Raw genomic sequence first — 72089 nt, 5'->3', positions numbered from 1 at the left:
GAGAGAGAGAGAGAGAGAGAGAGAGAGAGAGAGAGAGAGAGAGAGGAGTGTTAAAATGTGATAAAAATCCAGTTTTTAGCTATTTATAGGGCTAGATTTGTCGACAAGACACGTCAGGTCGCCGACGAATCCTTCATTAAATTCGTTGACGAAACCCTGTATTCGTCTATAAAATTCAGAGCAGCCAAAAACCTCGCTCGGTATTTTCTCGTCGACGAAACCCTGTATTCGTTGACGAATTTCCTTACCCACTCGTCGATGAAGCCCTGTATTCGTCGACGAGTCCTGGTAATGCCTTGAATTTATTTTATTCCCCAAAATGCAATGTCCGCGTTCGTCGACGAAGTCTGCGGTCTCCTTCTGTTTTTGTTTCTATTTCTTTCCCCCTTATTATTATTAAAATGTTATTATTCTTCGGGTCACTACATTATTTCTCCGTCAGACTCACAGATAGAGGGCTTCAGTGGTGCCCTGTCAGAGAGTGAGTATGTTTTGAGAGAATTTTTTTGGTATACCCTAGCTAGTTGAGGGTGTTTTTGGGAACAGTGGCATGTGTATATTTTAAGAAACATGTAGTACTCTGGTATTGAGTGGTATTGGTTTTGTATTGTGTATATATTTTCATATGGTTATGTCTATGTGATTTATGCTTCTCGCTGCTTAGGTTAATGATTTAGTTTACCCCCAGCATGGTATCAGAGCATGTAGAATATTGCAGTATAAAAAAAAATTATATGGTATTTAAGCAGGTCGTTACAAATAACCGAGACCCAGCTTGCATTCTTGGGAAATTACGGATCCAATGCGAATCCGACTACAATTGATGTTTCTATGCGCAAGATTTATGTCGCCAACGTGCCTATTCTCAAGGTATGATTTTTTTTCTATCATACAATAGTAATTCTAAACAGAAAAACCCCAAACAGCAAAATCGTGCTCCTTAGTGACATTTTGTCGAGCACCTGGAGACCAATCAGCTGAACAATCCACACCATAATCAAAACAAACAATAACAAAATCACCATCTTCAATGGTAGACATCTCACATATCTCAATCTCAAAACTTCAATCTGCCACTGCACTCACAACCCCATGTCCAAAAAATCCAACATGGAACACACGGATCAACTGGGATACAATCGAATAATCTGACTTTATAGACCCCACAGATGACACAGATGGCACGAAAATAGTCTACGAAATCTATAACATTACACGTTCACTTGCAGTTCCCTTTGCCACAAATGATCGAACACTTGGTGCATACACGTTCAAACCCTTTGAAACAAATCCATCTCGAACCAATTTTGAATCCTAACCGATATTGAAAATACCAGAACTCACATATTTAACCCCAATGAAATCAAAATTGTAAGAACCTATTGAATGGAACAACCATCTCGACATCATAAATTGCTAAAATGTTATTAAACATATAGCGCAAAAGATGAGCACAACTTATTAGGCAAAGAAGAATCGGCCAACTGATAAGCAACACTCGAGGCCAGAAGACTACCTAAAAAATGAGCAACACTGATTAGGTAAGGAAGAATCGACCCAACTAAAGAGCAACGCTTGTGAGGCTAGAAGACTGCCCAAAAAAATGAGCACAGCTCATTAAGCAAAGAAGAATCGGCCCAACTGATGAATAATGCTTGTGAAGTTAGAAGACTGCCCAAAAAATGAGCACAACTCATTAGGCAAGGAAGAATTGGACCAATTGATGAGCAATGCTCGTGAGGCCAAAAGACTGCCCAAAAAATGAGTACAACTCATTAGACAAAGAAGAATCGGCCCAACTAACAAGTAACGCTCGTGAGGCCAAAAGACTGCTAAAAAAATAGGCACAACTCATTAAGCAAAGAAAAACTAGCCCAACTAACGAGCAATGCTCGTGAGGCCCAATAATGGCCTAAAATATGAGCACAACTCATTATATCAAAAATGGCAAAAAAAAGAGCACGACTCATTAATCCACAAAGCAGCCCAAAATGCCTCAAGAAGAGCTGCTTAACAAAAAAAAGAACAACAACAACAACTTTCGAACTTTGGAAGCTAGCTTAAAAAATTCAAACTTAAGAGGGGGCAACTGATATACCCCAAATATATCACCTACCTGAGACCAAAGCGCGGCATTGTGAGGGCAGTTACCACTTGACCGAAGCAATTGATGCTCGCCTTATAATAAGCAGAGCGATTCACGCCAACGAGATAAGAACCAAAGCAATTCACGCTCGCACCATAACTCGCCAATAAATGGCATTACACCCTTGGGTCAACCTCCGTCACTATAAATAGGGATTTGGAGAAGAGACTAAGGTATCTCATTCTAATACACTTTATTGTTGCATAAAAATCTCTCAAGCTCATCCCTTACTTAGACATCAGAAAAGTACCCCGGAGTACACCCCAGATCCTCCAAGCCACTTTTATTTGTCTATTTTCAAGTAGTCGTGATCAAGGATCAATTCGTGAAGATTATTCAATTTTCGGCTGCAACAATTTTAATATTTTTTTATAATTCATCATTAATTTCTAATTAAAAAATAATTACTTTTTCTAAAAAAATACTTTTAAAAGTATTTATTTCAATGAGTAGCATTTGGTAGCAATTATTCATTACTTCTTAACAAATATTTAATTTTTTTTTAAAGAAAAAGTGATTCTACAAGTAGTCATTTGAATTGATAAGCACAATAAATATTTTTTTTAAAAGAAATTTTAGAAGACATTGATCCAATTAATTTTATCTTATTCTTACCAAAATTCACTTTTTAAGACTTCAATTGGAAAAGGAAAAGATAACCGATTGCTTCTTCTGCCAATGATTCTAATTCTAAGTTAGTTTTTTCGTTAGAAAATGTGAATCAAAATTGAAACATTTAAAATGGTTAACTTAAATTTTATTAATCAATTTTTAAATTAATGTCCACTGTTTAACCAAATCGAACCATTAAGTATAATTTTAAATTCTAAAGTCAATACAAATAATATTTTTTCTTTCATAACAATCAATATATACATTTAAAATATTCAAAATAAAAATTTAGGTGAATATTAGATCAATACAAATTTTTAAAATTTAAATTATTAAAGTTTTATATAAGATTATATGCAATATGTATTTTTCATATATATATATATCTAGTACATTAGTTCAGTTCGGTTAGGCTAATTGTGAGTATTAAATGCACCAAATTGTGAACCGAAAAAATAAAAAAATTTGAATCAAAACTGAACCGAAAAAATGGTTAACCGATTTTTCGATTTGGTTCAGTTCAGTTTTGTGGTTTGTTTCAATTTTTCGGTTTTTCTTGCCCATCTTTAAATAGGGATAGTAATTTATGACCAATGAGCAATCAATTTTAATAACTTATTAGTTCTCATTTTAGATAAATTATGATTATAATTATTACTTTTTATGATCTGAAACTTTAACTTGGAGAAGCCCTTCAAATCTATTGAGGTAAAGCAAAATCAAATAAACAAAAACTTTGTAGATTGTCCATTGACACATCTCTTATAATTTATTAGGCAAATTATAGAAGATATGATTATAAAGTAGTTGATTATTCTAAACACTATAACACTCAATCTCATATAACTAAAAACTTATATTCATCTTTTCTTTTCTTTTCTTTTTTTTTTCTTTTCCCTCACAAAATCCTAAATCCAAATAATCATTCATATACTAAAATTGTAGAGACGCGAAAAATTAAATTAATAAAGGTAATAAAAGAAAAGAGAGAGAAAAAGAAAAGAAATGAAAGAGAAGGAAAAAGGGAAAAGAGAACAGCAGGGATTCATCAACGAACTAAGAGTCCTTGTCAACGAATGTCCCTATAGTTCTTATCGACGAAGTACACGTGTCCCGTCGACGAGAAGATACCGAGAGTTTTAGGAGTTTTAGGGAAAATTCCAAGTTCGTCAATGAAATAACCTCCTATTTCGTTGACAAAGTGCCTTCATGGGTTCGTCAATGAATTACTTGAACTCGTCGACGAATGTTGGCCTATATATTTACAAACCCTCATTTCCAGCGGCATTTTCTCTCTCCTCTCACTCTCTCTCTACCCTCACCTTCTCTCTTCGTTTCCGACTTCATTACAGCCCGGTTTGACAATCGGGAACCGCCACAAGGTTCTTGAGAAGATTCTTTGCAACCTAGGCGGAGTAGATTTTCATATTTAAGTTTCAGAGCACCATCCCAAAACAAGGGTATAAGGGTTTTAAGGTTAATTTGGATTATATAGAGTTTAACGATTTTTGAATGATAAATGTTCTGGGAGTTGAGTTGATTGATGTGGGAAAAATGTGATTTTTAGGATTTTGGGCAATGAATGCCGAGGAGTGTATTATTTAGGGTGTTAAAGGACCTCTCAGTAAGTTAGGTAAGGAGAATAAATTATAACAGTCTTTTCTGAAATTATGAGTTGAAAAATATGAGAAATTGAAATATGATATTTTACTTGAAATTTTATTATAATATGAATATCAGATGAAATTTGTGTGACTTATGATTTATATTGAGATATGTTTAAAATTGGGTTAATGATATACCCTGAGAAATATGGGTTTATGAAATGTGTATTGATATATGGGGATTGAAATGTGGAAAATGATGAAAGTGATGTGTATTAACATCTAGCTAATTTAATTGAGATTTCCCTTATTTTTTTAAAATAATAATCGCTGTGAAATTCCACTACTCTGATACCAAATTGTAATGACCAGCTAATACAATAAAATCTTTTCCCCTATTTTAATAACATTAACCTAAACAGCGGAAAGCCATATACATAAACATAATCACATAAATTACAATATCAGAGCGCCTAAATATCCCATAAAATATACATAAATCACTGTTCTCCTTAAAACTATTCCCTACTAAAGTCAGGGCATACAAAAATACTACCCAAAAATACTACTCACCCTTAACAGGGCAAACTAACAGTCCTTCTACCTGCGAGACAGATCCGCTCGCCTAACTAGTTTACCTGAAAAATAATTCAACACTGGGGTGAGACGACGCTCAGTAAGATGAAACATGCTATTACTAGTGTGTGGCTACTGAGTTGTATTTCTGTATAAATAATATGATTTAAAAATAATATCATGGATAACTGAAATTGTAAATGTTGGTTTAAATAACATATATTAAAACTATATAAATTTACTTTTCATATTACTACTACTATTTTTGGAAAATCTACTTATACTTACAATATCTAAGAAAATTTCCCCAGATGACTATATGTCATGATTTAACCCCTCATAATAGGGTTGTGCGGCTCAAAAGCAGGACCTATCCTGGCTGGCCGACCAGGGTAAGTTAACTGAACTCCGACAGTCTAATCTACCCCCTCAATCCATATCTGATGAAGAGTCTGTCCCGACATGGGCACGATCGACCTCATACCACTTACTATCCGAGTAAAGTGGTTGCACTCTAAACTGAATATCTATAGCTACGGTACCGTGCTCTACTGAATCAGATCTATTAGGGTCTGATACTATATAGGTAGCTGATATCTTTAACATACTGTTTTACCATAATTTCTAAAATAACCATAACCCCATAGAATTTATCTGAAATTTAAATTAACTGACTGAAAATCTGATTTCTATATAACTAAATTGTTATCTGTATAATTGAATATCGGGGCATTATGGTACTGAAAAACTGATTATTATGAAATTACTGGAAATACACTTTTTCTGAGTTTACTATATACTGAAAGTCCTTTATTCTATAAGCATGTACATATCATGGTATTTCTATTCATAAATTGTAAACATGGTATTCATAGTTTATATAAATACGGTATTGTACTCTAACCAACTCAAGCCACACTAATAAATATTATCATAATCAGGCTCTAAAAATCGTATATAAATTTTGAATAATAATTTGATAACAACCTATATTTTGCACTAAAATCATAACGAAGTTTCCTAACATAGCATGTTTCGCTTACCTAACTACTGGAAAGCCCCTACTGAATGTCGGTTCTACACCCGCAGGGTTTCCCACTTAACTCCCTGAAAACAACATTTACCAAAACAAAACATCATTATTTTTACTTCATTTCCTACAACTGTTGGAAAGCCTAATTTCGAATAAAAGACCTTACCCTGAGCTTGGAGAGAAATTCAACTCAATCCCACTGACGATCCGCCCCGGTAAACTTGGAGAGAACTTCTCCAGGAGCATCGTGGTGGCCTCAGATCGTCGATCCGGCGACTGAAAAGGCCGAAATCGAAGAGAGATGGAGGGGAGACCGTAGAGAGAGAAGAGAGAGAGTTTCTGTTGAAAATCCTGCGAAAAAATCCTAGTTTTATACTATTTATATTGCGGCCTTCGTCGAAGAGTCACATTATCTCGTCGACGAGTCTAAGAAACAATTCGTCGATGAACTCTCCCCTGCGTTGACGAAATTCAGAATTGCCCAAAACATCCTCTCGGTATCTTCTCGTCGACAAAGCATGCCCTCATCGACAAGACCCTTTTATACCCTCGTCAACGTAGCCATGAGAAAATTCATTTGGTTATTACATCCAAAGTGCAATGTCGTCAATGAAGTCTGTTGCCTCCTTATGTTTCTGTTTCCATTTCCCTCCCTCTTTAAGAAACAATTCGTCGATGAACTCTCCCCTTCATTGACGAAATTCAGAATTGCCCAAAACATCCTCTCGGTATCTTCTCGTCGACGAAGCATGCCCTCGTCGATGAGACCCTTTTATACCCTCGTCAATGAGGCCATGAGAAAATTCCTTGGGTTATTACATCCAAAGTGCAATGTCGTCAGTGAAGTCTGCTGCCTCCTTATGTTTCTGTTTCCATTTCCCTCATTCTTTATTATTTAAATACCATTATTCTTCGGGTCATTACATATATCTCCTGAGAAATGAAGAATATAAGATATGGAAATGTTTTATTAAGAAATGTGAATAATTTGAAACGAGATACATATATGTTATTATGAGGTGAAATGAGTTGTGAATACTAATATATGATTTCTAAAAATGGACATTGCAATATTAATGTTGCAATGGAAAGTGATGAAATGTGATTACTGATATGAAATATAGGAAATGTAAATACTGTAATATGTATATGAAAATGAGAATATGAGAATGGGAAATATTGCAATGTAAAATTCTGCAACATGAATATCGAATTATGAATAATGAAATGTGATACAGGAAACACCAATATCACATAATGATTGCGAGTATGTGTGATAACCCTGATGTATGGATATGGAAACTCTAATGATGGGTTGTGATATTGAGCACGGTACCGTTGCTAGCGGAGACAGTGCAACCATACAAACTCGTAGTGTGTGTGGCGCGGCAGTCAACTGAACTGTTTAGTAGAGTTGTTGTACCCCTTGAATTCAGATCAAGGCTTTTGGCCGACCAGTCGTACTATAGACATGAGATTTATGATATGATATTTTGATCTAACCAGGTTGGCTAACCTCAGTTAGATCCAGCCTTCGAGCCGCACAACCTCAACCATGGGGGGAAGCATGGCGTAGAATATGGAGACATACCTCAATCATGGGGTGAAGCATGATGTTGAAAATATCTTCAAGGCAGTCATGAGTTATAGACACATATGTAACTGAGGACACTCATGAGCTAGGAATGAAAATGGGAATGGAAATGGTAATGAAAATGAAAATGAAATGGAAATGGGAATGAAAATGAAAATGGAAATAGGAAATGGCATAGTGTAAGTTTTTATATAATTAATTAAAGTGAAGTAAGACACTCCGCCTAAAGGCTTACTGCGTAAGGTGAGTGCTTTGATAAGTATCAGTTGTAGTTGAACCCGAATTAATTGGATTAGGATACAAACGATATTAGGGCAGAGGGGAGCTACTTGTATGGGCGGGTAATCTTCCTTATTCTTGGGAACTTTGCTAGTAAATATGGGTTACGTGTAAATGGATTTGGAAATGAAATTAAAAGCTTGTGTTTTATATCTATATGATTATGATTATAGAAATAATATATTTTCTCAGAAGATATGATCACTGACATGAATATATGTTATATTATGATGAAACTGATACTGCAACACACTATAGATGATTTATTCCGTCTTATTGAGATGTATCTCACCCAATCATTTAAATATTTTAGGAAACCGAGATAGACCTGGTGATAGAACTCTGAGATAAAGGGGAGCTGATACCCTGAGTTGGCTGGTAGGGATGGAGGATTCCCCTGGAGTATTTTGTGTTTCTTTTGGGAATGTGTTAGTCATGTATTTATGGATGATTAGTACTCTAGTATGTGTATTCGCTGTGGTATATATATATATATATATATATATATATATATATATATATATATGTGTGTGTGTGTGTGTGTGTGTGTGAAATGACTTCCGTTGTTAGGTTTGTATATATAAGAATGATTGTATACCCGGTACCCACTTTCGAATCGAGTTATGTATTGTGGTATTAGAGGTTGATGTGGCCGACAGGTGATAGGTGATTTATGTTTTATATATAAAAAAAAATGGTATGAAAAATCGGGGCGTCGCAAAAACCATATTATTTTGGTTACTTACTGAATCCCATTTTGGACACACCCTAAACCCAAAAAGATTAAGGTGGGGGGGACTCAACACAAATCTGATTTTACTTAGGCTTCATTTGGAACTCAACAAAAAAATATTAGGGAAAAAAGGAAAATAAAAAAAAAATTCACATTTCTATGTTTTGTTATTAAGGAAAGTGAAAAAGAAAATAAAAATATATATCAAATCTATAAACAAAATTTTAATTCTACACATCATTAATGTTTAGTTTTTCTTAATTTTTAGTCATATCAAAATAAACTTTCATTGTTTATAGTGATTAATAGAGAAGGACAATATAAGGAAAAATGAATTTCCGTAGGATTTGTTTGGATCAGGGATTTTGTTTTGGGAAAGGAAAGGAAAGAAAAATAAGGAGAAAACCCATTTTCCATTCTATTTTTTTATATATTTAATTCTATTAAAAATGAAAGTTTTGTTTTATGATTAAAAAATATTGATGATGTGTAGAATAAAAATTTCATTCATAAATTTGATATATTTTTTATTTTATTATTTTGCTTGATAACCAAAAATAAAAAAATATGCATTCCTTCATATTTTCCTTTATTTTCCTTAATATTTTTCTAAGTTCCAAACAAGACCTTCAGGAAAAAAAAAAAAAAAAAGTTCAAACAAGTAGAAACACACACAATTAATTAATTAATTAATTTCTATTTTCCTTGATATTTTTGGTGAAGAACCCATTTGGATGCCCTACAATGAATAAGTCCATCTAATATATCCAAAGCTCATTGGTTTTTTTTGGATAATTTTGGTGTAAGATTTGGACTTAATTGAGCAATTCCAAATTGTCCTATTTTTGAGGGTTGTTCATTCTAAAAACTCTCTTCTTTAATTTGCTTCCACACCCCCATTACATGGAAAGAGACAATTTCAATGCCAAACATTGTGAACCCAACTAATACTCCAAATCCCATATTTGTTTTTTGCCCCATCAAAGAGAGAGAGAGAGAGAGAGAGAGAGAGAGAGAGAGAGAGAGAGAGAGAGAGAGAGAGAAATAAAATAATTCTTTTTTTTAATAATTGCCTCCAATTTCAAATTTTAATTTATTGTCTAAAACTTGACATAATTTATTATCTTAACCTAATAATCTTTTGAGAGGAGATGAAAGAAAAAAAATGACATGATACTGGCTCTTTCCAATTATTTTTGATAAAGTGGTGTTACATTTCAAAAATAAAGTGGTGTTACATTTTAGTACATGCAAATTGTGTTTTCTAAATCAAATCAATAGTGGTGGCAAAATGGGTCGAAACCCGACGAGTGGTCCTTTATCTGCCCGTTTAGGCTGGGTTTGAGTTTGGGAGGGAACGACCCATTTTTAAATGGATCAACCTTAACCCAATCCATTTATTAAACAGGTTGAGTGGGTTTGGGTTGGGTACTCGTCGAATAACCCATTTTATTTTTATTTTTTCCCTTGGGTAGTTTTTTTTCCTTTTAAGTGTTGTTTTTTTTTTATTAAAAAAAATTAGTCAATTTTAGTGAAATATTAAAGAAAAACTAAAATAAATAAATTATATTTAAAAATTGGTACTTAACGAGCTCATTTATTAAATATGTGGATTCGTGTTTATAAATTAGTCATTTATTAATAAATAGGGTCAACCCGACCCATTTAACCTCCAACCGTTTGTGACCCGCTCAAGTCCAATCCATTAACCCGTTTTGCCACCTCTACAAATCCAATCAATTTTTTCAAATTGATGACTAAAACTACTATGAAATGATCTTCACTTAAATTTCAAACTACAGTTAAGAAAACGCAACTAAAATTCGATTCGATTAGAGGGGGGTTGGGGTAAATTGAACTCTCTTGATAATATTTTATTTTATTTTTGTCAAAAATGAACTTCACATTAAATATTGCTATTTTTTTTTCATATCCGAAAAATATTATTTTTTTTTAAATACACAAAATCTATATCTAACACTAAAATAAACATAATAATATAAAAAAATATAGCGATGCCATAGCTAAGTTAAATATTTTAATTAAACTAGACCAATCCATCGTCAATTGCATTTTTTTGTTTCTATAAAATGAAAGCCTATATGCTAGACCTACAGTATGTACATGATAGAAGCATCCTATCTCTCTTTGCTTCTTTCAAATTCCTCCCACTCATCTATAAATTTAATTATAAAAATTTTAAATTTTAAATACTATAGTATCAATTAAAAGACTATCAATTTTACATTTTTACTACAGACTAAATAAAACATTAAAATTCCGTTTGAAATTTAAAGAATATTAAGAAAGTGAAAGAAAATTTTAAAATAATTTACTTATTTATCCAGAAAAGTGAAGAAATTTTTTTTAAATATATATACGGGATAGATTAATAGAATTTTAATTTTGCACGCATTTAACTTTTTTAATTTTAATTATATTAAAATTAATTTTTTTTAATAGTATTTAGTGATTAGATAAAATATGTTGAAAATTAAAGTTTTTTCTCTTTTTGTTTTTCAAATAAATTCCTTAATTCAAAGGGCGTTAAATGAAAACTCTTAACATGAAAAAGAGTTATAAAATAGAATCGGATTTAACATGACGTGGCTTTTCATAATGTATTGCTGCTATTTTCGCCTCTTTAATATATATTGAAATGAGTCGGTCCCTTGATTTCCCTTTGAACTGTTTTATATATAAAAGGAAAATCTCAAAGCAAAAACATATATAAGAAGATGAAACAGAGGGACGGTTTTGCTTCCAATACCCATACCCATACCTCCACTCTCTCCTCCTCCTCCTCCTCCTCCACCGCCATCGCCACCACCATCACCAGCTCCACCGCCGCTCCCAAGATCGAATCCCTCCAACAACTAATGGTTTCCAGAAAAAAATCCAGAACTATTTTATCCCGAATCCCCCTCAAATCCGATCCTTTCGATCAACTGCCCGACGATCTCGTCGTCTGCATCCTCTGCAAGCTCAGCTCCGTCGCCGCCTCTCCTTCCGACCTCCTCAGCGTCCGTATCACGTAATGAACACTTACTTTTTTTATTTATCAATTCTTGTACTTTTTTTTATTTATCAATTCTTGCACAGGGCTATTCGAATCTCGAATTTGTTTGAAAAAGCGATTTGGTCGTGTTGTGTTGTGTTCCACAGGTGCAAGAGACTGAATCGATTGGGTGCTTATCCTTTGGTGTTGTCCAGTGCGGGTGCCGGAGCTTTCGACATTGACGCCGGAAAATGGTCGGAATCCGCTCACCGGTTTCTGAAACAGTGCGTCGCCGCCGGCAACGTCGAGGCCTACTACACTCTCGGCATGGTCAGTATTCTGATTCTCCTATCTTGTGGGCTTGATTCCCCGCTTGGAAGTGCTTGAAATTGACGATCACTGACGTTGCAGATCCGATTCTACTGCTTGGAGAACCGCGAGAGCGGTGCTTCTCTGATGGCGAAGGCCGCAATGAGGTCCCACGCGCTCGCTATGTACTCGCTCGCCGTGATCCACTTCAACGGCAGCGGCGGCTCCAAGGGCGCCAAGGACTTACGCGGCGGCGCCGCGTTGTGCGCACGCGCCGCCGCCCTCGGCCACGTCGACGCCCTACGCGAGCTCGGCCACTGCCTCCAGGACGGCTATGGCGTGCGCCAGAACGTGCCCGCTGGGAGGCGCCTCCTCGTGCAGGCCAACACGCGCGAGCTCGCCGCCGTGCTCCGCCGATTGTCTCCGTCGTTCGTGAACTCGCTGCTGACGCAGCAGCCGGACCACCATGCCCGGCTTCACCACCCCGGCCGGCGATGCCCCATCCTGAGCGACTACGGGTGCGACCTGCCTGTCCCTGAGCCACACCCGGCGAACCGGTTCCTGGTGGGGTGGTTTGGCCTCCGGGGAGGGTCGCCGGGCCCGGGCCCGGGCCTGGGCCTGGGCCTGAGGCTCTGCTGCCACGGCGGATGCGGGCGGCGCGAGACCCGAGCCAACGAATTCCGGCGGTGCTCTGTCTGCAACAAAGTGAACTACTGCTCCCGGGGTTGCCAGGCGCTGGATTGGAAGATGCGGCATAAGGAACAATGCGCACCCACTGATCAGAGAGAGGAAGAAGATGAAGATGTTGCAGGGTAATAATTTTTTAAAATTTTCTTACTTTTGAAGGACTTTAATAGGGTTTAGGGTTTGTTTGTGTACAGAATGTTAGGGATTTTGATTTGGACTTTGGGGAGGGGGGTTAGATTGGTCCCATTGAGAAAATGGAAGGGGTAGTTTAGGAAAAGAAATTTTTTTTTTGTTTTTTGTTTTTTGTTTTTGTGGAAATTTAAATGGATTGTTTTATGTCTGCCTTGTTTATTGGTACATGTCCCCATCGGCATAATTTGGTATTAGCTATTTTAGTGGTTTTCTTTAGTAGCTGTTTGGAAGTTTTTATTTTGAGAAAAATAATATTTTAGGTTTTTCCTCTTTTTGTCTTTTTTTATTTTTTGGGTGGAACAGATGAGCAGAGTATGGGCATCTTTTCCATGACTCCAATACCTCTTTCATGCCCATTGTTACCTTCTTCTTCTTTTTTTCCTTTTTTTTTTAAAAAAAATTAAGATATATCCTAACCCGATAAATATTATGGGCTCACGTAGAAGTCAAATAGAGGGTGACAAAGCTTAAGCTTAACAGCGAAAGCTTCTCTTTTGTTCTTCTCTCTTCTCTTGGTTTTTTTTTTGGATTACGCACCAAGTATCCATGTGTCCGTTTTACGGTCCACGTGACTAATTACACGCCTCTTGAAGTTGACCCCACAACTCCAAAGAGAGGATAAATTTAGGAGTTCAGGGGTGAAAACGAATCCGGGAGAGTTTGAATACCTAACCTCGTGAGAGGCACTCTCGCAGCCTGTACTACCACCTGAACCACACCCTGAGTCCGTGATGGTCAAAGCCTCTCAAAGGCAATATTATTCTTGTAGTTAAAGTTTAAATTTATTGAAAATTTTAAGTTTGGTTTATTAACTTTTTTAAGAGTAGAATTTCTAATTTTTGTTTCTTACCCTACATTTGCAAGTTTGGATTTGGAGCATTAGATTTAGATAATATTTAATATAAAATTGTGTTTAGTATCATCTAAATTCAAGGTTTATGTTATCAAATACTATCGTAAGTAACGAAAGATTTTGAGATTTTACGCTTGTTTGAATCAATCTTAATAAGAGGCAAGGAAGAATACGAAATGCTAACCATCCAATAAGCTCCAAGAGTGAGTTTGATTTTCCTTTTTTACCTAAACTCTTATTTTAAAAAATAAAATTTAGGTCCAATGTATTTGGTAAACTTTTAAAAGTAAATTTTTAATTTTTTTTTTTTTTGTTAATTTCGAAGATTTACAAATTTAAATCTTTTAAAAGTTAAAAACTATACTTTTCTTTAATAAATTATTCAATTTCATTATTATCCTTAATTTTTCAAATATTACAACATCATCAATATATTAACTATATTTCTTAAAAATGCATCTACAATAGTGTCTTTTTATCAATTCCTTTTTAAACTAAGATTAAGCAGACAAAAAAAATTCAATATCTTTAATATGAAAATTTTGTATTCAATTAATTGGGTGTTTCCTTATAGAACAGTTATGATGTCTTTAATAAGTTTCTTCTTCTTTTAAGGTTCTTTAACTGTACTTTTTAAAAAAAAAAGTTATGTCTAGTAGAGCCCATTATTGAGGCAAGTCTAAGATTGGAATCATCCATCATCCATGAAAGAAAAGAAAAAAAGAGAAAAGGAATAAGAATTATACCTTGCAAGTTTAATATTATCATTAGACCATGCTATAATGACAATATTATTATAATATTATTACAATTTAATATATGTTAACATAACATATCTTCTAAAATGGAGGAATACAAATAATATTTTAATGAGACTAAATAGTAGTATAATTATTGACCATGCTCTTAATGTCAGTAATGGTAGAATTTTGCAATGTGATATTTGTGCAAAACATATTAAAGTCAAGATTTTTTCAATAAAAAAATTATGGACACTTCAGTCGCTTCTACAATGTCAAAGTTCCTATTTCCACAAAATGGGAATCGAGAAGTAATTCTATTCCAATCACAACGTCTTAATCAAATTTTTTCATTTTAATTTTTCTGAATGAAAACCATTCCAACGCTCTCCAAATGAGAATAATTCAAAACTCCATATTTCAATTTGGAAAAACACATTAAAGTAGGGTAATGCTTTTATCAAAAAAGGGGGCTAGGCCTATTCCTCTGTCCCTTTTTGTTTCAATCACCAAAAATAAATAAATTATTGACAAGGACACAACAAAAAATGTTAGGTCCATATTGTTGCCAATTTCTCACTTTCAAGAATGAATAGTTGTGAAGATGAAAGCAAGAATGGGTGGAGAAGTTAAAGAAGTGTGTTCAAAACTCTGTGAAGGGTCATGTGTGCCATCCACACTATCATTGAAAATCTCTATGTTGCATTCTTACATAGAGAAATGAAACACAATCTCTCAATTGGTGATGAGCCAATCCAAGAAATTGGCCCATCTTTTTCCACCTTCATGTCAAATCATGCATCACCACCCACTTGCCTTAACATTTGAAAAAATCACCTACTAGGAAAACCCCTTTATCTTATTTTTTATTTAATCCTTTTTTTTTTCATGATTAATGGTGTTTTGGTCTTTTTTTAGACGTAGCAAATTCACGGTATGGAAGGATATTCTCTTAATTTTTATCTTTTTTTTTTCTTTTAGATAAATAGTTTCTTACAAAAATGTAAGATAAGGCTGTTACTATAGACCCTTTGTGGTTCGACCCTTCTCAGAACCTCATATAGGTGGGAGCTTTGTGGACAGGGCTGCCCTTTTTCTTTTTCTTTTTTCTTTTTTTTTTTTAGATACATGATTAATTGAACTCTTAGACAACAACAAACATTATTCATGCCTTTACCAATGGGACAACTTTCGCAGGTTTTTACTTTTTGGCTCTTTTTTTTTACTAATGTTGTCTATGTTTTTTTATACCCGATGAATTCACATGATGGAAGAACATTCTGTTAGTTTTCATATATTTAATGGTAAATAGACATAAGATTAATTGAACACTTAGATAAAAACAAACATTCTCTTAGTTTTTATCTTTTTCTAGGTAAATTAAGTAAAAGGATAATTGAAGAGACCCGAACCCATAAATAAGATTCGTCGACGAAGACAGTATGTTCGTCGACAAAATCCCTTCAGCTCTTCGTCGCCGAAATTCAGAGTGTCGTCGACAAAGAGATACCGAGTGAACCAAAGAAAATATCCGGATGGGGTTCGTCGACGAGGGTAGAGTTTCGTCCATGAACAGCCTGGCTAGTTTGTCAACGAAGGCGCCGTTTCGTCGACGAATTTGACTCGGTCAAAGGTTCTATAAATATCATTTTTGGTTGCTCAAGGGTTAAGAAAACCCAAAATCTCTCTCTCTCTCTCTCTCTCTCTCTCTCTCTCTCTCTCTCTCTAGAACCAGCGAGCCCTCTCTCTCTCTCTCTACTATTCTTTGCCGTTTGTCGTTCGCTTCGACGATCAGAGGTTCCTGTGTGGATCAGGAGGAGAATCTCTTCAGTTATAGCAGATCAAATCATCATTTTAAAAATTTTCGAGTTTTTCCCTAAAATCGAGGTAATGATCTGAATTCATTTTCGTTTTGGTAGATCTGTAGTAGATTGAATAATATTGAAGTATTGTTCTTCGGTTTTAAGGTTTTGAGGAGTTCATGTCGTAATTTTGGATCAATAAGCTCGTGTCTTAGTTTCGAGATAAAAGTAAGGGGATTTGTTTACATAAGTATTTTCAGAAAATGAAACTACTAGATATGTAGCTTATGTTTATATGAAAAATATGACTGCTTATTTGCGAAATTCCATCGGGTAGATATGCCAGATCGATAGTTTTATGGTTTTGGAAAAAGTGGGGTTTTTGACAGACGATCTCCAAATTTCTTTAAAATTACTTAAATTGCATTAAAACTACTAATAGGAGATGCTTGAACCCATGTTTTCCATTTAAAGGATATTTTGAACTGATTACTGTTTATAGTATATTTTTACCTGAATAAGTGTGACGCATGATAAGAATTTAATTTATACTGATTTGAGATACATGTGTATGAACTATGGGGACTAAGGTTCCAAGTGATTATTAGAAATTTCAGGAAACATGTGCCGGTTAGCTACCGTGCCAAGTATGAGAAAAGGGTAAAACCGAGAGGTTACGAGCCGATTTTTACCACAGTATGAATGAAAGTATGCATGAATGAGATTGTGAAAATATTGGAATTGCACAGGTTATTACGTTTTAATGTAAATTTTATATATGATATTGGGACCGCAGCTTGTTTCAATAGCACATGAAGCCTTAAAAAGCTTATATCATGTAGGCTCGGTACCGTTGCCAAAACAGAGGTACAGTGCAACCACACGTAGTTATTGTTCAGTGTGGGTACCTAGTAGTAAGCTTGGTAAGAAGGGCCACTGCTTAAAAGGGATCAGGGTGGTGATGGCCAAGTTCGACTGCAGTATGTTATGATGTCTAACGATGCATGCACGTACAGGGCTCGATCAGTGTTTTCTTATCGCACAACCCTTGCCACGGGCAGTTACTGGCATAGTTATGATAGTTTCGAGCTGGACGGTGTTCTAAATATGCATATGCATGATTTAAAAGCTTTACTGGGCAGAGTCACAGGTTTGAGTACCGGGCAGAGGGATTGTACAGTGTATGGGCCTGTACCCTGCCCTAACCTCGAGTACTCTCACTTGTAATGATGTTGGTTTATACATTATTAGGAATTTATATATATTATAGTATTGAGAATGTGCAATATATGTAACTATTTTCAAACAAGAATATAACTGTATAGTCCCACACTGATGTAATATCTTCGTCCTTACTAAGAAGTGTCTTACCCCAATCTTACAACCTTGTTTTCAGGAGTTACAGGAAATCGGTCCTAGTCTTCTAATGAGGCTGTGGAGCATAGGGTCCTGTTAGTTAGCGTAAGTTTCTATATGAATAGTGGGTTGTTAGCCTGGTTGTTTTTGGGAATGTAATACAGTTTATGTTTTTAAGTACGGTTGAATATATGTAATGAACATTTAGATACTCCGGTATGTCTATTAAAATTCATATGAATGTTTATGTTTTTCTCAATATAGTGAGTACGAATCATTATGAAATACCCATATATCCATGTTTACTGCGGGTAGTTATGTATGTTATCAGGACCTGTACAGGATATGTATGTATAGTAGCACTCTGGGGCCGTATTAAGGGTCAGGGCGTTACAATAATTGAACTCTTAAACACCAACAAACATTATTAATGTCTTTGCCAATGAGACAACTAGCACAGTTTTTTTTTTAAAAAAAAAAAATTTCTCAACTAATGTTGTTTGGGTTTTTTTTTGGCTCAGCAAATTCGCAAGAAGGGAGGACGTTCTCTAAATTTTACCTTTTTCAAGTAAATATGAGATTCAAACTCCAAATCAACAAGAAGCATTGCCCATACCTATGTTAGCAAACAATTCTAAGGGGGTTTTTTTTTTTTCTATTTTAAAACAAGTACGAGGTTCAGAATGGTTTTTTTTTTTTTTTTTTGAAAAAAGAAAGAAAGAGGGTGGCATCTCCTATCTTTATTAGAAAATTCCTCACTTATGGCGGAGAAATACCGTGGTTTCAACCTTGAGACTTGAAGAAAATAAAATCAAACTCTAAAAATCTAAAACTGACTTAACCAACTTATTCAAAACCAAAAAACCAGTGACCAACAACCAAACAAAAAAAAGAACTAAACAACTATAAGTTAAAAACAAACAAAACTCTGGAAGATCTCGAGGAATAAACCAACGACTCCAACTTTCACAAAACGCCAGCACAAAGCATCACGAGTGTGAGGAAGGAAATCTCAACAAATCCAATTGAATCATTTCCCTGACTTGTTGGAAGCTCATCCTGACAACTATATGATCGAGATATACCAGATTCACCCTACTTGGCAAAGAAATCCGCACTTTGATTCTCTTCCCTATAAACATGTTCCACTTTGTAATATATGTCTCTCAATGCTAACACAAGTTCTTTTCACAATTCCCATAAGTTCCAAACCAAATACTTCCTAAGTTCAGACTAGCTCTTACCTAACAATAAACGTTGTCCTTGCCGAAGCTTGAGGAGTTTTCTTTTCTTCTTCTTCTTTTTTTTTTGCTAAAAGAAGGTGGCACCTCCATTTATTTATTAATATACTCTTACTTTTGGCAGAGGAATACCATGGTTACAAGATAAAACAACACCAGTAACCAATCAAACTAGGATAAAAAAACTAAAACATAATTAACAAAGAAGATAAAAAACATAAACACAACCAAACTCAAAACAAAATGCACCAAACAAAACTCTAGAGGTGAACTAATGACAAACGGAAACGATACCTCACCTATCCATCTGAAGAATACCTTTCAGATAACGTGGTAGAAGGTGTTGTTCTTCATAAATTACATTGTTTCTCATTTCTCTTTCTTTAGTAAGAAAATCAATTGCACTATTGCCTTACCTATATTGATGCATTACCCTGACATCCTTCTTTTCTTCTTCTTCCTTTTTTCACATTATAATTTTCATGTGTTTTGTTGTGTTAATCCATTTGAATCCACATGCCTAATTTTGGTTATTATTTTTATTTTTTGGCAAAATAAATGACTACATCATTAGGGGTAAAGTCAATATTTTTAAGGAGGAAGACAATTTAGTACATGGTGAAGAATAAGGTCAAAACTAAATTGATTGTAATATGATTGTTTTTTTTAAATACTTTAATAATATTTATTTCCTTTTAACAACAAAAATATGTGGTCAATTATTCCTTTTTAGGAAATAGATATTGCCAAAAATAGAAAATTAGCTTTGAATAAGGTACAAATCTCCCAATTAGCATAATTTTTATTGTCATTTTTTCCCACATTTCAATATTTCAATATGAAATTTAGTTTCATTTAATTAATAATTTTTTTGAAAAAGAAAAATAATTATTATATTTTTCTTTATATCAAATATTATAAAGAAAATTAATTTAATCTAGATTTTAAAAAGTTAAATATTACTAACTTGTGGAATTAAATTTTTATATGTTTTAATTCTTTCATTTTTTTCTTGATAATTAAAATTTAAAAATAATTTGTTTCTTTTTTATTTATTTTTTACATTTTTTTCAAGTTTGAAATGGGCTTAAAGCATACAATTATTTTCTTTAACTAAGCAAAAATTATATATATAGATCGATATGTAAGTATTATGTTAGCTTATTTTATTTTATAACCAAATAAAAAATTTTCTTTAATTTTAATCATTAACTTTTTGACATTTTAAATATAATTTCATCTGCCTTTGGTTAAATTACTTTTTAGTATTTAATCTTAGAATAACTTTATTAATAAAATAATTTACACTATTCTGGTAAAATCCAATAATAGCCCTTAATTTTTTTGAATATGATACTCGCTCCCATTTCAAGGCTACCTAGAAATCTCATAAGGTTTAATTTTATTTACAAAATGAACATTTTATTAATTGAATGCCATTCAACCTAATTCTAGTAAAAAATAAATTTTATCTCTAATATAATGATAATTTTACTGTCCTTAATAAAATGATAATTTTACTCTTTCATTCAATAATAAAATTTTTTGTGTTGTGTTGATGTTAATTGTTTAATCCAAAGTAATTGAATCAGTTAGACCTTTCAATTCAAGAACCAATTAGATTTTCAATGCATTATACTGACCAAATTTCTCAATTTAATTTATTAAATTGATACCATTTTAAAATCATTTAATTATGGATAAAATTTATATATTTTCACATATACTAAATGATTGACTAACAGAAGGTTCATTTTGTCAATTAGACTAAACCTTAGAAAATATTTTAGTTATTTTTAAAACTTAAGTTGTGAAGTGTCATATTCAAAAAATTTAAGAGACGTTGGATTTTACTATATATTTATATAGTATAGAAATTTATTTATTTGAAGAATGTTGGTTGTATAAAAATTTACTTTTAAAAATAAAGATACTTATTGTTAGCTTTGGTGCAATCCCAAAAGGGGGGGTGAATTGGGTATTTAAAAATTATCACCTAGGTTAAACCAGATAAGCAGTATTACTTAACCTAGGGTCTGTCTATGCAAATGTAAATCTAATCATTTACAATATAACATACACGTGCAGTAAGTAAATTGCGGAAATGTAAAGAACACGCACGATATGTTATCGGGGTTCGGCCAACTGTGCCTACGTCCCCGCCTCTAGCTCGCAAGTAAGAGGATTCCACTAACAGCTCACTTAAGGGTGGAGCGGCACCGTTTACAACCAGGTCAAATTAACACAGGGCTGACCTCAACCTTAACCAGGTCAATTAGCGGGGCTGACCTCAACCTACACGCCTTAACAGGACGACGCACCTAGCTTTCCTAACCGGGTCTAAGCCAATCCGGGACTATTCCAGGGCTAGTCTCCCTCTTCAGGCCCGTGCCTGGAAATACAACCAAAGTGTATAAAATTTGTACACGGAAATATGCTTCTAGAAAAGCAGATGTGTGCACCAATACAGCTCAATCAATAAAGCAAGCACGAATGATATGTGGATATGCTCAGTGCTCTAATGTGTGCTAAACACTCAATCAAGTATGATAATCAATCAAGATCTAGAGTGTGTATCTAAGCAAGATTTGAAACTCAATATTCGAATATCACAAAATCATATTAGGGTTTCAAATATGCTAAGCAAGATAGATCAAACAAACTCAATATGATATTTCAATTTCTAAAGAACAATGGAGTTGTTTGAAAGATTAGCTTTTCACAAAAGGATTTTGCACACAAAATCTAGGTTTAGGTATCTTGCAACAACAATGCAAGAACCACAACCCTCAAAGTCTTCCCACACAAGATTTATCAAATGAAATCCGTGGAAGAACTTTAGGCTATACTCTCAAATAAAATCAATCAACCTTTATACCAAAAGAGAGTATTAGCTAGAAAGATTACGCACAACAGCCTTATAGAAATACTCACAATGCTTAGAGAAATAAAGATTGAAGAGTATGTGAGTGTTTGCAAGAAGTTTTTGGCTAATATAGGGTTTTAAGAGTTGAGAGAGTTTTGCCCTAATCAAGTTTGTTAATCCTTGCTAATAATGATAAATGAATGGGTATATATAGGCAAGGAGTTATTTTTGACCGTTGGCGACCTATTGGGCATTACTAGGAAAGTTTTAAATCATTTTAAAATAATTAACCCTGTTTAAAAAATATTAAGTGCGGTAAAAAATCAGGGCAACCCGAGAGGTCCGGTCGACCAAAAATGTTTCGGTCGACCAGGACTCAATTGGCTCGGTCGACCAGGGGACTTTTGAACTGAAAGGCTCGGTCGACCGGAGAGGGCGATTTGCCAATTTTCCGAGTTTCGGTCGACTAGGGCATTTTGAACTACCTGGTTCGGTCGACCAGACCGCTGAAAATTCACCCGAGGACCCTTCGGTCGACCAGGTAGTTGTATTACAAAAGCTCTCGGTCGACCGAATGGTCAACTGTTGACTCTGGAGGGTTTCGGTCGACCAGGGATTTTTGAACTACAAGTTTCGGTCGACCAGGGGGGTTTCGGTCGACCGTGGTGAAGGCTCGGTCGACCGGGGCTCAAATCAGCGAGTTTCGGTCGACCGTAGTGAAGGCTCGGTCGACCGGGAGGTCAAAAAGTTGACTCCCACGTGGTTCGGTCGACCGGGGACAAATGAACTGTAAGGGCTCGGTCGACCGGCGTCTAATTTTCTGCACAGACAGTGTTTAGTGTTTTGGCCATAACTTTTCCTATACAACTCCAAATTGGATGTTCTTGATACCAATAGAAAGGTAAGATAAAATACCACAACTTTTATGTTGAACACATTTTAGGATAATGACTTTTAGATTGAGAAAAATGTCCATCAATGAGATGGAAGAAACATGAAGGGAGTTTTTCTCTTACGAACACATTTCAGTGTTTTGACCATAACTTTTTCTGTGCAACTCCAATTTGGATGTTCTTGGTATCAAACCCAAGCTATGGTAAAATACCACAATTTTCATGTTGAACATGGTTTGATATGAGATCCAATTGAGTGAGAAAATTTCTCATTTCTAACGGTTTGGTCGAATGGCCGGTTGACCGACCCCTTTGAAAATTTTAGTTTTTGCCTTCTTTTAACTTCAAAACCATTTAAAAACCTTTGTATAAGTTAGGCATTTTATGAAAAAGGTTTTTCATGTTATTTGGAGGTCCTATGGTCAATCTAAGGTCAATTTGAGCATACCTACCTATCATGCATGATGCAAATTATTACAAGCCATATGAGTGCACAGTCCATAATAAAATTACATCTCAGAATGAAGAAACTGAAAAATAAATATAAATGCAGCACAAGGTTCTTCATTCATCGGCACGAACACCGCACGCCATCATAATAAGTCTTTTAGTCCTGAAGCGCGCACAAGGTGAACCTGCATACAATTCTCAGTACAACCATTAGTACCAAGAGTATTTGTCATAATCAAAACTGGGTGTGACCAATCAAGTCAACACTTATTCATAATGGCAAAAGAATTTAACAAAAGAAACTAACCTCCTTTAAAGGTTTCAAAAATTTCAGGGATTTTCCCTGATATTTCAAGAATTTTGGGAACCTTGCCTAAGGTTTAACAAAAAGATTGACTTCTCCTGAGATTTCAAAAAATTCAAGAAACTCTTTTGAGGTTTATCAAAAAAGACACAATCCTTTTTTTATAAAAGGAGATTTGTGTCCTTTTAACAAACTTTAGGAAAAATTTATGACATTTTTGAAATTTAAAGAAATCAATTAGATTTTTTAAACTTCAAAAGAGATTTATGTCTTTTTGCTAAACATCACGAGAGGTTAGTGTTTTTTACCCTAAAAAATAAAGATACATATCCATAATGGCAAAAGATACTACCTTCCTTGAGATTCGTAAAAAAGACATTGACATCTTCTAAGATTTTAAAAATTTTGTAGACTTTCCCTTAAGTGCTCAAATAGAATCAAACCTTTTTTTTTTTTTTTTCGTATTTTATAAAAAAAAAAAATCTTTTCAGGCGAGTTTTGTGTCTTTTTGATAAACTTTAAGAGTCCATTAGGGTCGAGGATTTTGGTAGGAAAAGTAAAAGAAAATGAAAATGAGAAGGAAACTCATTTTACATAATATTTTTCTTTTCATACTAAATATTACAAAAAATAAAAGTTTGTTCTGAATTGTGTATAGAATCATACTTTTGTCCATTAATTTGATATATTTTTTGTTTTCTTCTTCTTCTTCTTCTAGTTTCCTCGATAATCAAACATGGGAAATTGAATTTCGTTTTTCTTTCCTTTCCTTTCCTCCATATTTTCCGAATCCAAATAGTTACCACGACATGTTTGTGATATTTTTAAAACCTCAAGAAAGATTCTTATGAATAGGTTTTACTTTTTTTATCAAACTTTAAGAAAAGTGAATGTCTTTTGCCACTTATCCATAAATTAATTTATATATTTATATATGCATAAAGTATTTAAAAGAAAATAGAAATAAAAATGAAGACATTTATAAGCGATGCCTTGGAGAAACTGAAACTGAAAGTGAAAGCGCAGGCATGCCTTTCTGATTGACTCTCCTTGAAATGTGTGAAGTAAAGGATTGCAATAACATAAAATATCGAATTCTAAAGAGAAAAAGAAAAAGAAGAAAAAGGAAAAGAGACGTATACATTTATGACAGAGCATTCCGGAAGATTGGCTTATGACCCCTTTCAATTTTCAAACCCCGACATGGCCGTTAGCTTACCTTTGACATGGGAACAAAATAGCACTAATAATAATCAACGTCTATTCTCATCTCATCCCCATCTTATTTCTCCCTCCATCCATCATCATATGTTTTTTTTTAATGACCCAAAACTTTAATAAGAATTATTTCTTCTCCCTTCATTCATCATCATATGATTTTTTTTAATGGTCCGAAAGTCTAATCTAGATTAGTTCTTTGGATTCACCCAAACAGCATCAAATTGAGGGATGACGATATTATGATCCGCCCATTACCGCATTTCTTATAATTCACTATGCAGCAAATCATAAGAATTTTGATTCAGAAAAGAAAAGAAGAAAAAAATAAGGAGGAGACTTGGTTTCTTTAGGTTTTCCTTTCCTATTGAATATAATAAAAAATGAAAGTTTATTTTAATGTGACTACAAATTAAGAAAGAATTAAATATTAGTGATGTATAAAATGAATGTTTTGTTTGTAGATTTGATATATTTTTATTTTATTTATGACTTTTCTTGATAATCAAACATGAAAATATGAATTTTTTGTTATTTTTTCTTTTTTCTTTTTTCTTTTATATTTTCTGAGTGCCCAATGGAGCCTGATTGTAGAAGGATATAGGAACAAGTTTGATTTGTTAAAAGACAGAAAAAAAAATGAATATATCATCTCAATTTTAGATACTAGTATTATTGTAACAAAAATAATAATGAAAGATCCTACTTGTCACAGGTTTTTGATGGTTATAGGTTGATGTGGCGAGCAGATAGGGCGTCATCCCTACCTTCTCGCCACGTTCTATGTGACAGATAGCATGATTCTATTAACAATAAACAAACTAGGAACCCTCCTCTTGAAAAACGGAAGTGGAAGAAGTGAATATGGTGGGGAGGGCAACTAGAACCCCATCTTCCATCCCTTAGGTTATGTTTGTGTTAGCTTTTTGAGTCTGATCCCTGTTTTGATACTGACAAATGTGTACTTAGCATGTGAACAAGTTTACAATTCAACACACACATAAGGAGACTGAAAATGGAAGTCAAAAAGGATGTAAAGCTCACATCATCCTAGCATATTCCATGAAGATTTGAAGAGAAAGAAAAGAAAAAGACATCTAAATTCATATGTATTTGCATTTAGTTTTTTATCTTTGGTCTATAATAATGCATGGATCTGCATAATATGGATTGAATGCTCAAATGACCGTGGACTGACCATAGGGCACCTACACTTCATACAAAACTTTTTCATAAAAAGATAAAATTTTACAAAGGTTTTAATATGTTAACTTTAGGGTCAATTTAGGGCTTACAAAGAAGTCGATCGATGTTAGATTTTTAGGCTTAATTTATAAGTCCGGTCGACTGAACCCTTCCAGTATTAATTAGCTCAGTCAACCAAATAGGCCGTAGACCATAATATGACCATAAGGACCAATACCCTTAAGCTTAAAAGACATATGCTTGATCACATAGGGTTGTTAAAGCATAGAGACGAAAACAGGACTTAAAAGCACAAATTTAGTGGTCTCGGTCGACCGAACCCTTGGCAGTATAAATGCCTCGATCGACCGAACCAGTCATGTTGACTTCTCTCCGTCGACCATTCTATTTTGAACGCATCGTCCTAGGTCGACCGAACCATAAAGTGTCTGACACCCCAACTAATTGGTTGACCAAACCTTGTAGTTCAAATTAGTCTTGGTCAACCAAACCTAGATGAGTAGCCGACCAAACTTTGCGTTGGTCGACCAAACCCACGAAGGGTTCATAACCGCACTAAGACGACCAACCAAACTTGTAGTTGAAATTTGCCTTGGTTGACCGAACCTCTCTGGCTGACCAATTTTTACCGAGGTTAAATAGGGGTTAATTTTTATTAAACTTAATTAAACTTTTTTAAAATCCCCAATATGTCCCCAACGGTCATAATTTCCTGAAAAACTATAAATACCCCTTCATTTGCTTTGATTAGGAACTTTGATTAATTTCAAAATGTCATTTGGGTGATTGTTAATAGGATGACAAAGACAGCTCATTTTCTGCCCATCAGAATTAGCTACCCTATGAACAGGTTAGCAAAGATTTACATATAGGAGATTGTTCGACCCCATGGAGTGCCGGTATCTATAGTCTCGGACCGTGATCCACATTTTACATCGCGATTTTGGAGAAGTTTGCAGGAGGCATTGAGGACTCAGCTAGCATTCAACACCGCTTTCCATCCTCATACGGATGGTCAGACAGAGAGAACGATTCGGGTACTTAAGGATATGTTACGAGCGTGTGTATTGGATTTTGGGGGTAGTTGGACTCAGTATATGTCATTGGTGGAATTTGCCTACAACAAAAGCTACCAGGCTAGCATTGGCATGACTCCTTATAAAGCACTCTATGGTAGGAGGTGTCGTTCCCTTTTATATTGGAGTGAGCTGGGTGAGAGGCGAGTTTTGGGGCCAGAAAAAGTACAGTAGGCATATGATAAAGTTCGACTCATTCGAAATAGAATCAGTGCAGCATAAAGTCAACAGAAAAGTTACGTGGATACTCTCCACCGAGAACTAGAATTTGAAGTGGGTGATCATGTATTTCTGAAAATAGCACCATTGAAGGGGATCATGAGGTTTGGGAAGAAGTGTAAGTTAAGCCCTAGGTTCATTGGCCCATTTGAGATACTCGAGAGAATTGGGTCAGTGGCTTATCGGCTAGCTTTACCACCATCTTTATTCAAGATTCACGACGTGTTTCATGTTTCTATATTAAGAAAATACATCACAGATCCTTCTCATATCATTAGTTATGCAGAATTGGAACTCAGTGGTGATCTAGCATATGAGGAAGCTCTAGTACAAATCCTAGACAGAAAAGAATAGGAATTGCACAGTAAAAAGATACCACTAGTAAAAGTTCTGTGGAAGAATCACGCGATAAGCTTCTTGGGAGCTTGAAGATGAGATCAGACGAAAATATCCCCACTTGTTTAGTGAATACAGCAGTGATGTATAATTAAGGTAATGGTAATTTTATTTTGTTTAGCACAATGGAATTGTAATGTAGTATATAGGATATGTAGTATTTTGATTTTGGGGGAATTTTCTTTTAGAGTTGTAATCTCCCAGAACTACCCATGTAACCACAATATTCCTCCGCCATAAATGAGGGCAAGTAATAAAATAAGTAGATCATTTTGCCTTTAAAGGATGATGAGTTATATGAATAGTAAATTTCGAGAACGAAATTTTATAAGGAAGGGAGAATGTAATAACCCAAGAAATTTTCTCATGGCCTCGTCGATGAACACAGAGGATTCGTCGACGAGGGTACAAGAGGGTCTCGTCAACGAGGACATGTTTCGTCGACAAGAAGATACCAAGAGGATGTTTTGGGCGATTCTGAATTTCATCGATGAAGGGGAGAGTTCATTGACGAATTACTTCTTAGCCTCATCGATGAGATGACGTGACTTGTTGACAAATCCCATAATATAAATAGGGCTAAACTTAGTTTTTACGCAGGAAAGTTCACAGAAACTCTCTCTCTCTTTTCTCTACGGTCTCTCCCTTCTCTCTCCTCTATTCCGGCCCCGTCGACCGCTGGATCAATTATTAGAGGCCACCACGACGCTCCTAGGGTCTGTCAGAGCCGATTGTCGGTGGGGCGAAGTTGAATTTCATCCCAGATTTAGGGTAAGGTCTTTTTGTCAAAGTTTGGCTTTTCAGCAGTTGTAGGAAATGTAGTACGCAAGGAAATAAAACTATTTTGTTATGGGATTTATGGTTTTCAGGGTGTTGAGTGGAGAACCCTGCGGGTGTAAGACTCGCCACAGTAGGGGTTCTAGCAGGAAATAGGTAAGGGAAATATGCTATGCTAGGCACTTCTAGTAAGATTTTCAGTATAAAATATGTATTTTTACCAGATTATTATTCACAGCAGGAATTTTATACAATTATCAATTATGTTTAAGATGTTTTAATTACTATGTGGCATGAGAATATGGATACAGTACAGAAATATGTTTTACAGTATTTTCAAGATTGTGTTTTACAGAATATACAGACAAGGAACATGTTTTACAATATTTTTCAGAATACCTTGATTTTTAGTTTTACAGTACCATGACATACAAATTTACAGTTAATTTCAGAAACACAGTTAATATAGATACAATTTATTACAGCGTCATGGTTAATACAATTATTACAGAATCATGGTGAAACAGATAGTTGTATATAGAAACGTAATATATAGTATCAGACCCTGATGGACCATTACAGATACAGTTTATAGAGCACGGTACCGTAACTATATACAGTATAGAGTGCAACCACCTATTCAGATAATATGTGGTAGATAAGTCGATCGTGCTTATGTTGTGGACAGGCTCCCCATCAGATATGGGTTGAGGAGGGCCGATCTAACTGACGGAGTATAGTGGTTTATCCTGGTAGGCCAGCCAGTGATAGATCCTGCCTACGGGCCGCACAACCCTATCATGAGGGGTTAAATCATGACATACAGTTATTCATAGGGAAGTTTTTCAGTATTTATATGTATATACAGTTTATAGAAACAAAAGATATACTTATGTATATTAGAAGTATTTTAAATAGAAAACTTATAAAGACAGTTATGTTAAGCAATGTGAACAATGTGGTATTTTATATTATTTGTACCATATTTACAGATTCAGTTATATATGATTATATAGAATCAGACTTTCATAGTATTATAACCATTTGCCACATACTAGCAATAACATATTTCGTCTTACTGAGTGTTGGCTCATCTCATTACTTTAATATTTTTCAGGTGATTCAAGTAGGCGAGCAGATCAAGCTCGCAGGTAGAGGGGCTTCAGTGCTGCCCCATCAATAGAGTGAGTATTTTTGGGAGATTAATTTGTATTTTTGGGAAATTAATTTTGTATAACTCTGGCACAGATGAGGGTTTCTTTCTGAGGAATAGTTATATATGCATATTTTGGGAACATCTTAGTACTCTGGTATTGTGTATATATGTGTTTATGGTTATATGGATACAACATCCTGCTGCATAGGTTGGTAGTTAAATATATTTATATATTAGAAGGTATTAGAGATATGGAATTTCATGGTATTTATTATTGAAAAATTTTAAAATATTTATAAAGTATAGCAAGTCGTTACACATTTAATTTAAATGAGAATATGATGCATACGTGTATGTCTGCACTGATAGCTTAATCTTTTTACGTACACGCTTTCAATATCGAATGAAATATGAATTGTGGTGAATCGACAAATATTTAAATTACCCAAAAAATTTTAAAACCCAATTCACCCCCTCTTGGGATGACACCACTTCCAACAGTTTGGATCAAGGATTTTACAAGGGGACAGAAAAGGAAAGGGAAATGAAGGGAAAACTCATTTTTCTTATATTTTCTTTCTCTATTAGATATTATTAAAAATAAAAATTTATTTTAAAATGACTAAAAATTAGAAAAAAAATATCTATGCAGTGTAAAATTGAAACTTTTTTATATATATAAATTTAGAATATTTTTCATTTTCTTTTCCATTTTTCATAATAATCAAACATGAAAATAAGGATTCCTTAATATTTTATTTTCCTTTACATAATATTAATTTCTGAGTTCCAAATGGGTCTTAATAAACTGTGTGCCTATATCTCAGAAAATGTAGAATTAACTTAACCTTGAAAAAACCCTTCCCTTAAGTCTTAAGCACTAATTAATTTTTCATTAATTTAAGTATCGGAGGGTTTCTCAAATCAGTAAGTCCAATCACCCCTTATTTCTCTTCATTGCAGGCCCTAAAACATTTTCTACTCAATAAGTAAAAATTGTATAAATATTATTATCATTATTATTTAGTATAAGACTTTTTCTATTAACTAAATATATTGACTAAGAAAAACTTATAATTTTTTTTATTTTTTTGTGGGGGGATGGAAGGGCATGATTATAAATTAACCGACCATTTAATATGCCAATTTCATAAATTGACTTTAATCTCATTCTAACATAGGGTCACTTAAATAAATTTTGAACTCAAAATTGTTTATATAGTTAGAGATAAAAGTTATTTGTAAGAGAGAAGAATATTTTCACCAATTTAAAGCAAAAAATCGAGTTGCTCCAGTAGAAAAATTAGGAGAAAATTGAGTCAAAAGACCTCGACTCAAAATAAATTTACGAGAAAGTGGGTATCTCTGTATAATTTACTTCAAGCATTTAAAAATTGGTTGATCGACAAAAATACTTTAAATCCAATAATTATTTATTAAAAAACAAAAAAAAATTAAAAAAAGGGTTTTGACTTTGACATCCTGAAATTGAAATGTGAATTCACTCCCAAACCCCCAATGAAGGCCTCACACTTTTTAACACTCCACATTTTAAAACTTTCTTAAGATTTGGAGAGCTTGACCTTGAGAGCCGTCTTGATGTTCATCTCAGTGATGATGCAGACAATTGGTAATACTCACTATACATAACAATTTTACATTCAATGATGTTTCAGAGTTTGAAACATTCAATGATCTTCCAGTCTAATGATCTAGATTTCAAAAATTATTAAAGAGAACTTAATTAACTAGATTAATAGTTTCTAGATTACATCTTACAGCTGCAATTTTAAAAAAATAATAATAATAATTTGCATAAATTTCAAGCACGCGAGCAGTCAAAATTATTGATCCAAAAATAAATGGACCCTTTCCTAGCTAGTGACCTAAGCGATATCATCATTTTCATTATCAGTATAATATATACTACTAATCGTCGTGATAATGTCAAACAAACACATACGCATATGTAACGGTGGTTCTCTGCAGTCTCGCCAAATAGAGAATCTCTGGCAAATAATATGCGACACATAATTTTGATATGTGAAAAGTTTTCGATTTGAATTGAATATTACTTCAACTTGTATGTCTGTAAAACCCAAAGTATTATTAAAAGGGTTTGGTCACCTCAAAACAAATTTTCATATTATTCAAATGTAAGACTGCAGATACAACATGGTGGCATGAAAACAACATTGAGAAAATGAATGTCCCGGCACATGGATTCAGATTCATAGAACATGGGCCAAAGACCAACGTCCTCTATCTAATAAATAAACTTGCGAGAGAAAAGGCAGAACACTGTCTGGGTGCACACATTCCAATTTTCATTTTGGAGTGGGTCATGATCCAAACATGAAAATGAAATGAAATGAAAGAAGAGAAGGATGAACAAATTCACCAAATTTTGTATTTGGGTGGCTAATTTCAAGTCTTAGATTTGAATTTGTGTACAATATAATATTGTATTGAATTTAATCTAAATTCACGTAATCAAACTTAAAGTCGGGAATTCATACTTTCAAACACTATCAAGTTTTTTAATGATTTATTTAGGGCTTGAAAAATATTCAGGAAAGAAAATAAAAATAGAAAGGATTCGATTCTTTCGTGTTTTGTTATTGAGAAAAATGAACAAAATAAAAATTTTAATTTGTCACATTCTATAACATTTTTTTTTTGTTAATTTTTATATAGAGAGAATATGATGGAAAATATTTTCCTTTTCTTTTCTTTTCGCAAATAAAATCCTTGATCCAAACTAGCTCTAAGGATCCGTTTGAATCAAGGATTTTAGTTGAAAAAAGAAAAACGAATTAATGAGAAGGAAACTCGTTCTCTTTTATATTTTTTCCCTATATCAAATACTACTGAAAATAAAAATTCAATTTAATATAATTAACAATTTAAAATATAAAAAAATTAATTATATGTAGAATCAAAATTCCATCCATTAACTTGATATACTCTTTATTTTTTTTTCACTTTTTTTATTAACCCAGACAATCTAATGTACAAATGTTAACCCATCTGCCCAGTTATGACCTAACTGCGTTTGGGGCATCGAATTGCATCGTAATAAATTCCTGAAATGGGAATATATCACTCCCAGTCGATGCATTTTCATTTAGGCATCAAGAAATACGATTTGCTGTGATTGTAATTGAAAGGTAATATTGTGATTTTGAAGAATAAAGTCATGCCCTACCCAAAATCATGACATTCCCACCTCTTTAGGAATTGCATGTATCTTGTTTGGAACAAGGATTTTTGGTGTAAAAAAGAAAGGAAAGAAAAATGATAAAGAAACTTGTTTTCCATTATATTTTTCTCTTTATATCGAATATTCCTAAGAATAAAAATCTATTCTCATATAATTAAAAATTAAGAAAAATCGAGTGTTAATGGTGTATAAAACCAAATTTTTGTTTATTGATTTAATATAAATATATATATATATATATATATATATATATTTTCGCTTTCCTCGATAACCAAACATGACAAATTGAATTTCTTTGTCTTTTCCTTTCCCTTCCTTCCCTTCATATTTTCCAAGTTCCAGATAGGAGCCCAAGGAAATCAAATGTGAACTTTTGACAAGCATTGTCCTAGAGGAAAACTTGACAATTAAATTTAAAAGTGACCACATAATATAAAAGGCGAAACAAAATTTAAATATATAAACAGAAAAATGGCTGCCCAAAGCAAGTATTTCCCCAGATGCCAAAATTGTTTTTTTTTTTTTTTTTAATCAATAGGCAATGAATTCCCTGGAGAAAAAAAAAATTCTCATCCCTACCGATAAATGTAACTTCCTACCTTGTTTTCTTAGCTTTGGCCAACTTCTTCTTTCTTTTCTTCACAGCCTTTGGCACTTTGTTCTTCCTAGCCTCCCTCTTCTCTTCTTTAACTTTTTTCTTGTTCTCTTTCCTGGCAGTTTTTTTATCAACAGGTGCTTGTGCCTCGGTATCAGATGCAGACTCCTGCCCTTCTGAGTCACTTGGGTTTTCTTCATCTCCATCTGTTTCGGATTCTGTTTCGCCTTCAACTGAGTTTGAATGATCAGTTGCATTGGTGAGGTGCTTTTCTTTACCGTCCGCGTCCCCATGTTCCTGATCATTGTGAGCAGGGGATCGTTGAACCATAGAAAGAGCCTGCTTCAGTCCAGTAATAGTCTGATAATACATGTCTCCAGTGTCCTTGCCACTTGTTAACCGGATTACATCCTCCTCCACATTCTTCACATGTTCTAGTGTCTTCGGAATAAATGTCTGGCAAAAAAAATGTAGAAATTAACAAGTTGTGCGATATTCATGCAACAAGGAGCATTACCAAACCAACCTTCTCTATTTATCATATGAAATTTTTTATTTTTTGGGAAAGGATTAAAATATTCTTGTAATTTAATAATTGGATTCCTTTCATGGTCAGCTTGAGGAGACTGCAGTCACCGCAAACATGAGGCTTACTAATGAAGAAAGCAATTTTTAAGCAATTACCCACGAGTATAATCAAAATTTCGTTAATAGGCCTTCTGAATGTGATTCTCATAGAATGTTAAGGACAATTATACTAAAAAAAAGTGCTGTATAAAAAGCAGTAAAGGATGCAATAGGATTGGGAAGTGCACTGGCTGCAGGATAATTTTGAAAGGACTAATGTTAAGAGTTACATAAAGCCAGTTGCTTTACGGCTACAGTAAACTAGTTATGGTAGGAAAGAAAGATAAATGTCTCCAAGCAGAGCCCATTCTCATTGGTATGTCCTGCATTGGATTATCGATGTTTTCCAGCTCCAATTTTAGCTTCTATGATGAAGCAAGATAAAAAAAAAAGGGTTATCATTGAAAAACAGAACTTAAAGATAATTTTCAAGTAGAGGTTGACAATGCTCAGAGGTATGATTGATATATTTGTAAACGTAATTCTGTTATATAGTGGTTCCTTCTGTACGTGTTTGCTCTGGCCTTTTGGGATAAACCATTTACATGCTGTTAAGGTCTGTACAGTTGCATTATTTTTGTTAAAATCTTCATGTACCGAATTTTTTTTTTTTTTTTTTTTCTAGAAATTGGTTTTTTACATCTCAGAAAAAATTAAAATTTGAACCTCTTCAACTCAAGACTTGCCCATATCTCTAAACCATGCTGACATAAGAAAAGCATTATTCAGAAATCATTGTATTAACTACATGTCAGATTCAGATTAAAATCAAGATCAAGTCACCATGCTGGCAATGAATTAGATTTTATGTAATAGAATAATTTATGAAAAACTTTTAGTTTGAAAAACAGCAAGGGAAAAAAAAATAATAGCAGGATAATACTGCTATAGAGATTACCTGCATAAATACAGAATCTGCAATTTCATCTTCCTGAGAAACTACTCTAGAAACAATTCGTTGTTGAACCTGAAAGAAGTTAGAAAACAATTAAAGATAAAGATCTACAAAAACTATCCCAGGAAATTTATATAGCATTAAAAAATAAAAAAAAGCACCAACCTCCGCCATTTATAAACAATTTACAACAAAGATCAGTCTAAATTATTTTAGGAAATTTATATAGCATGAAAAAAATAGTATCAAACCTCCTCCAAATAACTGTCCACGGATTCATCAGCAATGGATGGATCAACAATGAAATCAAACAGTTCCCGAATAGTCATAACAGCTACCCCATGTTTTTTAAAGAAATCCTGCATGCCGCCAGATGCTTCATTAAGTTGTATTATTCAATATTTATGTATTTAGTTATTCTTTTTAACCATCAAAATCTCAACTAGCAATTTTGAAGGAAAAACTCACAGAAACATGAACACAATCTTCACGAAGAAAATCAAGGGCACGAGGATGGTCAAGGTCAACTGCTTGAGAAACATCAATGATATACAAGTGACCCTGAGAAACATAAAAAGAAAATCTTTACATATTATTCACAATTAAATGCAAAATCAATTGAAAAGGGGAACTAAAAGAACCTTACGTCAAAATAGAGGATATTATATTCACTGAGGTCTCCATGGACCAATTTGCACTTCTGATATAATGTCCGCATTGCCACAATCATCTGACAAAAGAAAGGTTAAAGTGTTATTCCAACCATAACTGCGGAGTAACAGCAAAATATAACACAAAAACCTTGTTACAACCATAAAATATCATGTATGTTAGTAACAGCATTTTATTGCAGTAGTTATAACAACAACAAGAAGAAGGGAGGAGGAAAGAGAAGGAAGAAAGGTGAGGGCTGCACAAGACAGGGAAGAAACATGTTTACTGCCTTACACAACACAAAAAGAACATACTTATACATCCGGAATAAAAACTAAAATAAATAGTTAAATTCCTAATTTTTAAATCTTTAACGAGAATATGATTGCCTAAATTTATCTGTAAGAGGTCCTCCAACAAACTCCCCTTGTTTAGAGAAAACCCGACCTAACTAAATCTTGAATTTTACAATGTCACAGCCAGGGCGGGGAATATATATACACAATCCATTCATCTTGTAATTTCATATCATCCATTTTCAACTAACACAATCACTAACAAATTATTAAAATTTTCCTCAAGATCCCAACCACAATAAAGTCAATAAGTGGAGAATTGTCGCACTTTGGAAGATGAACCAGGGCTTGGGGCCTATGCATCTCAGAGTCATCACAAGATTCAACAATTTCATCCACCAAAAGGCTTCTTACTTTGAACTCTGCTGCCCGCTCCTAGGGCTTGAACAACACTTTGTTCCGTTGCATTTGCTTGCTCTTCAAGTAAAGCATCATGTGATCTAATAAAACAGCCAATGAAGCTTTCATTTCCCCAATGACAATCCATGACAACAACAATTTTAGGTTCACTTGCAAGTTTCTCTTTTATGTGATCACCTGTGCAGTCCATTACAATAATCTCTGTTTCATCTATATTAGGCTGTTGTGAGATCTGAAGCATGTTGCCCAAAATAAGAACTCTTTTGCCTGTTGCGATGGAAGATCTCATTATAATAATCAAGGGAAAGCTCTATGGGTCTGTTTGGTATCATTGTCATAATTTTTAGAATCTTATGATTCACGATTCGAATCACTTCTACACCAAATCGATTCGAATCTTACTAGCGAATCTAAACACAACTTAATCATTGCCGAATCTATCAATTCACCTCATGAATCTAACGATTTGTTGAAATCTATCGATTCACACGATTCTAGACCTATCATATCCTGACAAGCCCAACTGGTTTGAAACCTCCAAACCAAAATTTTTTTTTATTGCTTTTATTTTTACACAATTACCATCACCATTCCTTGTCTATGTCAATTTTGTACTAAAAAGGAGAAAATTGAATTTTAGGTCTCATGTTGTCTTCACAAAATCATTCTTCATTCTAGGAGTATAGTGTTTTGCCATTGAGAAGAAGTGGCAAAACACTCCCAGGCTATGGTGGTACTCTTATTTCATTGTGTTGTTAAGATTAAGTTGGTTTTTTCAGTAGTTTGTTCAATTATTATCATTTTTTGAATAATTTTTTTTTCCTTTTAATCTGAGAAAGAATATGCATGCAATATTATTATTATTTTAATTCTTGATAAATACCAAAAATTCAACTTTTATTATTTTTTCTCGAGACCTTCCCTTAAACAACACAAAGTTCATTTTTTTATTAATATTTCCTTACTCGTTTTCTTATTTTTCATTTGTTTAGGGAAAAACATACAAATGAAATATGATTTTTTTGTTGTCAAAATTTAAATGTGTTTTACTATTTTGCTTGTTGTTTGTATATCAATGTATGCATGTCATTTAGAATTGACTTTGTAAATTTATACCAAATCTTACGATTCGATTCTCGATTCTCAATTCCCAAAATTGGAATTTTGATTCACGATTCGAATCTCGATTTGACAACCATGATCATTGTTATTTTCTATTTTTTGTTTCTATTTATCCACAATGAAAAAAATAGATTATAAAAATGCATTTGTTTATGTTGTCAGCTTTCTATTTCTGTTGCTGGTTTTTGGTTGTTTGCCAAAAAACCAAAAACCAAATTTTATGGCTTTCAGTTGTTTTGACAATCTGTTATCAAAAAATTTAATATCCAAAAAAACTTTTTTTGGATTAAATTATTCATTTTATACACTTTTAAATTAAAATAAAAAATAAACGATCATAATAATTTAAATATAATTAAAATAATAATATACATAAATTTCAAAAAATAGTAATAAATCCAATTACAAAATACTTTTACTATTTTTCAATTGTCATGTCCAATAAAATTTTTATCGTAAAGAAAAATTTGAAAGTAGAACAATTAAAGTAAAATAATTATAATAAATTTTATTTTTATTATAGTAATTTTTTAATGTGTATTATTTGTAATTTTATTATTTTAATCACATTTTTATAATATTATTTGATTTAAAGATGAAATGAGACCTTTTTAATCAAGTTTTTAATTTGCTGATTATTCGGCCCCTATATTAACTCTCATCCGAAACCAAAAGCAGGTTTGAGTTTTACCTTGCTGTCTTCAGGAATATTGTATTCCATATTTCCATCCCACCACCTAGCGCAAGTCCCATGAGCTTACAAGGTGCAAGTCTTATCCTCCTTGTTACTAGTGCCTCGTTGTATTCAAAACAAGATCAAGATAAAACAGTTCTCTGATTCCAAAGAAGATTTAAAGGGTTTGACAAATTTCAGGGCACGTCCTTATAAGGTTGGGAAAATCAAGTAACCACTTTTTTGCTGGCTGTTGAGGCTAAATTACGCCATAGGGCTACTTTGGAAAAAAATGCAAGTGACTTAAAGAGAACTGGTGCGAAAGGTTTAAGAGAACTGAAAGGTTTATTCAGTTCAATTAATTATGGTTCTACTTCATCTACGCGCAGTGGTATTAATAGGGAGCAGGCTCTCTCTGTTTCTAAATGAATTTGAAGATACTTTCATGGAATGACAGAGGATTGAACAAGGATGAGAAGAGGCTTCAGATTCGTAATTTTTTGCGTACATGGAAACCTGATATTGTATGTTTGCAAGAGACTAAACTTGAATGGATTACTAGAGGAATTGTCCAAAATATATGGAGTTGTCCATATGTAGACTGGTTGTACTTGGGTTCAGAAGGTGCTTCTGGAGGTATTGTCTTGATGTGGGATCGAAGGGTAGTGGAAAAGGTGGAGGAAGGGGTGGGGTATTTTTCTGTTTCATGCAAATTTAAAAATGTCGGTGATCAATTTGAGTGGGCTTTCACAGGTGTTTGTGGGCCAAATTTGAACAAGAGGCGTAGGAAAATGTGGGACGAACTGACAGGGCTGATTAGTTGGTGGGATTCGCCATGGTGCCTAGGAGGTGATTTTAATATAATCCGCTTCCCATCAGAAAGACTAGGGGCTGTAAGTTATACACGGGCTATGCATGAGTTTTCAGATTTTATCTCTTTTCATGGCTGATGGATATATCCATGGAAGGAGGCCTTTACACCTGGTCCAATTCTTCCTCCACTTCTAGAATAGATCAGTTTCTTTTCTCTCCATTCTTAGAGGATCACTTAATTTTCACAGAGAAGGCTGTCCAAAATACTTTCTGATCACTACCCAATTCTGTTGGAGTGGGGGAGTAATTGGAGAGATAGAACTCCTTTTCACTTTGAAAATATGTGGTTAAGGGTGGAGAACTTTGTTGATAAAGTGAAGGAGTGGTGGGCATCCTATTCGTTCCAAGGAAATCCTAGTTTCATACTAGCTAAGAAATTGGCAGCATTGAAGTTGGATTTAAAAAAGTGGAACAAGGCGGAATTTGGGAATGTCACTGTTAAGATACAGCAACTTTGGAACAAATTGAGAGGAAACTCATCCTTTAACAGCTGAGGAAAAGTTAGAACAAGCTACTCTCCGCACCGATATTGAAAAGCTCACTCTTTTAGAAGAGATTAGTTCGAGGCAGAAGTCTAGGGTGCTACACTTGAAGGAGGGGGATGCAAATACCAAATTTTTCCATAGAATGGCTAATTCTAATAAAAGAAATAATGGTATTGAAAGCCTTGTGGTTGATGGTGCCTTGTCTTCCGATCAAGGTATGATTGCTGATTACATCACTCAATTTTTCATGAATTTATAGTCTGAGCAACAAGTTGGTCGATCATTCCCAGAAGTCTTAGTATTTCCAAGAATATCTGGTTATAACGCAGATTGGTTAGATAGACCATTTGAGGCAGCGGAAATTTTTGATGTCATACAAAATTTTAATGGTGATAAATCGCCTGGACCAGATGGATTTACAATGGCTTTCTTCCAAGCTTGCTGGGGGATTTATCAAACCTGCTCTTTGGAGGCAAGTGATAGAGGTGAAATACGGCTGTGCATGGGGTGGTTGGTGTACTAGGCCTGTTAATGGTCCACATGGTGTTGGCTTGTGGAAAAATATTAGTCGGGGATGGCCTTCTTTTTCTTGCCACGTTCTATATGATATTGGAAATGGGTCTAAGGTGAAATTTTGGCAAGACCAATGATGTGGTGAGACGTCTCTTGCAGTCACCTATCCTGATTTGTATAGATTTTGCCAAGATAAAGAAGGTAGCGTGGCTGAGCTTATGAAGTTTGATAATGGAGTCTTGTTTTGGGATGTAAGTTTCTTTAGGGGTATGCATCTTTGGGAATTAGAGGCCTTGACTGGTTTTATGGATACCATATATGGTGCATCGGTGAAGGGATCCGGTGAGGATAAGATGTACTGGAAATCTAATAGAGAGAAGGGCTTCTTGGTTAAAGGTTATTATGGTATTTTAATGGGCTCCAAAGATTGTGGCTTTCCTTGGGAAAGTATTTGGAAACAGAAAATTCCATCTAGAGTAGCTTTTTTCGTTTGGACTGCTGCTTTAGGGAAATGCTTAACGATTGACAATTTACAAAAAAGAAAGGTTTGGTTATTGGATTGGTGTACATGTGCAAGTGTAATAATGAAACGGTTGATCATCTTTTTATTCATTGTCCGGTTGCAATGGACTTGGGGGTTATGGTGTTGGGTTTGTTTGGAGTGAGTTGGGTTATGCCGCAATCTGTAGTGGGACTGCTAGAATGTTGGCAAGAGGCAGATTTGGTCTTTATCGAAATGGGTTTATTTGGTTGATAGTTCCTCATTGTTTATTGTGGTGTCTTTAGAGGGAGAGAAATAGTAGGTGTTTTGAAGATAAGGAAAGATCCATTTCGGACCTGAAGCTATTTTTCTTTACAACTTTGATGGATTGGTTGGCTGCTTTGCAAAACCAATCATTTTCTTCTGTTTTTGATTTACTAGATTCTTGTAATTTCTGTTTTTGATTTGTTTACCCCATGTACACTCCTTGTGTACTTGGTGTTCATTTTTTATATCAATAAACTTATTACTTATCAAAAAAAAAAAAATTCTCTCTTGGAAAGATTACCATTGAAAAACTAGCAACAATCTCAAGATAACTCATGAATCATTTCCAAATCCATATCCTTCAAAATATTAAAAATGTTGGTTTCCCAGCTCAAGATCTCCAATTTCTCAACAATAATTCTGAATATCTCACATAGATTTCCACAAAACACTGCAATTAAGTCAGAATTTGGGTGCTACCAGCACAAGATTCTGCTCCAAAACGTTGCTGGTAGCCTGGTATAATAGCAGTTCAAGTTCTTACTATATAGATCAGATCACAGAATATAGCGAAAGAACTCAAAATATTGTAGCTGGAATGAAATTCTCACACTACAGACCAATATTCAAGTTCTGGAAGTTAATCACGTGAGTTGTTGGTGCATGAGCTTGGGCCTCCACCAATGGTCCTCAGGTGAAGGTATTTCAGGTGAAAGCAGATTGGGATTGGCAAATCCAATAGTGGTGGCTGGTCAAGAAAACTCCAGCAGAAGTTGGTAAACTGGGAACTGGGAAAATTTCAGTCAGTGCATGCCCCTACATCTTTTTTGCACAATAAGACTTGGAGGGAAAGCCTTACAGAGATTTACGCTTTTTATGGTGGTGGAGATATCAAAGATGAGGGGCAGCACTATTCAAAGACAAGGGGCAGCGTGCAATTATCTGCAAGAGCTTTGTTTGGCTCTGATGGTTTACTCGAAGATTCAAACCTTTTACAATGTGCAATAGAGGTGCACAGAAGTGACTCCAATTTGTTCTGGTTTGGGACAAGAGTGGCAGCAGCAAAGAAATTGGATATGGGTCCAAGCCTGCTTTGATACCAAACTGATCCAGGAGCAGAACAAAACAGGAACAGAAACACACACAGAATCAAGGGAGGGAAAGAGAGAGGAGGGAAGAAGAAGAAGAAAGAGGGAGGAGGAAGACTGGAAGAAGAAGAGGGAGAAAGCTACAGGGGAGAGGGAACCGGAAACCAATTTGAATTCAAAATATGTAGTTGTTATACACCATACATGATGACAAATAAATAAAATAAGCCCAACACACCTAAAATATTCAAATTAACCCTAAATTAACTACTACAATAAACCAAGCCTTAAGTCCCACCAGTTGGGGTTGGCTACACAAATTCTTTTCTGCCAATTTACACGATCATGGGCAATTTCCTTAACAAATTCAGGGCTATCAAAATCCTCGCTCACTATCTCATTCCAAGTTATCTTAAGTCTACCCATACCCCTTCTACTGCCCCCTCACAGTAATTAGCTCACTCCTCCTCACTAACTCAAGACTTGGCCTATGTTGCAAATACCCATACCATCTACGTTGTTCCTCCCTTATCTTATCTTCTACAGGAGCTAGGCCTAACTTACTGCAATACGTTCATTCTTTAATTTATCTTTTAAAAATATACCCTACTCATTCACCTTAGCATTAAACTCCGAAATTATTTAGATTTATTTGACATTAAAAATTCCAAGTTTTTTTTACATCATCAAAGAGAATTTGATTGTCTAGAATTATCTGTATGCAGTCCTCCATCACATTCTAAAAAGGCTGTCAACTTAGGCCCCTCTACACATGTACTCTCCAAAATGTGTAAAACCCATGCCAGCCACAACATGAGGATGACATGGCAATGACTTTTATGAAATTCTATTGAAGAATGCCTACTCATCTACTGAGTATTATAAGGCAAGGTGAGTTGTTGGGGTGTTTGCATGGTTAGGTATTAACAGGAGCCTTGCTGGATGGGCAGCAGAAGCTAACTGGATGGTGGTTAATTCCAGAGGCAGAGGTGATTTAGAGGCTAGGCATAGAGCTGGGTTTGCAGCAGCCTCACATCTAGAAACACGAGAAATTATGGTATTTTTGGAAGAAATGTCTTGGCAGGTATAAGATTGTTAGTAAGATCATAAATACTGGGTCTAATGAAATTGAGTGATTGTTCTGTGTAGCGTATAGGCTTTGTTTTGTTGAGCTACCAATGGCTAATAGCAGAGTGATACAAATAGGATTATTCTCTTTTTGTGTCGTCTATTCTATGTTCTAATAAATTTATTATTTATTGATACAAATTAGTCTTGTCAAACAGAGACAAGTAAATGCATCAACACAGGATGATTTTGTTTGAGTTAAAGATATGGTGAAGAAAAGCGAGGCCAGAACAAAAGTGGATCAACACAATTAAAAAAGATAAGATAGCCTCAAAGACAGTACATGGCCATAGTGCTAAATGATGGAAGCAATAAGCTTAACATATGACATAACTATGAAGCTCTGGACACACCTCCACATAACCTTCTCGTAACTTGTCCAATGATAAAGCAGCATCTTTAAGTCGAGGAGCAGCCCAACCAGCCTTTCCTGTATAACATAAAAGCACCAAGAAACATTTAATTTGTAAATCTGGATTTTTTAAACAATGAACTATAATTCTCTTCCATTTTTAAGAAATTAAGGTGACTAACAATTATGTCTCCACACTATATACTTAGGTATACTTTTTCTTTTTTTAAGGGGTTGGTGGGGTGGGGTGGGGGGGGGGGAGAGGAGAGTGGTGCACAACATATCTAGATGGCAAACAACAAGCATGCATGCGCGCGCACACTCAATACCTATGAATTCCATGACCAAAACATGAAGTCTCAAAAGCAGTGGAGTTGGGCACCTGATTCCTGCTGCCTTCAGCCTGTTAACCATGAACATATAAAAAAAATTAGAACAATGTCTTTTAAAAATGACTAAACCAGCTTCAGAATTTGCTCTTTAGTCCTAACAGATTTTGATACTAGCACGAAAACAAATTGCACCAGCGTTCTTGTGAATAAAATATTAATTATTTTACAAGGTTCTAAAGATAAAATTGCAAAATGGGAATTAAGAGGCCGAGAGTGAAACAACTAAGCTCTAATAACATGATGGAAGTTCAGATGCCATGGGCAATAATACTCCTCATCTGCCATTGTGTGGGAAATCAGATAGCAATCTGTAAATGCATATAATTTTGAACGCAACAGAATGACAAAGAATGCAAACAAAGGCTAAGAATCTACCCATACTTGTATATAAAAAAAATTGCACCCCAAAGCATTGTACAAGTTAGGTGCAGCACTCAGGCCTAGATCCTAGGTTTGCTCATCAATCAAACAGCAAGGAGGCAAACTCAGGCTAGATCCTTTGTTTTCTTAACAGGCAATCCTAATCCATCCAAAGCTTTGCTTGATTAGGGTCGTGTACATGCTGAAATATTCAAGGAAAAATGAACAAAACAATAATTTGTGAACAGCTTGAGCTTGGCATTTACACATCTTGTTCGTGCAAATTAATCGAACAAATCAAGCTCAAGTTAAATTTCTAGGATGATTTATTCTTCATGTTTCAAGCTCGAAATACATGAGGCTTTGCACAATTAGAATTATATATGGTTGAATACAATGAGTAATTCAGTAAATTTCTGCAGTATTTTCTACTTAATAATTTGCATCACTGAAGGCCAATGGTGCTAGATCTGACATGGATTCTTTGAACAGGCAAACAATGAACCTAATTAGGCTTAAGAGTAAGGTAGATCCAGTGCTCCACCAAGCTAATCGAGGCCAAGCTTGAACAGATCCCGGCCAGCACAGATTAATATCCAATGTGCATAGGCTAGATGTCAAATCGAGCTAACATAAAGATTTGAATTGTGACAAAATCCCAATTTTGGGAATTGAGAATTGAATTGAGCCATAATACTTGGTACAAATTTCCAAAATCAACTCAAATTTATGCATATACTGAGATACATACAACAACTCAAATAATAAAATATTTCTAAATTTTAACAATAAAAAATCATGTGTGTATGCTTTCTCTAAAGTCTAAACAATAAAAGAGTCAAGAAAAATTAATGAAAAAATAAACCTTACATTTTTTTAAGGGAAGGAGTCAAGATGAAATAATAAAAACCAGAACTTTTAGTGTCTATCAACAATTTAAAAAATCATATTTCATGCATATGCTTTCTCTAATTAAAAGGCATATGGTTTTGTGAAGGCAACAAAAGACCTAAATTTGGTTTTCTCCTATTTGCAGCACAGAACTTACATAGAGAAGGAATAGAAGGCAAAAGAAAAAAGGCTGCAGCAGGGTCTTACTAGATCTGATAGGTTCAGAATTATGTGAATCTATTTGTTTCATTAGATTCAGAGGGTGAATCAGTTATTCAGCAATAATTCAGTGGTTTTTCAACTCTAAAAGATTTGAATCGATTTGGTGTGGAATTGATACGAATCGCATGACCTGAATTGCAAATATAAGATTCCAACAACTGTTTCCGGAGCCAAACTAAATTAAGGAAGGATTCAGTAGCTCATATCGCAGCTTAACTTGGCTTGCCCACAAATGTGAGCATTGGACACATTGTACCAACACATTCATTACCCACAGAAATCATTGACTTAGCTTCTGACCCTTTCTAGGGCCACAACTAACATAACACCATCAATTTTTTTTCGCTTACTTCATTTAGGGTTTCTGGAAGAGATGAGGAAGCTAAGAGTCTGTGGAGTTGTCCACCTTTGTTGGTGCCTTGACATATTTGGCTAGAGGTAAGATTATGACTTTTAAGGAACAAAATTTATATCTATACAATTATTTTTGAAAAGAATTGCCTCGACTCCCTCAGGGCTTATGCTTCTTGAGTTTTTAAGCAAGCATGCTTCACTAATTTTGAGAATGATTGAAAAGCCTTGCTCAATTGACATTTTTTCTTTATTCATTTATCCTTTGTTTTTTTACTTGCTTTTGTACCTTTCTTTCTTCTTTGCAATGTTTTTTCTTTATTCATTTGTCCTTTGTTTTTTTACTTGCTTTTGTACTTTCTTTCTTCCTTGCTCTGTTATCTAAAAAGGCGACTTACCCTCCCTCTTCCATCTCACTTTTCTTTTCTAGTAAATTTCTTTATCTAAGATGCGTGTTTTATAAACCGTGCCACAGAGATCTGATGTGCACAACCTCCAATTAAATCCCCTACACCTGAAGCATTGTTTTCTTTTTCTCATAAGCAAATGAACTCCAGTAAGGGCCAAGGAGGCACAATAAAAAGGAAACAAAGAGCCGTGTCAATAGTCACTAGAAAAAGGGAGCCACCTTTTAGAGAAAAGTAAAATATTTTTTATTAGGAAAAAGGAGATTGTGAAGAGAGTGAAAAGAAAAGAATACAAATGAGCAAAAAAGGCATCCTGCTAAAAAATGAAAGAAAGGACGAGCAATTGTAACAAGCCAAGCTTGTTCACAGCATTATACTTGCCTGTGGCCGCTTGTCTGGTATACATGGGATGGGTAACCATCATGTAAATAATTGTGTAGGTTTTATTCCTTGAGTAGGATAATGCCTTAAGAGTAAAAATGAGAGTATGACTCCTCGCACAGTTTGATGTTTCCTAGTGCCACAGCTAGAGTAGTGTAGAAAGCTCTTAAGGGGAGGGTGAGTGTTCATCAATCATTGTTAAACTCACCAGCTATTGTAAACATATTTAGACCACTTCTCTTCCTCGCTGAACATATGTTGCCTACGGAGGTGTAAATAATGAATTGCGTTGCTTTATAGTTTACCGCATGACTCATGTTTAGATATATGTTTGTCCACTGCTTCTACTTAACTTTGCATTCAATGGTTAGGAATTTATTTATGTTGTGCAACTGCGGTATACTTTCAGCTAACCAATTAAGCAAGAGTGCTACAGCTAGTGTTGCACAGCCTTTCGCAACATGTGAAGTGTTTGGCTTGTGAAAATTGGTATCAAAGCTTGGTGATTTGGTTGCCTCCAAATTATAGGATTATGTGAAGCATAGGTGGGAGAACCATGTCGTGCAATAATACTAAGAGAATTGATGCACTAGAGACATTAGCTGTGACAACCAACAGTGTGGCCATGGAGATGACCCAACTCGTAAAGCATGTTGATGTACAAGGTGCTATTGTGTTTTGTCTGAGGACTTTTGTGCTACGGTGAAAACAATATAAAAACAGATGGGTGAACTACTGTCAGGATTAACCTTATGTCTTGTGCTATTGGGAATTCCAATTCTACAATGGTAGTATGGAACAAAAAAGGGTGCCAAAACCCCGATTGTATGAGGTGTTCATGATGCTAAGGATTTTGCGAACTTCTTTTTTGGCATGGAGCAACACTTTCGTGCAATGAGGACCACCTCTAAGGAGGTGAAAATATCCACGGCGACTATGTATTGAGTGTGCTAAGTTGTGGTGGCAAATGAAGTACAATGAGATTCAGAGTTGACAATGTGTAATTGATGGGCAAACTTGAAAAGAGAACTTAAGGCCAATTCTTTCCTAGAAATGTTGAGTACAATTCTTTACGCAAATTGCAAGATTTTAAGAACACTAGTATAGTAAGAGAATAAATGAAACAACTCTCTACTTTGATGTTGGATATCCATGACATGTCTAAGAAAGACAAGCTATTTTTTTTCCTAAAAGGATTGAAACCAGGGGCAAGTGTCAAACTTCATTGACAAAGAGGGAAAAACTTGCCTATTGCACGGACTGACGCGGAACACTAGACTGACTACGGTAGAGAGAATTTCACCATGTCCAAAGAGAGTGATATGTTGGACAAAAACAATGAAAAGTCTTTCAAGGAAGACAAACCCAAAAGTAAGGGAGCTGACACCAAGGGACCAACTTTAAAGGAAGTTTTGTCGTCTTCGTAATTCGATACATCCAATGGTAAGAATAATTTGGCATGCCTGCTATGTCAAGAACCTCACAAGTCATAGCTCAATGCATTGCGAGCTTCTATTGCCGAGTGGACACAAGGACAGAGTGAGGATGAGGAGGAAACCCCGAGAATGAGTGTAATAGGGTTACTCAAAGTGTTCGAGAGGCAAACGAAAGAATCTAAAGTTACCTTAAGTTAAAGGCTTAATGTTTGTGGATCTATGGATCAATAGGAAGAACACCAGTGCTTTGGTGGATAGCGGGGCTACCCATAACTTTGTCTCACAACGAAAAGCCCAGAGACTCAACTCAAACTAGGAGAAGGATTCATAATGCATGAAAGTGGCTAACTCCGCAATACAACCTACTTTAGGAGCAGCCAAGCAAGTGAATGTGAAGCTTGGACAGACATGTTCATGGATGATTTCCAAGTGATACTTGGAATGGAATTCTTAAGAGAGGCTAAGACAACACCAATGTTGTTTGCTAAATTCCCTTTGTTTGATCAATGATCACCTTTGTATGGTGCAAGCTGTTGCGAAGCAAGGGATGATGAGAAGTTCCTCAACCATGCAACTCTAGAACGGTTGAGAAGGGGTGAGCAAACATATCTTGCCACGTTGATGGTGGATGAAGAGGTAGGGAAGAGCGAGTTTCTACTATCATCTGAGATGTATTGTACGAGTGCAAAGTTGTGATGTAACATACATTCTTCCAAAGCACCATTCGGAGCACTAATATTGTTTTCGAGGAAATATAATAAGAGCAAGCAGATGTGTGTGGACTACCACACACTCAACAAAGTAACCATGCACAACATGTATCCCATTTCACTAATCAACTAAGTCATGTCAAGCACTACACCAAACTTAACTTGCAGCCAAGCTACTATTAGCAAACGGTGATGAGTAGAAGACTACTTGCTTAACACGTATGGGAGTACCCTATCATATGAATTCTTGGTGATGCTCTTTGGGTTGACAAATTGCTAATGACTTTCTATACGCTGATGAATTAGGTATTTCATGACTATCTTAACAAGTTTCTCATGGTATACTTGGATGATATTGTTGTCTACAACTCCACTTTGGAGGAACATGAAGAGCATCTGCTGTAGAGATGTTTGACTAAAGAAGAACAGCCTTTATGTAAAGAAAGTGAAGTGCTCTATCGTTTAGAAGAGTGTCAAATTCCTTGGTCATGTGATTGAACAAGGTCGTATCTGGATAGATATAGAGAAAATGGGAGCAATTCAAGATAGGAAGACTCCAACAACAGTTAAGGAGTTGCATTCCTTTCCTGAACTTGTTAACTACTATCACAAGTTAATGGAAAGTACTTGAGGAGGACAACCTCGTTGATGGAACTATTGAAAAAAGGTCATTAGCGGAACTAAATGGATAGGGAACCCTTGACAACTTGAAGGAGGCTATGATGCGAGATCCGATATTTACTCTTTCGAACATCATAAAGCCCCTCAAGGTATGGACAAATGCATCATACTATGCCTTTGGTAGTCTTGTTACAAGAGAGGCATCTTGTTGTACAACAATCGCAAGCTTAGTGAAATTAAGTAGAAGCACACAACTCAAAAGAAGGAAATGCTAACGATGATACATTGTCTATGTGGGTGGCAGCATTACCTACTTGGGTATAAGTTCATGATGAAGGCGATAACTCGACTATCAACCATTTCTTTACACACCCTAAGTTATCCCCAAAGTAGGCCCATTGGCAAGAATTCCTAGCGGTCTTTGATTTTTATTTTGAGCACAAGATAGGGCGGATGAATCAAATTGCAAATGCACTAAGCAGGAACACCAAGCTTATGACCTTACAACTGCTAACACACTTCCTTGAAAGGAAGGTTATCACAACAGTGCGAAAATGCATTTAGAAAAATCTTGTCAAAGATCCAATTACCCAAAACCTCATTAACTTAGTGGAAGAGAGAAAAATGCGCTAGTTCTGGTTAGAGGATAGATTGTTGTTGACACATGGTAATTGGCTCTTTGCACCTCGAGCTACAAAGACATCATGTCATGACACCATGAGGGCAGGTTAGGAAGGCATCAGACTTTGGCATTGTTGAAGCAGAGATATTATTGTCACATATATGTGATGAGGTGGTTGGGTATATCCGAACTTGTCTCACCTGCCAACAAGACAAGGTCAAATAGAAGAAAATCACAAAGTTGTTGGAAGCTTAGAGTCTCTTCAAGTACCAACGAGACCATGGAGAGTGTCTTACTTGACTTCATCACCAACCTGCCCAAAGTGGGAGACACAAGGTCTATACTCTTGGTTGTAGGGAGGTTTTCAAAGTATAGTACTTTCACACTAGCTCCGAATTATTGTTCGGTAAAAGAGAAAGCAAACTTGTTTTTTAAACATGTTGAGATGTATTAGGGTGTTGCATAACACATCGTCAATGACCAAGATACAAGATTCACAAGAAACTTTTGAATAAAACTTTTGAGAGTCCTTGATACACAGCTTGACATCTCTTTAAGCTACCATCACAAGCAGATGAATACGCATAAAGATTACAAGGACTACTAAAGGAGCGCTTGTACCATTTCATTGCCTCTAACTAGAATAATTAGGTGCAACCACTCGACGTGGCTTAATTCTATTTCAATGCCAAAAAGAGATTAACAACCAACAAGATTCCTTTTGAGAGGAAACAAGCCAGCAGCTAGTATTACCTCACATAGAGGATGATCCGTACAAAAGAAAGAATCCAAGAGCTTACATCTTCACCAAAGAACGGAGACAAAAAGTGGAGATTGTCGAAGCTTACCCAGAGAAAGCTTCTACGCAAATGAAAAAAGTGGTCAAATCAAGGGATGAGACTGTTGCACTTCAACGTGGGTGACTTGTTGCTTGTTATGCTCCATCTAGGACAAGCCAAGTCACCACAAGATCAAGATAGGAGATTACTTCACAAATATAAAGGACCAATCCCCATCTTGGCCAAAGTTGAGAAGGCCTCTTACAAGGTTCCTCCTCTAACTTGGATGAAAGTACATCTTGTATTTCGTGTCAGCTGGTTCAGCCATTCATCGATGACACTGGAGATCCAAGCAAATCACCACTGAAGATGTCGCAACAACAGAGACAAGAAGTTGAATATATCTTTGTAGACAGAGTTCACATCATCAAGGAAAAAGCAGCATGAGTTCTTAGTGAAGTGGAAGGGCCTCGGAGATGAAACTAGTTGGATGTCAGCGGAAGACATGAAATCGTCCATGGACAAAGTTTAAGCATAGCATTCAAGTACAAGGATGTTGACAGCATAAATGGGGGAGAATGTTGCAGGCCAAGCTTATTCTTTGAGTAGGATAATGTCTTGATGTCCTTAGTTGATATTTCCTAGTGCCACAGCTAGAAACAAAAAGCTCTTTACAGGAAGGTGAGCATTCTTCAACCATTGTAAAACTCATTAGCTATTGTAAATGCGTTTAGCCTACTTGCCTCCCTCACTAAACACACGTTGCCTATGGAGGTGTGTATAATGAATTAGGTTGCTATACATTTTACTGCGTGACTCATGTTTGCATAAATTCTTGTTTACTAATTCCACTTAACTTTGTATTGGATGGTTGGGGAATTTGTTTATGTTATGAGACTGCAGTGTACTTTCGGCCAACTAGTTAAGCAAGAGAGAGTGCTACAATGGTGCCACAAAACCCTTCAACAAGGTGTGAAGAGTTCGACCTATGACACCAATGAAGACTCAAACTTTACACAAAATACAATATTAACTTTTGGAAACCCAAAAAAAATCCAAAACCAAACTAAAAGGAAAAAAAAATGAAGATTTCAGCTTATCTATCACTCCTTAATAAAATAAAACCCAATACAAAATTCCAGCATTTCTTTCTTTGTGCTCAGAGAGCTAAAATAATATAAACAAGGTGATCTACAAGATTACAACAACAACAACTGCCACCACAAAAGTCTTAAGTCCCACTATTTAGGCTGCCTGTGAATCCACATTTCACCATTTTACTCAATCCAGAGACATATCCTTTTAAAACTGGATGGCGAATAGTCTTTCTGTGCTATCTTATGGGGTATAAAAAGAAGCAATCTCCAGAAAAGAAAAAAGAATACTTCAAACTTTGGAACTTGTAATATATAGGTACTTGAAGATCACAACAAGAACAACTCTTCAATAGTCATATGCAGGCCTAAAATGTTCCATAATAAAATAGACAGCATAAACAAAAATCTGCCCTTCTTTTGGGGAAAAAAAAATCAGCAATCAAATAAGCATTGTTGAACTGGTAGTAATTAATTTTCTGAATATATAAAATGAGACTTTACTCATAGAATATATGTTTTCCCTTATTCATGGTTTCAATGTCATAGCTATGCCAGCACATTCAACACCACTTTTGAAATGTGACAAAAGATTTCACCTGCAATTGCTAGAAAAATTCCCAAAAAGCACTAGCATGATAAGCACTTTAGTTTTTCCTTTATTGTCTATGTAAAATAAGTTTTTGCATCTAAAAATAAAAATAAAAAAAAAAGAACTTACACTTTACCTGTGCGACACAGATTATCTTTGTACACACAGTTGATCCCAAGCACAAAAAAGGAGCAGGGTTGCGTTAGGTAGTTGACAACCAGCATAAAATTTGTCATATCCTTATATCATAAATTCTTACCAAATCCACTCAAGTCAAGAGAACAGACCTAGTCAGTGTAGAAGGGAGAGGGCTAAGAAGTTAGCACAAGAAACTAAAATTAGATTAGCAACTTGGGATATAGGGACACTTACAAGCAAAAGCATGGAAATAATGGAAACAATGCCTAGAAGGAAAGTTAACGTAATTTGCCTTCAATATGGTAAGAGACAAGGCTATAAAAATTGGAAAAAATCTGGATTTAAACTTTGGTACACTGGAAAAGAGACATAAAAACAGGGTGGAAATTATTGTAGACAAAGACCTAAAAGATAATGTAGTAGATGTTAAAAAAATAGGGAATAGGAGAATTAAAATAAGGATAGCTTTAGGCCTAGAGATAGTTAAATGTTATTAGTGTGCATGCTCCCCAAATAGGCTTTGCAGAAAATTTTAAAAGACAATTGGGAAGATATGAATAGTATTTTACAAGAGATGCCAGTGTTTGAAAAGACATTCATAGGAGTTGATTTGAATGGACACATTGAAAAGGTTAATATAGGTTATGTGAGGAAACTTGGAGGTTATGGATATGGAGATAAAAATGAGACCGATGATACAATTTTAGATTTTGCCATGTCTTACACTTTGGTTATATTGAATACTTGTTTTATAAAAAGAGAAGAACACTTAATAACTTTCAAGAGTGAGCAAAATAAAAGCCAAATAGATTTCTTCTTAACTAGGAAGGGAGATCGTCTATCTTGTAAGGATTGTAAAGTTATCTCATATGAAAGTTTGGCTACACAATATAGATTTCTGGTATTAGATATACAACAAAAACAACAACAACAAAAAAACCAAGCCTTAGTCCCAATAGGTGGGGTCGGCTATATGAATCTTTTTTCGCCAATTTATGCGATCATGGACCATTTCTTTTGATAGATTTAAGGATATTAAATCCTTACTCACTACCTCTTCCCAAGTTATTTTTAAGTCTACCCCTACCCCTTCTACTGCCCCTCACAGTAACTAAGTCACTCTTCCTCATAGGTGCACTATGTGGCCTACGTTGCAAGTGTCCATACCATCTGAGTCGTCCTTCCCTTATCTTATCTTCTATAGGAGTTACACCTAACTTACTACAAATATGTTCATTTCTTAATTTATCTTTCAATATTATATCACTCATCCATCTAAGCATTCTCACATCGGCGACTTTTACTTTTTGGATATTATGTTTCTTCGTCGCCCAACATTCCGATCCACATAGCATAGCTGATCTTATAGTTGTCCTATAAAACTTCACTTTCAATTTTAAGGGTATCCTACGATCACAGAGCACACTTGAAGCGTTTCTCCATTTTACCCAACCTGCTTTAACTCTATGCATTACATCATCTTCAATTTCTCCTTCAGCTTGCACAATAGATCCAAGGTATCGAAATCTACAAGTGTTATTTATTTATTCATCATCAAGTTTAACTTTGTCTCCAATATTCTTCCTATCATTACTAAATTACATTTCATATATTCTGTCTTATTTCTACTTATCCTAAAACCTCTAGATTCCAAAGTTTCTCTCCATAATTCTAACTCAGCCTCTACTCCGTCCCTAATTTCGTCAATTAATACAATATCATCTGCAAACAACATACACCATGGAACCTCCTTTTGAATACTCTTAGTCAATTGGTCCATCACTAAAGCAAAAAGATAAGGAGTCAAAGCAGATCCTTGATATACACCTATGGTGATTGGAAATTCTCTAGTTTCTCCATATATAGTCCTTACACTAGTCATTACTCCATCGTACATATCCTTAATGACATAGGTATACCTACTACATACACCATTTTTTTCAAAAACCCACCATAGAAATTCCCTAGGTATCCTATCATATGCTTTCTCAAGATCAATAAATATCATATGCAAGTCCCTCTTCTTTTCCCTAAACTTTTCCATTAATCTTCTTAAAAGATAAATAGCTTATGTGGTAGATCTCCTAAGCATAAAACCAAATTGATTTTCTGAGACCTTCGTTTCTAACCTTAATTTTTGTTCAACTACCCTTTCCCATAGTTTCATCGTATGACTCATAAGTTTAATTTCACAATAGTTATTACAATTTTGAATATCTCCTTTATTTTTGTATATAGGTATTAAAGTATTTTTCCTCCATTCATCTGGCATTTTCTTAGTTTTTAAAATTGTATTAAATAAATTAGTTAACCATATAATTCCGTTATCACCTTCCAAACTTCAATTGGGATGTTATCTGGTCCCACAGTTTTCCCATTTTTCATCTTTTTTAGTGCAAACTTAACTTCGTTAACTCTAATTTTGCGAATAAATCTCATATTTTTAATCTTTTCCTCATTTGACAATTCTAAGTTTAGTCTTCTATGGTTTTCATTAAACAACTTACTAAAGTAACTTCCCCATCTTTCTTTAATGACTTCGTCCTTAACCAAGACAATATCATCTTCATTTTTTATATATTTTACATTTTCTAAGTCCTTACTCTTCCTTTCTCTAGCTTTAGCAAGTTTAAATATATCTCTTTCCCCTTCTTTTGTACCTAATCTATCATACAAACTATTAAATGATCTATATTTAGCTTCACTAACAGCCTTTTTTGCATCTTTTCTTGCCTCCTTATATCTTTCAAAGTTATCTCTGTTTCTACATTTTTGTCACGTTTTATACCAAATTCTTTTTGTCTTCATGATTTTTTGTACATCTTTATCCCACCACCAACTCTCTTTGCTATTCAAGAATCTCCCTCCTTGATTCACCTAAAATCTCTTTTGCTATCTTTTTAATAGAGCTAGCTAAACTATTCCAAAGAGTATTTGTATCTATCCCATCCTCTATAGTGCAATCCCCATCTTTGATCATTTTATCTTTAAATTTTATTATATTTTCTCCTTTTAGGTTCCACCATCTAGTTCTCTTACACTAGTTTATTTTATCATTTTTCTTCCATTTTTTAATACATATATCTAACACTAAGACTCTATGTTGTGTGGTTAGGCTTTCACCTCGAATAACTTTACAATCATTGCATGATAAACGATCTACTCTCCTAGCTAAAAAAAAATCTATTTGACTTCTACTTTGTCCACTTTTAAAGGTTATTAAGTGTTCTTCTCTCTTCTTAAAGCAAGTATTCATTATACTAAAATCATAAGACATAGCGAAATCTAAGATCATCTCCCTAGACTCATTTTTGTCTCCATATCCATATCCTCTATGTATCCTCTCAAAATTTTTATTATCTCTTCCAAAATATCCATTCAAATCTCCTCCTATAAATATTTTCTCAGTTCCTGGTATGCCTTGTATCTATCCATATCTTCCCAAAATTGTCTCTTAAGATTTTCTGCTAAGCCGACTTGAGGAGCATCTGGTATTAAATATACGTACTAAAAAAATGGAAGAAAAAAGTAACATAATCAACACAAGAGGACTAAGTGGTGGAGCTTGAAGGAAGAAAATATAGTAAAATTCAAAAATAAAATTATCAAAAATGTGATTGGACAGTAAGGGGTAAGGTAGATGCAAATATTGTTTGGAATAAGATAGCTAACTCTATCATAAAGATAGCAAAAGAGATTTTAGGTGAGTCCAAAGGAAGATCCCAGGTAGTAAAGAAAGTTGGTGGTGGGATCAAAAAGTCCAAAAAGTCTTTAGACAAAAAGAAATTGGTATAAAATATGGCAAAGTTATAAAAAATATGGAAAACCTTGGAAAGTATAAAGAGGCAAGAAAAAATGCAAAAAAGACTATTAGTGAAGCTAAACATAGAGCTATGATACTTTATATACTAGACTAGATAAAAAAGAAGGAGAAAGAGAAATTTCTAAATTTACTAGAGCTAAAGAAAAAAATGCAATGATTTAAGTAATGTAAGATGTATAAAGCATGAGAATGATAATTGCCTTAACTAGAGAAGAAAACATAAAAGAGAGGTGGCAAAGATACTTTTATAAGAAAACAAAAATGAAAGATTGAACTTGGAACTGACAAATACGGAGAAGACTAAAAATAGGAGATTTATTCACAAAATTAAAGTCCTTGAAGTTAAGATGACTTTAAAAAAAAAAAAAAAAGTTAGAAATCTATAGGACTAGATAACATACCAATTGAAGTTTGGAAATGTTTATGGGATAAAGGAAGTATTTGGTTGACTAATCTATTCAACATTATTATAAAACCTAAGAAAATGCTAGAGGAGTAGAGCAAAAGCATGTTAATACCTTAATGCAAAGACAAAGGCAATATAAAAATTGTAATAACTATCACAAAATTAGAATTATGAGTCATACGATGAAACTATGGGAAAAGGTAATTGAACAAAAAATAAGAGTAAAAATTATTATTTCAGAGAATCAATTTGATTTTATGCCAAGGAGATCAACAACAAAAGCTATTTATCTTTTAAGAAGATTAATGGAAAAGTTTAGGGAAAAGAAAAGGGACTTGCATTGGTTTTTATTGACCTAAAGAAAGCATATGATTGACTACCTAAGGAAGTTCTTTGGTGGGACTTAGAAAAGAGAGGGGTATGCAGTAGATATGTTGAAGTCATTAAGGATATGTATGATAGAATAGTAACTAGTGTTAGGACTGTAGGAGGGAATCTAGAGATTTTCCTATCACAATAGGTGTACATCAAGGTTCTATTTTGAGTCCTTAACTTTTCACTTTAGTGATTGATGAACTCACTAGGAATATCCAAAATGAGATCCCTTGGTGTATGTTGTTTATAGATGATATTGTCTTGGTCGATGAAAGTATGAACCTAAGTTAGAATTTTAGAGAACCACTTTAAAGTCTAAAAATTTTGGGATAAGTAGAATGTAATTTCTATAACGTAAGGAGTAATAGAAAGAAGATTAAACTTGATAATCAAGAAATTAATAGCACTGGTAGATTTTGATATCTTGGATCTATTACGCAAGTAGAAGGGGAAATTGAAAAGTATGTAATACATCGAATTAAAGCAAGTCGAGTAAAATGGAGGAGTGCATCAAGTAAGTTTTGTCATTGTAGAATACCCTTACAATTGGAAGGAAAGTTCTATAAGACAACTATAAGGCTGGCTACGCTTTATGGTTCAAAATGGTCAGCAACTAAGATACAACATGTACAAAAAGTAAAAGTTACCAAGAAATGAATGTTAAGGTAGATGAGTGGTATAACATTAAAAGATAAACTAAGGAATGAGCACATACGCAATAATATAGGCATAGCACCAGTCAAAGACAAGATAAAGGAGGGGCGGCTTAAATGGTTTGGGCATTTGAAACATAGGCCTACCAAAACACATGTGAAGAAGAGTATTGTTTTTAATAACGTGGAATGAGATAATGATGAAGGATTTAATAGCTCTTAATCTAGTGGAGGAAAATACTCTCAATCGAGTAAATTGGTGGAAAAGGATTCATGTAGTCAACCCACGATCCCCACCTAGTGGGACTTAAGTCTTGTTGTTCTTGTGATTAAAATATATATATATATATATATATATATAAATAAGAAAGAGAATGTACAATCAAAGCAAGGGTACTAAATCCTCAAAAAGAAAGAGGAAACATAAAAGCAAAGAACAAAAAGGTATTAACAATAAAAAATAAAATGTTGAAATTATCCAAGAAAGCCCCTCTTTAATCCCTTCACATCATACTTCACCGAGCACCTCAAATTTTCTAATTCCTTCATAACCTTCTTCGCCTTAAATCTACCACCATCAAACCTAACTTCATTTCCTCCGTGCTCAAACAACGTTAGGCCCAAGGTATCGAACAAATTCTGAGTTCGAATGTCTTTCTCAACAAATTCTTGAACTGGATTGGGCAGAATTCCATCTTTTACCTTCAGTTCTTCTTTAGAAGCATCATCCACAGAAATATTAATTCCATATAAACCTCATACAGGAGGAAGCCGCACATAAGATAAATCTCCAAGAAAACACGAAAAAGAATTGAAAAAAAATCCTTGATGCTCCTGAATTTGATCCAAAAGTAAACTCTTGCCACATTCAAAATCACTACTACATACAGTATCATCCTCTGAAATATCCCATCTCTTACTATCCTTATTTGTATTAATCCTCTCAACAATTGGCTCCTCCACTATACTTAAAGCACCTTTGGAATCTCCCTTGAGAATTTATTAACGATCAATATTCCAGATATTGGTTCCTTAACACATAGAAGCAAACTCAAACATGGATAAAGACATACGTTCAACACAGTACAACATTAGCAGTGCCATCATGAACAGATTTTGGAAAGCTGCTGTGTCTAAAGACCTCAGGTCAATGCCAAAGTTGACATCTGCCTCAACTTTGTGTGCCCATTTATCATTTAGTTCAATTAATTCATGGGGGAAATAAACCTTGTTTTCAGTAAGTTGAAGGGATCAGATCTTGGAGAAAATGTCCCCATGATTTTCATTGTGCAAGCTGAAAGGCCAAAAGGTCTATTTATAAATTATAGCAAGCATTTGACAGTAAATCACACAAGGGAAGATAGAGGTAAAAATACCTCAATATGATTTAATTCATTGCAAGCATTTGTGGATGATGAATAATGAAGAAGGGAAAAATTTGCTATCACTTAATTAATAAATGAGGAACTGTTCAAACTAAATAAACAACCACCAATATCAATAAGCACACATTCAAGCTAAAACCAACACATAATACAAAGAAGCATATATTTATTTACTCAAATTTACTAAAGCAAGACTACAGTTTAAAATTCATGTAAACCACAGAAACATTCCCATGGTTTTCTCTTCACATACAAAGCTTAAACAAATAATAGCATTTTAGCAGCACAACCGTTGCAAAATAATAATAATTGTCGATGAGTGTGATGCTATCAAGGTAAAATGATGCACAACATACCCTTATGAAAAACTAATGCATTTTACCTCAAAAGATTCCTCATTTCTTTCTCAGCCCAAGTTTTAACCATCTTCCGAGGATTATGCTTGCAGTATCCATATCTAAAGCGGTAGTCTCCTTGTACATAACGATCCCTATCCCTGAAGTTGGCAATTTAGAAAAACAAAGCTGAATCACTTCACTGTGACATAAGCATTAACATGTACCATCTAGACATGGAACTTAGTTGCAAGCTGACATTGTGAATGACAACATAAAACTGGGGGAGCATGAAAGAGTTCAAACCAAGATGAGCTATGAAAAACCCAAAACATGTTTCCAGTGTAGGAAAATATAAGTTGCTTCAATGTCTCAAAACAGAAGTTCTAAATTAATCCATAGAACCTAATTCAAAAATTCAAAATAGCTACCAAAATATTCAAACCAGCTTCTCCTTTACAGATTTCAACTTCTGCTGCTTGATCAAGGAGAAGCAATTAACCTACTCAGACTAAACCCTTCATGAAATAATTCTAAGCCTATTTCTTATTAACACCAATTCTAAATGCTACTGGTTGATGAATGAAACCTATAACTTGTTAGCAACATATTCAAAAATCACAGCATCATACCAGAATTTAAAATTTTTTGCTCAAGTGTCCCTTGTCTGCTGTAGCACAACAATCTAGTGCTCTACATCCATTAATCTTGCTGTAAGAACTAACTTAAAGGTTGGCAGATCAATGCTTACCAACCATATTTAATATCAGTATAAGAATTCAACCTTGCCATTAAAAGATACAGAGTCTTATGAGAATAAAAAGCAGATGAAGTTTACAACCTCTTTCGCATTTCAAAGAGCTAGCTCAAACATAAAATCTCATTTTTATATCGCCTTTCTCACCTCTTGTTCTTGTCATATAACAACTACACTGCAATTGAGATTAATGATTTGATAAATGAATTGACTGCTATCGTGTTGTCTAGCTGACAGAAAAATGCCTAGGATGATCATGAATTCATATGAGTTTACAAGAGTGCCTCAAATTCATGCACTCTGCAAATAGTCACTACAAAAAGCTAAAGAGTAGTCGAACTTACTTAAATACAAGAATAGAAGTCTTGTATACTTTAATTGCTAGCTCCTGACCATCAGATTTTGTTGCATGATAAACATTTGCCTGTACAACCAACCCATCCGCCCCCAACCCCCAAGGAAAATGAATGAAAAAAATAGATTCATGTTCGAAATCATTTCCCATATACACTGGCTTCAAAAGCAGCAATCACAATCAAATGAAATTTAAATGCATTTAAAAGGATTCAAAATTAACAACAACATGAAGGTAGTGATGCATTGCATACTTCTTTCCCAGTTGAAATGCAGCCATTAATATCATGAAATACGCCTCGATTCAGCATTTTGAATAGAACCATACGAGTTCTAGGATCAATTGCCTGGAAATAACAAAAAATATTCACAGATATTAAAAGAAAAAACACAACACAAAACAAAGTTCTTGACCCAGTCAATCATGATAGCATGGACTCAAAATGACCAACAGATGCAAACAGAAAAAGTAAGCAGTATATGATGTATCAGATAGTGTGGTGAGCTAGGTAGTGATTTTGATTATGACAGAGGGATGCTTATAGATGAGGTTTGTGAGACAACTTGGGTTTGGTTAAGATTTTTTGGATTTAATGGGTGATGTGCCCTTTCAATGTCCACCTTCAGTGGATGATTTAGAGGAAGTTTCTGCTTCTGAGAATGTCAGAATCGGTGAAGAAAACACAAGATCGAACAGAATGAGGCTGGTATTTTGCTTGTCTCTGTATCTCACCTTCAGCATCTGCTCGGTAAAAAAGGTTTACGGTTTAGCTGATCAAGTGGGAGAGGACGTCCACTTGGATGATAGTAAAATTAAGGCTAAGAAGGGACAACAGGAATTGGCTAATATGCAGTGCCTATTAGCTATGATGGAAAAGGATTGAAAAGGGGTTTTCTAAGGTAGCATTTTATTAGGTTTTTTGGTTAGTGGGCAGTTTTTATTCTCTATTTTAGTTTTCTTTATCGAGGATTTCTTGCCTTCTTGTCCTCTTTAATTTGTATTCTATTTCTCTCTTAATATATCTTTTTTTATCCAAAACAAAAAAGCCACCATACGCATACACACAAACAAGCACAAATGCAATACAAAAAGGGAAAGGAGGGAGGGACAGGAATATCTCAATAGCCATAAAATAATAATAATAATAATAATAATAACAAGAAATAATTAATAAATAATAATAATAATAATAATAACTAGATAAAAACAGTAAACAAATTACTAGCTAAACATGGTTGCTCCAAAGCCCAAACTACTTGGAAAGTACCTCACTATAAAGCATGTTTTTAGAATAAAATGAAAAAAAAAAGGTCTTCAAAAGCTTTGTGATTTTTTTTTATTTAAACATAAATACATTATTTCCATCAGACGGACAAATGCATTGCAGGAATTTTAAAATGAAATTTAAAAAATTACACAAAGATATTTTTTCTTTTTAAGTAAAAATACCCACAACGAAGTGGGGATGCATCAACCAAGTTGATGCGAACAATTCAAACATAATAAGAAAAATTGTTATTCACCTGTTCCACAGTTGCACGATCTGCTTTGTCAGTAGTTCTCGTTTTACCAATGGCCATCACTCGAACACTTTCACGAATTGCAGTTGCCACGGAATTTGACATGCCAATATTCAACCTCCCCTCCCACTCCTGCCATCTCAATTAATATAATTCCAAAAAAGAAGAAATGTAATGTTACTTTCACAAGCACATATCTGCCTTCACATGCTTACAAACAATATTATATCCCAATACAATAATAATCGTTGGAAGGTGTAACTAATCCCAACAATCCAAGTACCAGCCAACGCAATATTGGCAAGAATGAAGCAAAAGAAATGCCATTAACCAAATGATTTCAAACCATGTCCTTGTACTTCGGCACAACATAACTCTACAAAGCTAATTCAAATGTTTCAACGGATGTTCCGTAACCCAAAAAGGCCTTTTGGCAATAACCATCCATCTCAATTTTTTATAGGCAACTCATTACAAAGTCTTCAATTTTAAAGAAGATAATTTGAGGGATCTATCTATAAGAACTCGAGTCGTAGAACATTGTAGAACAATAATTTGTTTAACTGGCAAAAAATTTCTAGACGGGCAGTTGTGAAACTATAATTTCAGTGTGAGAAAGGCAATTGCCCCATCATTATTGAGAGAATTACTATACCTCCAAAGGCGAGTCCTTGATGTGGTTGGAGAACCTTTGGTTCCGATTCGAGAGCGGCTGAAGCGGAGACGACTGAGGGCGAGAGAGAAGCCCTCCGTGAGCGTTTGGACGCCTCGCGTGGAGGGTAAAAGCAGCTCCATCCGCATCTTCCAAGTCGTCCTTCGAGTCCAACCAGTCCAATGCATCTCCGATTTCAGATTCCGATGAGAAAGAGAGGTCTTCGTCCTCGTCTTCGTCTTCGCCTTCGTCCACCGTTGGCGGATCCTCTTCCTTTGGTTTTTCGACAACAGCGGACGCCTCTACTCCTGTCGCCATCTCTGCTTCAGCACGAAGAAGGACAAAAAATGATTGTGCGTGCGAAAGGAACGACACTAGGTGCCGCTCGGCCGTTGCTGCCCTTTCTCCTCTTCTTCTTCTTCTTCTTCTTCTTTTCTTTTCTTAAGAATGTGTTTTGGGTACACTGCGGATTTTGGCAATTTAAGAAAACGTCGTTTTATCCATGCTAATAACGTCGTTTTATCCATACTAATAGACAAAATAAGTAGGTGGCGGTAGGCCATCATGCCCCTATGTTAAAATTTTGTCACACATTTTTGAGTGTCAAATTATTTATAAGGCATTATTAAAACTGAATCTTTGAAAATTAAATTGAATTAAATCTTTTAATTTAATTTTTTTATGAACTAAAACTAATTTGAATAAATCTAATGGCCCAATTAATTGATGGCTCAATTAGCGTGGGATGATGAAGCTTCGTAAGAGAAATATTTTGAAGGGTGTCAAAACATACAAGCTGAATTTCTGCAGGTATTGTGTTATTGGAAAACATAATATGATGCATTTCAAGACAATTGCACATAAAAAGGAGGAAATTCTAGACCATGTTTATACAAATGTTTGGGGGCTAGTAAGGATAGCATCACGAGGAGGACATACATAATTTGTGAGTTTTATCGATGATTACTCACGAAATGTCTAGGTGTACTCATGTGATACAAGTTAAAAACGTTTGCTAAGTTCAAGTTGCGGAAAACTGAAATGGAAAACCAAATAAGGAGGAAGATCAAATGCCTCAAGTCTGACAATAATACTGAGTACATAGATTCAAAATTCATGTAGTTATGCGAGCAGCATGGGATTAAGAGATACTTCATAGTACATAAGACACCACAACAGAATGGTGTGGCGAAAAGGATAAACGTAACAATAACTGAAAGAGTTCGGTGTCTCAGATTGAATGCAGAGTTTGTAAAGAATTTCTAGGTAGAGGCAATGAATATAACATGTTTCTTTATTAATAGGTCACCAGGGGTAGCACTAGATGGGAAAGTAGCAAAGGAGATGTGGACAGGTAGAGTGGTAGACTACTCTATTTTGAGAGTGTTTGGATGTCCAACTTACGTGCATATTTCTAGTGAGGAGAGATTGAAACTTGATGCAAAATCTAAACAGTATATCTTTATGGGGTATCAGAAAAGGGTGAAAGGTTTCAAGCTTTAGGATTCGAAAGAAAACAAAGTGGTGATTAGGAGAGATGTGGTTTTTGATAAGAAAGTCATGTTGTAGCGTACTCAGGAAAAAGAGAAACATGTCCCAAAAAATTACAATAGTAATGAGCATGTGGTGCAGGTGGAGCTAGAGCCTCATTCTAGAGATGACAATGTTCAAAATGTAGGGAGTCCTAACTCAAGAAATTAGCAACATCAGAGTATAGCTATTAACAGGCTCAGATGCACTATCAGGTCACCCCTAGGTATGGTTTTGATGATTGGTTTCTTATGCACTTATTACTAGTAGCGGGGATCCTACTACCTTTCAAGAGGTAGTGCACAACCAAAAGAAGAGTAGATGGATGGGTGATATGGTGGAGGAGATGAAGTCTTTGCATGAGAACTAGACATGGGGGTTGGTGGAGCTTCTAGAGGGGAAGAAAACGATAGCATGTAAACAGGTGTATAAGAAGAAGGAAACAGTATCATAAAAAGAAGGAGAAAAATTAAAGGCTTGTCTATTAGCAAAGGATTGCTCGTAGAGGAAAGGAGTTGATTATGATGAGATATTCTCCTATGTGGTCAAACATACTTCCATCAAGGCAATGTTGGGTATGGTAGTGCATTTTGATATGCATTTGGAGCATATTAATGTAAACATAGCGTTTATCCATGGTGATTTAGAGGAACTGATTACATGGTAAAGTCATAAGGGTTCAATCAGCTTAGACAGGAACACTTTGTCTGTAAATTGAGGAAATTACTTTATGAGATAAAGCAGTCTCTGAGGTAGTGGTACAAGTGATATGACTCCTACATGATCCAAATTGGCTACAGGAGATGTGAGTATGATTGTTGTGTTTATGTGAATAGCCTTGATGATGGTTCATTTATTTTTCTGTTGCTTTATGTGGATGACATTTTGATTGTTACGAAGAATATAAGTGAGGTCAACAAGTTGAAAACTCTGTTGAGTAAAGAATTTGACATGAAAGATTTGGGTGTAACCAAAAAGATTATTGGGATGAAGATTCGCAGGGACAAAACTTCCAGGAGATTATAGTTATCTCAACGTAGCTATGTTGAGAGGATGTTAGAGAGGTTCAACATGGATGATGCAAAACCTGCGAGTACACCTTTGGTGAATCATTTTAGATTGTCTACCTCCCAGTGCCTGAAGGCAGATGATGAAGTTCATGACATGTCAAGGTCCAATATGTCAGTGTAGTGGGGTGCTTGATGTACGTTATGGTTTGTACAAAACTGGATCTGGCACAAGTTGTCGGTGTGGTGAGCAAGTTTCTATCAAATTTGGGACGACAACATTGAGATGTGGTCAAGTGGATTTTCAGATACTTGAGGGGTACTATAGACTATGACATCGTGTTTAGCAGACAATAAGGTGATCCTTCAGTTGTGGGATATGTGGATGTAGACTATGCAGGGGACTTGGATGATAGAAGGTCTACCACAAGGTATGTTTTCACTCTTGTGGGGAAGGGGCTATTGTTGGAGGTTCATGGTTCAGTCCCTAGTTGCAATGTCTACTACTGAGTTAGAATATATGGTAGTGGCTAAGGCTGCCAAGGAAGATTTGTGGCTTACAAGATTGGTCAAGGAACTGAGTATTCAGTAAGGCGGAGTTCAGTTGCATTGTGATAAACAAAGTGCCATTTATTTGGAAAAGAACCAAGTGTATCATATAAGTACCAATCACATAGATGTGAGGCTTCACAAGATCAAGGAATTGGTTTCTTCTGGTGAATTATTGCTTAAGAAAGTTCACACTTCTGAGAATGTAACAGACGCGTTGACAAAGTTCATTACCACAGACAAGTTCAAACACAACTTGGACATAAATTAGCGTCTCCAAATGCTAGATGAGAGGTGCCCAAACCTATTGTCTTAGGTGGAGCTTCGGGTTATATTTTCTTTTCTCCTAAGGGGTGAATATTCGTTAAGGTGGAGATTGTTGAAGTATGTGGCTCATATTGAGTGGAACACATGTACAGAAAAAGCAGGCTAATGAAAACAAGGAAGCTGGTATGAGGAAAAACTGTCGACAGTTTTACTAGGTACATTGACGGTTTCTTCCAAAAGCAAATTAGGAAGAAAACCGTCGATGGTTTTGTTTGGCGTTGTTTTTGAAATTTAAACTGGGAAGATCAATAGTTTGGCAATGTGGGGGCAAATCCTCCGCGGATTGATACATGGGTATTTGGGGAATTTTCTAATCCCCTGTATGTTTAGGGTTAGCATAACTACAATGATGTAACCCTATTTTTTATGATAGTGAATTTCAGCCGCCGCTTGCTCCCGTGAACGTAGACATTCTATCGAATCACATTAAATTCTTCTGTGTCTTTTATTGCTTTCATAATAGATCTGTGTGTGTTTTTATATTATTCATCGTGATTGCTGCATTACACCGCGCGTTTCATGTCACAACAGTTTTATAGTGGTTTAAAAAAATATGTAAGTATACTGAAGTCATTAGGAGTATATGTATATGTCATTAGGAGTATATGTATATATATATATATGTCTATATTAAGAGTTATATGTTGAGCTTTTATCTTTTTCATTTTAGTAATTGATGAACTTAATAAAAATATTTAAAATGAGATTTCATGACGTATATTGTAATGATATTGTTTTAATTTATGAAAGTAGGAGTGAAGTACAATATAAGTTACAACTCAACTTTATGCAACACAATTTTAGTATAGGAGACATGATACCTCATGGCATGGAAGTCTTTCACATTAATAAATGCACAATGAGTGGTTGTGATTGATTTATTTACGCTATGATCTACTTTAGGTACATTCACCTATTTATTATTGATTCAACATAAAATTTATTTTTGTTAACTGTATATCCCATATGCCACTCGACATTTGCCTATGTTCAATCCAAATTTAATTTTATAAGTCATAATTCATAATTGTGACTGATAATCAGGCTACAACTCACACCTTCTCCCATTTATAATTTTTAACTTATACTAGTTAAAATATTAAAAAGAAAACAGTAAATAGTCAAAACAATTATTTATTTTAATTTAACTCTTGTTGAAATATTAAGTAGAAAAATAATGAGTATATGTTTCTTAAGATTTTAGCTCGTGCTTTTTCTAAAAAATATTAAAACAGATTATATATATTAATTAACATGTAGCTATTTACAATCCATTAATTAATTGGATAGGTTTGGGTGTATGTTTCACTTACCTATTATAAAAAGGTTGTCGAAACCAAATTGAAGTGATCTAGTGAAACTAAATTGAAGTGATCTAGTATAACCTTGAACACATTTTTTTTTTTTTTTTTGGTCAATGGGAAGCTAACACGAGTGAAGATTACACCAAAAAAAAAAAAAAGTAGTTTCTTGCTCCCACTGATTTCAGGGTTTAAAACTGAGATCTTTAACACAAAAGTCTCAAACTTTAATTGTTCTGATGTCCCATACGAGATATTTGCATATGAAATAAATTATGTACTAGGGGCAACTTGAGCTATGTGTACAAATTTAAACTTGATACCTTTAACATAAATGTCTCAAACTTAATCAAATATGAATTATATACGAGGGGTAACTTGTGCTATATGTAATAGATTTAGCCTAACTCTACTATGCATAATAGACTTAACCCAACTCTAAAAATGAATTGTCTTCCTTGTTTCATTGGAAAATAATTTTGTTATATAAAAGACATGTCACAAAATGAAAGCCCAAGCAATGTGTAAGAAAAAAAATCGTTTAAAACATAACAACATTATATTGATTTTACACATTATAACACTAGCAATAGTTTATTTTGTAAATTGCAATAAGTCAATAAATTATAGTTTAGCTACAACATTAATAAAAGTAGATGGGATTGTTTCATATATATATATAATGATAACAATAATAATAATAACTGCAACATCTTTGTTGTGTTTGGGTTTAGATTATTTTCAAATCTTGAATTTGGACGTAGACAAGATTAACATAATTTTGTACTAATTTTTTCCTAAATCGTAGAAATCAAAATCTAATACCTCTCCAAAACATAGAGTTAGGGTACAAAATTTTTAGGCCATTGGGGATTTTGATCATTTTGGAGAGTGTACAAGTTACACTATTGTCCCCATATATTTGAAGACATTAATTAGTTGTGGCCTATCAAATCAAGGTTTGGATGGTATACAATACAACTATTATTTTAAATTGTTATTATTTGTATAATTTTTTAAATTAAAATAGAATTATCGTTTATTTTAAATTATTATTATTTGTATAATTTTTTAAATTAAAATAGAATTATCATTTGAATTGAAATAAAAATTAAAATATAAACATCTTTAAATTTTTTTAAAAAAAAAAAAAAAAAACTTCCCAAAAAGTATTTTCATGTATTCTCTTCTCAATATTCACATATAATATGTTTGCTCTTAGAGCACTAAAAAAAGTCTAAAACTATATTAATCTAGTAAAATAATTATAATCAAATTTTATTTTCACAAATTTTTTTTATTTGTATTCTTTATACATTTTTTGTTTTATTAATACTCTTTAATTATCATTCATTTAAAGTGAAAATAAATATACGTTCTGTCAAGTTTTTATTTTATTTAAAATTTAAGAATATTAATCAAACAAACGAACTTTCAGTTTTCTGTTTTAAATTTTTGTTTATAAATATTTTCATTTTTGAGATTTGTTTTTGTCAAACCGAAACTAAAACGGCGTCGTTTATTTTGTCACACACACTTATCTCCTTTCTGAACGGCGGAGCATCAGCTCACTCCTCTCCCCCCGAAAATGTCGAACTCCGACGACCAAACCCCGGGCTCTGAATCTCCTCAGCAAAGCCCAGATCGGCACAGCGACCAAGCTCGAGATCAGCAATGGGAGGCCGCCGTTCGATCCTGGCTCTCGGCGCTGCCCGAGGGGCGCGCCTTGTCCGCGGCCGAGGTCGAGGCTTGGGTCGCCTCGAACCACGCCTCTCTACCGGAGGATCTCAGATCGTTGCCGCCGTCGCAGCTCTGCGATCGCTTCCTTTCGATTCAAGATTCTATGGGACTGCTCAATCAGGTTTTCTTTTTACGCTCTGTTTTGTAACGTCGTCATTCGCGCAATGTGTGCGTGATGTTGACTAATTTTGGATATTGAGGATATCGCTTTTGAAGATGTTAGAAGTTTAATTTCAAACTGACTTATATTAATGGCATCGATAAACGAATATGGCATATATAGATGGAGGTTCAGCAGTTCAGCCGTTTCCATTGATTGCCTCCTTTTAGGACTGACATGTCGTGGCCAATACATGTCGATTATGATGAAGTCTTATTTGGAATTATGAAACTTCATATAACCGAAATTGCCATCTGTTCGACTAGTCCGTAATCTTAAACCATGATTACAATAAATTTTGAAGTGGAATAGAGTTTGGTGTGAAAGTAGAGGGGAAACAGGAAGGAATCATATTAATTTTTCGGTTGATATGATACGTATTCATATGGGAAGTAACGCTGTCTAGGTCATGCCCTTCCCAGATCCCCGAGCCTTGTTCATCGGGCGTTACATTTGATGAGAATATAAGATGTTGATAGTTTGATGCCACAGCCATTAGGGACAGGTTTATATGAAATTTCAGGCTAGGGAGATGAAGGTGACATCCACTCTCGTGAGCAGTTTGTAGATGAGATTATGGGGGTGTGCTCAATCTTTGTATGAGGAGTCTAGGACTGGTTGTTTAAGGGGACTATGGTTAGCCTGAGAGTGGTTGATTTCCAATGTGGAAGCTTGAGAGAGAGAGAGAGAGTTTGGGGGGCAAAGGGAGATGTACACAAGTTAGCAAAGAAATACGTAATGTGGCTCCTTTTTGCTACATGCTTTTTCCATTTAATATGCTTTATCGTCGAAGTGTCTGTATAGGTGGACATGCTTGGAAATTTTGTACATCATAAAATACAGATAAATGAATTGCTTTGCTGCTACGGTTTTTTAATGGTTATAAAATTTAAAAGAAGTTTTTATGCATTTACAAAATCTCAGGAATAACTTAGAATTGTTTTCTGTATGTGAATATTTATAAGTAAGTGACATGATTGATTTGTTGTCTGTAACAAGTTTAGGTTACGATCTCCCAATTAAGAATTCACTAGTAATGTAGTGAATCTTAATCGTTGGGGTGGTTAAAGGTTTGAACTTCAGAGATTCAATGCTTAGAGATTTGTCATTGGCTAACCTTGGAGATATGCACCATGTTATTGCTTATTTTAAATGAGTGTAGGTGTGTGAATTATGCTATCTGATGGTGTCTAGAGACTAGAGCCCATCAAAGGCTCTTGACTAATCCACCAGGTTAACGGACCCTTTTGCCCCTCTCCACTTAAATATGAAGATTTGATCTCAAATGGACAGTCGAAGCCCCGAGTCTTAGCAACTACGTGGGAGAGCCTCAAATTTAGCACTCGAGCAACTCTTTTGACAATATTAGTAATTTTATTTGCTTATTTTCTCTCTCTTTCTCTCTCTCTCTCTAACTCCAAAGTTTTGATATCCCTAGAAATATGGAAATGGTAGCTGACATATCAATTACATTATGATTTTTTGTCTGTTTGCAGGAAACAGATACTAATCAAGCCGATTTTTCACATGCGCGTTTTCAACGCACTGATCAATGGATTCCAGTTTATTCTTGGTTAGAATCATTGGATAAAGATGAGGTTGTTAAATCTAAAGAAATTTCTGACTGGCTGTCTGACAACCCGAAGATCAGAGAACAGTTATGCTTGAGACATTCTCGTTATCATTTGATGCATTATATTAAAAAATGCCATCTTAAAATACTGAAGAGAAGAGATAAGAAGAAGGTATCAGTTACTACTTACTACTCATTCCAGCTGTCTATTGTTATATTGCAAATAGCATGAGAACATTATATTTATGCTGTTTTTTTATTTATAAATTTCACGTGGTATCTTTGTGAAGTTCACTTTACCTGTTGTAGTAGACGTGTTATTTGAATGGCTTGGAAAAATGTAGAACTTTTATTTTGATTGTTTATTAGAATTTTTTTGGGGTTGTGAATTTGCATGTTTTAGTTTCTATTTTCGATGATTATGACATTGCTAGCTATTGTTATGAGATATTAAAAATTTACCTTTGTAGTCAATATTAGCCATTGTTGCCATTATCTACATCATGGTTGTTGGACCTGGGTTTTATGTTATGTTGACAGGCTGTAATCTGTATTGTTGGAATTGTGGAAATATTTGATTTTTTACTCATTGCAAAACATGAAATAGAAAATTTATTACAAATAAGATTTAATGCAACGAAGCTTTGAGATAGTAAGCACCTTTTACATTTAATGCCAACAGGGGTACAAGGAGATTAGCTTATATTTAATAGTAAGTAAATTGATTGAGCATAACTATAATTTGGTCCAAGCACAAACAAATTGAAGGTGGAATGAGGTCAACATTAGTGGCGTTTGGGATACAAGTGCAGTCACACAGATGCATGTGCACTACACACACACACACATTTCTTACATGTGTATCTGCTAGTTATGTATGCAGTATTATATTTATTAACAGAGTGAGCCAAATTCTGATTGCAGTTCCTGAGTTTTATGCCATGTATTTAATCCCCCCTCTCCTCCCCTCCTCAGTCTCATCGTGCTCTATTTATACTTTTGTCTTTATTCAATGTATTTTTCATATTCAAAATTTTTCCACTTTTTCTGCCATAAAATTTTAAAACTGAAACACTAGTAAATCTTCCTAATAGTTGAGACAAATGCCCTACATATCATAGTTGTTTGTTTTTAGCTTAGAAACTATTAGATGCTTTAATTTAGTTCATCTTCAATATTGATGCTTGGTACTGAGAATTGATGCTTCAATGAGAAATATAATTAGCACTCCTTTTTATTTTTTGGGCTTTGTGGGGGGGGGGGGGGGTGTTCCATCTACTTTTGCTTTTATCTTAGATTCTTCATTATCTGATATTGCTTACTTGAACAGGAGCCGCAACACTCCAACAAAACTACCCCTGTAAAGGTTCAGAAACCTGGTGTGGTCAAACAACCAGTTATTCAGCCATGTAAGGTTCATTCAACTTGTTGCTATAAATGCTTTGCTACTTGTTTTGGATGTCAAAGGCAACAGAGTAGTTGCCATTCATTTCTGGAGTGGTTGAGGGCATGAGTCTGTTCATTAGAATGGTGCTGTTACTTAAAATGTTGCCAACTCAAATGCTATTAGAATTTGAAAATTTCTTCTCCACGCAACTTTAGAATGATCATATGAAATCAATAAAGGTGCGATTGAA

General features: G+C 34.7%; 3 protein-coding genes across 5 annotated transcripts in view; 2 read left to right on the top strand and 1 right to left on the bottom strand.

Annotated features, from left to right (window-relative positions):
* The first annotated feature begins 11270 nt into the window (after window positions 1–11270).
* Window positions 11271–12907, top strand: LOC131160582 (F-box protein At1g67340-like). The gene is made up of 3 exons (XM_058116397.1): window positions 11271–11611; window positions 11743–11905; window positions 11987–12907. Exons 1-3 carry the CDS (start codon window positions 11316–11318, stop codon window positions 12698–12700), a joined length of 1173 nt encoding a protein of 390 aa, XP_057972380.1. The 5' UTR covers window positions 11271–11315; the 3' UTR covers window positions 12701–12907.
* Window positions 12908–32894: 19987 nt separating this feature from the next.
* On the bottom strand, window positions 32895–62758 carry LOC131160580 (uncharacterized). Its single transcript, XM_058116396.1, has 12 exons — window positions 62269–62758; window positions 61617–61745; window positions 60347–60439; window positions 60083–60162; window positions 59029–59142; window positions 43338–43411; window positions 43010–43086; window positions 35303–35386; window positions 35125–35217; window positions 34908–35015; window positions 34660–34728; window positions 32895–33590 (listed from the first exon to the last, which is right to left on the bottom strand). The coding sequence occupies exons 1-12, from the start codon at window positions 62581–62583 to the stop codon at window positions 33135–33137; spliced, it is 1692 nt and encodes a 563-aa protein (XP_057972379.1). The 5' UTR covers window positions 62584–62758; the 3' UTR covers window positions 32895–33134.
* A 5713-nt stretch (window positions 62759–68471) lies between these two features.
* Window positions 68472–72089, top strand: part of LOC131160579 (uncharacterized) — a 5259-nt gene continuing 1641 nt past the window's right edge. The window contains exons 1-4 of one of the 3 annotated variants that reach the window (XM_058116394.1): window positions 68526–68840; window positions 70153–70247; window positions 70376–70624; window positions 71783–71861. In XM_058116394.1, coding sequence (XP_057972377.1) covers window positions 68654–68840; window positions 70153–70247; window positions 70376–70624; window positions 71783–71861 — 610 coding nt within the window. In that variant the 5' untranslated portion in view covers window positions 68526–68653. Of the gene's footprint in view, window positions 68841–70152; window positions 70248–70375; window positions 70625–71782; window positions 71862–72089 lie in introns of all 3 variants that reach the window. The other 2 variants (XM_058116395.1, XM_058116393.1) reach the window with 2 other exon arrangements.

Source organism: Malania oleifera, chromosome 7 (genome assembly GCF_029873635.1).
Source record: "Malania oleifera isolate guangnan ecotype guangnan chromosome 7, ASM2987363v1, whole genome shotgun sequence".
In the NCBI taxonomy this organism is placed as follows: Eukaryota; Viridiplantae; Streptophyta; class Magnoliopsida; order Santalales; family Ximeniaceae; genus Malania; species Malania oleifera.
The sequence above is the reverse complement of the archived record's forward strand: the minus strand, read 5'-3'. Positions and strand labels throughout refer to the sequence as shown.

Coding starts and splice junctions, on each gene's coding strand:
- LOC131160580 (XM_058116396.1), bottom strand. CDS start 62,583: ATGGCGACAGGAGTAGAGGCGTCCGCTGTTGTCGAAAAACCAAAGGAA. Junction 35,218..35,302: donor ATAATATCCTCTATTTTGAC/GTAAGGTTCTTT, acceptor TATGTTTCTCAG/GGTCACTTGTATATCATTGA. Junction 34,729..34,907: donor TGGACAGTTATTTGGAGGAG/GTTTGATACTAT, acceptor AACTTCTTTCAG/GTTCAACAACGAATTGTTTC.
- LOC131160582 (XM_058116397.1), top strand. CDS start 11,316: ATGAAACAGAGGGACGGTTTTGCTTCCAATACCCATACCCATACCTCC. Junction 11,612..11,742: donor CTCCTCAGCGTCCGTATCAC/GTAATGAACACT, acceptor TGTGTTCCACAG/GTGCAAGAGACTGAATCGAT. Junction 11,906..11,986: donor CCTACTACACTCTCGGCATG/GTCAGTATTCTG, acceptor CTGACGTTGCAG/ATCCGATTCTACTGCTTGGA.